Source organism: Microtus oregoni, unplaced genomic scaffold, assembly GCF_018167655.1.
Source record: "Microtus oregoni isolate MIOR12 unplaced genomic scaffold, Mior012 000017F_ref0000208, whole genome shotgun sequence".
Taxonomy (NCBI): Eukaryota; Metazoa; Chordata; class Mammalia; order Rodentia; family Cricetidae; genus Microtus; species Microtus oregoni.
In genome coordinates this window covers 27,506,983-27,579,071 of record NW_024543076.1, presented here as the reverse complement: position 1 = coordinate 27,579,071, position 72,089 = coordinate 27,506,983, and the positions used below count along the sequence as shown (strand labels likewise).

Below are 72,089 nucleotides of genomic sequence, written 5' to 3'. Positions count from 1 at the left end.
GGAAAAAACGAAAACAAAAAAAAGCAAGGAAAGCTTCTTAAGTTTTCCCTAGTGGCTGAGTGTGCCTGTTGCTACTCTGCGGCTCTAACTATTGTATTGTTTCCACCAAGTGCTGTCTCTTCACGCCCTGTATTGTGCTGTTTGGGGGTTTTATGGCATTGTCTTTGGTGGTTGTCGTCTCTTGTAGATTTTTGACTCCTTATCTGTCATGTCAGTCCGTGACAGGCAAATTCTATTTTATTCCTACTTATTTGCACTGAAAAGCAGTCATCTGGGGGGGAAAAGTGTGCAAGAATGGAAGCTAAGACCCTGAAAAGAACGTTCTGCATGTGCTCAAAGCAGAGTCCTCGGATGCCCCACACCGCCCAGGCCGGCATTGAACTCAGGGCCTTGTGCATTGCAGTGGAGTCCTGTATTTCTCCCTAAATAGCAAGGGAAAGTGGTGGTTTGGGGTGTTTAAGGCAAGAGGCTGACCACATGACTTCCTGTGGTTTGTTTACTTTTAGATCGCAAATAAGCAAAGCCAAAGTTCTCAGCTTTAGAAGAATGTGTGCCCGTTTCTTTGATTTATTTTCAAATAACAGGGTCTCTCTGTGCAATTAGACTAGCCTAGAATCCATGAGCCTCTTGTTTCAGCCTCCAGGGTGCGGGGATTTACAGGCCTGTACCACCATGCCTGGCCAGTTTATCCTTTTTTAAAGCAAGCAGTGACTAACAGTTCAGAAACTTTAGCTGGAATGAGCAGTATATGAGCCCCTGGTAGTATCTGACGCCACATAAGCTATGGAAATCATGGTGCTCGGTGTGCTGTTTGAATTTAGCTGATACTTCTCACGCTATCCTTCCCACAAAATGCCCATTTTCATTACAATAGCCTTTTGTTGGAAAATAAAAAGAAAAGCACAATTTGAACTAATTTTTAAGATAGCCCAATGATTAAGGACACAGCTCTGGGCTTAAAATCTCATTGTAACACTCCCTTATCAGCTCTGGATCCACAGACCCATTTCTTTTTTTTTTTTCTTTTTTTCTTTCTTTCTTTCTTTTTTTTTTTTTTTTTTTTGGTTTCTCTGTAGCTTTGGAGCCTCTTGTAGACCAGGCTGGCCACGAACTCACAAAGATCTGCCTGTCTCTGCCTCCCGAGTGCTGGGACTAAAGGTAGCCTCATTTTTCATGGTAAGAGTAGTTTTCACTTCATAGGGTTATTCGAGGAGTAAGTGAGACAAACACACATGAGGTAAAAATTTAAGTTATCTGTCTGAATTACACATATAATGTATATAACACACTAAGATTGGTTGATGATTCGTGTTCTCTGCCTTCTACTTTCTGCTCCCAAGAATGTGCTACATTATATCACAAAGACCTAATGTTGCATATGGAATTACATCGTCTTCCAGCTGTCAGTAAGAAAGAGAGACTATTCCTGGTGGACCTGATGACTACCAGGACCCTAAAAACCGGGAAAGGGAACAAAGGGTCAGATAAAGGAGATGTTGCTGCCTAGCATGTGGGAGATTCTGTGTGCTTTGTACGATCCCCAGCCCTGCATAAGAAGTGGGGAAGCAACATACAAAAGTCAGTAGCTTTTTTTCTATTTTTAAAATATGGAACACTTTCATGAATTTTTGCTGCATTCTTGAACAGGATCCATGCTAATCTCCTCTGTATCGTTCCAATCTTTTCGTGTATGTACTGCCAAAGCAAGTTCATAAGTAGCTTTTCTTTATACTAACAACTAATCTGCTAAGCAGGGAAGAAATGGGGGGCTGGGGAGTCCCACTCACGATAGAGCTTTTTAAAAACAAGAATAAGAGCTAGGTGGTGGTGGCGCACGCCTTTAATCCCAAGACTCAGGAGGCAAAGGCAAGTGGGTCTCTGTGAGTTCGAGGCCAGCCTGGTCTACAGAGCGAGTTCCAGGACACACAGGACTGTTACACAGAGAAACCCTGTCAAGAAGAAAAGGACCTTTCTAACTGGAAACTTTAAGAGACTGGAAAGAAAATGAAGAAGACCCCAGGAGATGAAAAAAATCTCCCATGTTCATGGATTGGCAGAATTAGTGTTGTGGAAATGACCACGATACTGAAAACGATGTACTGATTCAAAGCAAACTCCATCAAATTTCCCATCAGTTCTTCACAGCGCTGGGGAAGGCAATCATAAAATTCATATGGAGGTACAAAGAGCTCTGAAGAGTTGAGGTAATTCTTAGTAGAAAGAGCCAAAGTGTCACAATATAAGGTTTCAAATTACATTATGGAGCCACAGAAACACAAATAACATGGTACGGGTGCAAAAACAGATCTGAAGGCCGTTGAAATAGAAGACCCAGAAATAAAACACACAGATATAGCCACCTAATTTTCTGACAAAGATGTCAAAAACATACATTGGAGGAAAAACCATGATCCTAGAAAAACTGGGATTCCCAAATAGATGAACAAAACTGGATACATATCTCTTCATCCTGCACGCACAAAACAAATCAAAATGGATCAAATACTTCAATGTAAACCTAAAATTTTGGCAGTGCTAGGGGTAAAAGACCACAACATGGCGACATTCTAGGACACAGAGGTGGCCAGCAAGGCACGTGCCCCCAAGCTTGACCATCTGAGTTGGATTTCCTAGGACCCACAAGACAGAGACAGGGAACAATTCCCCACAAGTTATTTTTAACATTTCATGTGCTGTGGCATATGTATGTGCTCGCACACACACACACACACACACACACACACAAACACACAATGAATTTAAAAAATGCAACCTCTGTCCTTATGTTCTAGTGTCTTTGGTATGGGAAGGTGCTCTGCAGGATACCAAAAGAGAAATGTAAACCCAACCCATCCACTGAACCTTTGATCTACGATGGTGTCCCATCTGTAAAATATGCTAGGGCAATGGTGGCACAAAATTTGTAGGAGCAACCAACCAATGTCTGCTCATTCCATGAGATGGAGCCCACACCTGATACTGCTTGGTTGACCAAGAACCAGAGACCTAGGGTAAAATAAAATACTACTGTTCTAAACACACACACACGCACACACACACACACACATTCACACACACAAAAAAAACCCCAGTAAGATGACCCAGAGGGAGACCTTGGAACACACAGCTCTAAATGGGAGGTCTCCATTAAATCCCTCCCCTCCGAGCTCAGGGAATCCCAAGGAACACAGAAAAAAAAAATGTAAAGAATTGACAAATGGAACCAACTGGGTATGATGGCACACACCTTTAATTCCAGCACTTAGGAAGAAGCAAAGGCAGAGGATCTCTGTGAGCTTGAGGCCAGCCTGGTCTACATCGCAAGTGCCAGGACCACACTGAGAGACCCTGTCTAAGAAAACAGACAAACAAAAGAATTGACAATTAGCATGAAATTAACTTCAACACAGCAAAGGAAACAATCACCAAAATGAAGAGCCAGCCTTCAGAATGAGGGAAAACATCTTTGTCAGCTTCTCATCAGACAAGGGATAATATCCAAGATATATAAAGAACTTCAACAATTAATTGCAAAAATCCAATTCATCTAATAGACAAATGGGTCAATAATTGAAAAGTCTGTAGTCTGCTAAAGAACGGAAGAGAGAAAAAATGGACCAAAATTGTTTTCCCATCTCATCATGGGAGGGTTTGAACTTGAGGCCTCATTTAGGAAGAAATGACATAAATTTTTGAAATACTCAAAATTACACAATACCAAAAAGTAAAACATCAGATAGAATTTATACATACTTGAGGCTAAATGTAGCAGCATATGCCAGTAATCCCAGCACTTGGGAGGCTAAGGTAAGAGGATGGCAAGTTCAAGGCCAGTCTGGGCTCCATAAAGAGACCATAACTCAAAAGAAAAAAGTCAAGCAAACTAAAACACTTGCAGATGTGTGAGGGAGGCAGTTCTGGTCTGAGAATCACAGAACTATATGAGAGAAGATAGATGAGCGTGTACGAGCAAATTGTATGGGAGGCGCCAGTGCCACCACTGTGACCCTTCTCCAGCAGGAGCTCTGTGCCCCGGATGAGGACATGGCTCACACTAGACCAAAACCAGAATGGAGGGCTGGGGGTTTGGCTCAGTGGTGGATCACTTGCCTAGCATGGGGAAAACTCCAACACAACAGAAACATAGAAACGGGGCTGTAGACTCTCCAAAAAGGACAAAGGGGCAAAGGAGCAGAGAGGCCAAGTAGAAGATGTGACACGTCCACATGCCGGCTCTGTGGGGGGGGGGTGATATGTCCACGTGCCGGCTCTGTGGGGGTGATATGTCCACGTGCCGGCTCTGTGGGGGTGATATGTCCACGTGCCAGCTCTGTGGGGGTGACACGTCCACGTGCTAGCTCTGTGGGGGTGATATGTCCACGTGCCAGCTCTGTGGGGGGGTGACACGTCCACGTGCCAGCTCTGTGGGGGGTGATATGTCCACGTGCCGGCTCTGTGGGGGTGATATGTCCACGTGCTAGCTCTGTGGGGGTGATAGGTCCACGTGCTAGCTCTGTGGGGGTGATATGTCCACGTGCTAGCTCTGTGGGGGTGATATGTCCACGTGCCAGCTCTGTGGGGGGTGATATGTCCACGTGCCGGCTCTGTGGGGGTGATATGTCCACGTGCCGGCTCTGTGGGGGATGGCATGTCCACGTGCCAGCTCTGTGGGGGATGGCATGTCCACGTGCTGGCTCTGTGGGGGTGACATGTCCATATGCTGGCTCTGTGGGGGTGACACGTCCATATGCTGGCTCTGTGGGGATGACATGTCTACGTGCTGGCTCTGTGGGGATGGCATGTCTACGTGCCGGCTCTGTGGGGATGGCATGTCTACGTGCCGGCTCTGTGGGGGTGATATGTCCACATGCCGGCTCTGTGGGGATGGCATGTCTACGTGCCGGCTCTGTGGGGGTGATATGTCCACGTGCCGGCTCTGTGGGGGAATGAGGCAGAGAACTAACACAGACTGAGAGCAGCAAAATCTCAACATACACCATTGATGATGTTTTTAAATTACTCTGCAGTAATTTAAGGCATTTAAAAGCACACCATGGGCATGTTACAGCTGATATCCCTGCATTGAAATATTATCACCTGAATCCCACATTTCATGTCCAAGATCACTGTTGGTGTTATAAAGTCTATGGCTTTGGACACATGTATAATGACATGTACCCACCGTTATAGCATTGTGTAAAATAGTTGTGCTGCCCTAAAAATCTTCCATTCCATACCTGGTAGAAAACCTAACTAACATGACTACAAGCTTGACTATTATAGATGACTATCTATTAACCTGTGTTTCTTAATTATACATTACATTTTTGAATGAGCTGTACAAACACAATACCTTAATCAAGAGCATAAATATAACAAAATTGACCTTAAATTTGTATCAATAAACCAAGATCCATACCAATGCAAATCTCTAAGCATATCCCCCTTTAAATGTAAACAAACATTTATAAACAATCATTTAGGGAATTTGGGCATAGTTCTCTCCAAAGTGCTTCCTACTTTTGTTGGGCAAAGTAATTTTTGGGGGTGTATATGGTGACCTTTTGGGGGTGTTGGTCCATCAAACCACATTAGTCTGGAAGGATTCCACAAGTTCTCATCCTCTGTTGGAACAAAAAAGAACCTCTTTTCCAAAGCAACATATCCTTAGACCCAAATTTTGAAGACAAGATATCTTTAAAGTACATAGGTTGGTTTAGCTTAGCAGCTCATACAATGAAATGTCTCTCTGTACTCAGCTCCTTCACAGTCAAAAAATTTAAAGAAAACACAATAATATACAAAATCCAGACTCTCTGTGTATTTTCCATCTTTACACAGCTTATTTTTCTTACTCTATTCTTTTTCTCCAAGTTTAATATTTATTCTATTATCTTTACTCCTTTAATCTATGACTGTCTAAACTCTTTTATATTACATTTACTGTCTCTTTACTCTTTTTCTTCTCTCTCCCAAGCCTAAGTAAATTTTTTAAACACACTGTGTCTCGTTTAGAGGTCTTTTATGTCTGAATCTGTCCTATTGTGTATCTGAAATCCTTTTCTGTCCAGGAACACTTTTTTTTTTTTTTTTGGTTTTTCGAGACAGGGTTTCTCTGTGGCTTTGGAGCCTGTCCTGGAACTAGCTCTGTAGACCAGGCTGGTCTCGAACTCGCAGAGATCCGCCTACCTCTGCCTCCCGAGTGCTGGGATTAAAGGCGTGCGCCACCATCGCCCGGCTAGGAACACTTTTTAAAATGTTAAGCAGCATTACTAGGACTAAGGCTGCTTTGCCTTTTGGCTCCACCCAGTCCAACATGGCTGAGGTCCATTCATTGCCTCCGAGAACCATTCTCTCCACCCCAGATTCAGGGTGGGGTCACAGCAGGTCTGTGTTACCATAAAGCACTCTGTTCACAAACCCTATTTAGATGCCCCATAGCTGGACCTCTCGAGTCAGAGTTCCATGCTAGCAGCACGCCATTTCAAACCCTTCAAGACCACATGGGTTTCTCTTTCTGCTACTGCTGAATCAGGAAGACCTTTCTTAAAGAAATCATGCCTCTGCTTGCTTCTAGCAAACAGAGCAAGAAGCAGCATTAAACTCTGTTTGTTTGTTTGTTTGTTTGTTTTTGTGTGTGTGTGTATATAGAATTCCTTTTCAAGCTCTCTCAGGTTTTTATGTGGGTGTAAGTACCCACATTGGTGCACCAATCTGTAGTTGTAGGCTGTTTGTTTGTTTCCCCATTGCCCAGTCTCTTGAAATAATCACACAGGAACATTACTATTTAAATCACTGCTTGGCCAATCACTTAAGCATATTGCTAACTAGCTCTTATATCTTTGGTTAACCCATTTTCATTATTTTATATTTTACTATGAGGCTTGTGGCCTACTGGCAAGGTTCTGGCGCATCTATCTCTGGCACCAGATCCATGGCTTCTCACTGACTCCACTTTCTTCCTCCCAGCATTCAGTTTAGTTCCCCCTCTGCCCCCCCCCCCCCCCCCCCCCCGCCTAGCTCTATTCTGTCCTCTCACAGGCCATTAACCAATAAAAGCAACACATATACAGAAGAACTTCCCACACCACATACCTGCTTATCCTTCCCTCTGCTCAGCTTCCAATCTTTCTTCTGTATTTGCAGATCCAAATATCATGCAATTGGATCCATAACGTATGTGGCCTTTTCAGACTGGCTACTTTCCCTTGGTTAATATATAGCCTCCCCCCAATCTTTTTGTTTGTTTTCAGTGCTGAAAAGTATTCTGTTATGTGGACACACCAGTTTATTTACCCACTTCCCTACTCTAGGACATCATGGTAGTTGCCATGGTTTCTGCAGTCATAAATCAAGTGAGGTATTAGTTTTCTTTTGTGTCACTGTGACCAAAAAAACTGACAGAGGCCGGGGAGAAATGTCTGACTGCGGCTCAAAGGTCCAGTCCCCTGGGGCAATGAAAGCCCAGGGGAGCAGTTCCACTCATAGTGGCAGCGTGTGGTGGGGGCTGTTGAACCATGGGACACGGGATCTGAATGACAGAAACAAAAGCTGGCTCCACCTTTGGCAGCCCTCCTCGGTGGCCTGCTTCCACATCCTACAGATTCCAGAACCTTCCCCAAATTGCAGCACAGGCTGGGGAATAAGGGTTTAAAACATGAACACATATTTGGGAGACATTTCAGAGTCAAGCCATGATGAACTGTAGTAAATATTCTTTGCAAATTTTTGTGTAGAGAAAGCACTTTTGCCTATATAGTCTAAATATAGGCGCCAACTTCTCAACTAAGCCCTAATAAGCCAAATACAACAAACCAATGTATTTATCGGTCTGACTAAAAGAGTTGTTCTTGTAAAACGTAGTGAGGACTGAGAATATGGCTCAGCAGTAAAGTGTTCGCCATGCAGGCAGTAAGGCATTCAGCCCCCCAAAGACAAACTTTTCAAAAGCCTGGTGTAGCAACATTCACTTGTGATCCCAGCTCTGGGGAGAGAGGAACAAGAAGATCCCTGGGGCTCTCTAACCAACCAGCTTACTTGGCTAGTTCCAGCCAGTAAGATACCTAACACACACACACACACACACACACACACACACACACACACACCTTCTCTTCTTCCCCAGCTGTTAACAGTGGGTCAGTGGATCATTGAGGCAGTGGGTCAAGTTTGCCTGTATTTGCTTCCTTTGGAGCACAAGGCTCAGACATTCATGGACTGTCCTAGCAAAGGTAACATCTTCGTGCCTCTTTATCCCGTCTTTAAAATGGGAATTTTAAGTTTCTATCTCATGCCTAAATGAATATACACCCACAAACTCTTAGAATTATAAGTGGCATGTAACGTGCTTTAGAGAGAATGAGTATGTGCGTGGATCTCTTTGAACATGCTGGTCTCACGCAGTTCTGGGGAGGTCATCCTGCTGCTCAGAGAGTATCAGGTTCGCAGTTTGATTATATCCTACTTACAAGCCCACAGTGTAGACTGTTACTATTTCACGGATGGTAGCAGAAGGCGCTGTCATCAAACCAGGCCACGTAGTATGCTGACCCCTGGGCAATGTGGTCTGGTGAAGAAGAAAGTTTATTCTCAGGACCCGAATCCTCGAGGATAGGGTAGGGGACATTAATGAGACAAACACAGCCACTAAAGGCTTGGCGCTCAGATATGGGCAGAGAAGTAGGTAAGTGGTCTGTGGATGTGCAAGCAAGCTGCCTAGCTCCTCAGGGTACTCACGTTCAGAACAGGTGATGTTGGCACGACTCAAGGGGGCAGTCAGCGGTTTCCTGGCATCAGATGGCAGGAATTAGATGCTTAGGCAAGCCCAAATAAAGTGGTTTTGACAAAAACAGCTTTCTAGTCCCTGAGAAGTAACCAAGACCACTGTTATCATTATAACAAAAACATTAGAAGTATTGCCTACTGTGGAATTAGTGGGCTACTAGACATACTGCCCAGCTATGTGACCTCTAAAATTAACATTTTTTTTACTCATCTGAAAGCAATGAAGCTACAGGGTTCACTTTCCTTTCAATTCAACAGGAGTTGTCTGAGTCAGGAAAGAAATTTCGCACAGTAAAACAAGACAGGAGCGTTGCTTTGTTGGTGCCCATTCCTTTTGCCCTCAGGACTTCGGGGGAGACACAGCATGAACCAATGGGGCTTTGCATCGCAATTTGGGATTACTGAACTTGGGGAACACATTGCTTTCACACAAACAAGAGAGCAGGGAGTTTAGCTGTTCTTCGTCATAGAGGAAGCTGTCACTGCAACCCTCAAGATTGCTCACTCTGTCCAGGGAAGTGTGCTCTTTTAATGCAGCGCTCCCCCTTCCCCCCCTTTCTCTGTCTCTCTCTCGCTCTCCCCACCCCCTCACCACTGCCTAAGAGAGAGGTGGATAGTGAAATACATCCAGAGTGTGGCACTTGTGAGAAACTAGCTTTACCAGCCTCGAGTGAGTGTGGGTGCGTGGAAACTGACGTGGTTGAGAACACTATGCCGGGTTTAAAACTTGGGGGTGATTGGGGGTGAATGTACACACATGTAAACCCTTCTGTCTATAATACAAAGCAAGGTAGGGAAGAATTGTTTTTCAGTGCCAAATTCCTACACTGCACTCATTGAGACAAATTATCCGACTGTATGATCTTCTTCGTACTCGTTAGCCGCCGATTTGTCCAAGCTCTTTGGGAGGTTTTGAAATATTTTTCTTGGGTTCATCAGTTCTCCGGGGATTTGAACGCCTGAGCCACACTATTAAAAGGGAAAGAGTGCCCCCTAGAGGCAAGAGTGCCTTACAGCTCTCCAGCTTGCTAGAGTAGAGAATTCCTTTCTTACTGTGCTGTAAACACGACGTTTGAGTATGAATACCCAAAAAGATTAAAATAACATATGTCTACAAAGATGAATAAATAAATATCTGGCAGAAAAAAATTAAAACATATTTTAATTTAAAGTCCTTGAAAACTGGTGTGTAATGATTAGAGAATTAGAAATACATATTATTCTGATTTAATTATTATACATTATATAGTGTACTGAATGACCATAATGCATTTCATACATTAAGTACAAAAAGTACAATAGTATATCTCAATAAAAATAAAATAAATGAACACATATGGATGCTTTCTTCATTTTTCCCCAAACAGAGTCAGTTGAGGGAGGTGGGATGCATACACCCATGTGTTCAGAACTCTAGAGGCTGAAGTCAGACAGGGCGAGGATGAGGCTAGCCTGAACTACAGCACAACAACAACAAAAGGTTGGTTTGGAATGTGACATCTTTCCTTTCGTTGCTGTGTGTCTGCAAACAAATTTATAAATGTGTCTGCTTGCGTGTCTAAGTTTCACTGAGTTATTGTTTTGTTTCTTATTGAATTAGGGTCTCAGTATGTAGTCCAGGCTGGCCATGAATTCCCTATTTTCCTGCCTCAGCTTCTTGAATGCTGAAACTATAAATGTGTACCGACATGTCTGGCTGTCTCATTGGCATGTAAAAGGGAATGGAATGAGATTCTGCATACAAGGTCCTCACTGTTTGATAACTTGGCACTTTAGAGCGCTATGATGATTTACCTTCACTATAGCAACCACTTCGTCAAAGACACAAGGGCGTTCTGTGTAAACACAAACACAACATGCCTTTACACGGGCTGTGATAGTGTTATAGATGAGAAGTTACTGTAGATAAAAATTAAAATAAGTAGAGAAAAGGCAGACTTAGTTGCAAGAAAACCCAAGAACACTCATGAAGATATGGAGAAAACAGCATCCCTAAAAACTTTCCTCTTTCTTCAGAAAGAGTTCTCTGTTGTAACTGTTTGTTTATTTTATGGTGGTGGAGGAGGATGGTATCTTGGTAACGTTTCTATTGCTATGATAAACATGGCCAAAAACAACTTGGGGAGGAGAGGGTTTATTTAAGCAGTGACCTAGACCCCCACACTTGAACCATTGATCAGGAAAACGTTCTCACAAACTTGTCCACAGGCTTCTGGGGGAGGCACATTCTCAGCTGAGGTTCTTCCTAGATAACTCAGGCTTGTAGTAAGCTGTCCAAATCCAACCAGGACTGGAGCAGGAGGGTTTTGGTTTTGGGTTTTTGTTTGTTTGTTTGTTTGTTTGCCAGGACCTCACTGGTATTCAAGGCTGGCTTTGAGATCCTCCTGCCTCCCTTGGGATGTGTTCAGAAAATGACAAGATGCCAGGGGCAAGGGCTTGCGGCCAAGCTTAATGACCTGAGTTCAATTCCCAGAGCCAATGATGGGAGGAAAAAACTGACTTGTGCAAGTCAATGCCTGATCTCCACTCATGTACCATGACACGCTTGTGCCACACACACACATACCATAAATAAATTAGTAACAAAATGTTCAAAATCCATTTAAAAATTTAATTACTAGACTGGACATGGTGGTATATGCCTATAAACCCAGTACACAGGAGACAAACAGAAACAAACAAAACCCAAACGAACAAAGAGTTGGTTATTCTAGTTTATCTGGAGGATCCATGTTTGAAAAATCTATAAAGCTGTGAAAAATAGCTTGTGAGCTGAACATAGTGGCTCAGCATTTGGGAGGCAGAGACAGGCCTCTGTGAATTCCAGGCCAGCCTGTCTGCATAGTGAGTCCCAGGCTAGCCAGGGCTACATACTGAGATCCTGTCTCAAAACAACCAACAAACAATTAAGATACTTGCTACAAAACAGGGCTTGGTTTATAGGACACTAAAAAGTAGGGAACGGGGCAGAGTTCAGAAAATATTCCAAGGCTGGGGAACATAAAAGATTTCAGACATTTTCAAAGTGATATTTCAGGTTAGTGGGAGATGATAAACATCTCAGAAATAACTGGCTATCTTCAAATTACTGGTCATTTAAAGATCTAAATGTCTCCTGTTACCTAAAAAGAAAAAAATTTCGAAATAATTTATAAATTGCATAGAAGCAAATATTTTTAATGAACGTTGGGTAGGGAAGAACTTTCTGAGCCTGACGGGAGGCCTTGAAGGAAATGACAGGTTGCTGGGGAAACACAGAGATGTGCCCCCTTGTGTTCAAACCTGCCCTGCCTTACCCATTTCCTTCTCCTCTGGGGTCCCAGAGGGAAATGGTGTGCACACACCTTTAACCCCAGCATTCGTGAGGCAGAGGCAGGCGAATCTCTGTGAGTTCGAGTTCAGCCTGGTCTACAGGGCAAGTTCTAGGACAGTCAGAGCTACACAGAGAAACCCTGTCTCAAAAAAATCAAAAAACAAACAAACAAAAAAAAAACTAGCACTTGGAAGGGAGGGGAGGGAGAGTCGGTGGGTTCTGCTCTGCTATGACCTTGGGCATTCCTTCACGCCCAGAGAAGAAAAGAGGATTTCACACTCAGAGGTTTGATACATATGCTTGTGAAATATGGTCCTAAGTCCTAGTATTTTTAACTTTAAAATGAATTAAATGGAGTAAAACTTCCTTCATACCCCCCAACCACTAATATAATTTCCATATTGCAATACAGAGCATAAGGAAAGGAAGAGATGACCTGGGTGTGGGGGACACACCAGGAATCCCAGCACTTGGGGGCAGAGGCAGGGGCATGCTGACAGCTTCAGACCATCTTCTTCTACATAGTGAATATCTAGATCAGTCAAAGCTCCATAACAAAACCCTGTCTCAAACACCAAAGTAGGGGCTGAAGAGATCAATGGTTAACAGCACTGGCTCTTCCAGAGGACCCAGGTTCATTCCCAGGGTACTCGTCAGCACACGGATCTACGGGCACAGTCAGCGAGCACACACACACACACACACACACACACACACACACACACAATAAAAGTAAATCTTAGGGGCTGGAAAGATGACTCAGTGGGTAAGAGCACTGGTTGCTCTTCCAGAGGATCTGGGTTCAATTCCCAGCACCTACAACTGTCTCTAACTCTAAGACCTGACACCCTCACACAGACAAACATGCAGGCAAAACACCAGGGTGCATAAAATAAAAATAAATAAATTATAATAAATAAATAAATCTTAGATACTAATAGATTTTAAAATGAGTCAGGTGTGGTGACACATGCCTGTGTTCCCAAGACTTGGGAGGTAGAAGCAGAAATATCAGAATTCAAGACCATCCTTGGATATACAGCAAGTTCAAGGCCACCATGTCTCAAACAAAACAGTGGCATACAAAGAGAATATTCGCAGTTGTGTGTTAACAAAGGATTATTATTTATAGTATAAAGAGAATTTCTTAAAACAAGAAAATAACCAAGGGGGGAGGGAACGAAAGTATGAATAGGCAATTGTCTTAGTCACTGTTCTGCTGCTGTGAAGAGACACCGTGACCAAGGCAGTTTATAAAAAAAAGCATTTAATTGGGGATTTGCTTCAGTTTTAGAGGGAAAGTCTATGACCATCATGGTGGGGATCACAATAGCAGGCAGGAATGGCACTGGAGCAGAGAGCTTACACCCTGATCTGAAGGCAGCAGGCAGAGAAAGATTGAGACTGGACCTGGTGTGGGCTTTTGAAACCTCACAGCCCACTCCCAGTGACACACCTCCTCCAATGAATCCACACACCTCCTAATCCTTCCTAGACAGTCCACCAACTGGGACACCAAATATTTAAATCTCTGAACCTGTGGGGACATTCCCATTCAAACAACCACAGCAATTAACTAAGAATACAAATGGTCAGTACACAAATAAACCTATGTTTTACATCACTGCTGACCAGAGAAGTAGGAACTGGGGAAGACAGCCTCCTTGGCCCTCCACCAGTGGTATGCTGGTGGGAATGCAAACTTGTGCAACCACTTTGGAAATCAGTGTGGCGGTTTCTCAGGAAACTGGGAGTCAACCTACCTCAGGATCCAGCAATTCCACTCCTGGGAATATACCCAAGAGATGCCCAATCATACTACAAAAGCATTTGTTCAAGTATGTTCATAGCAGCACTGTTTGTAATAGCCAGAACCTGGAAACAACCTAGATGCCCTTCAATGGAAGAATGGATGAAGAAAGTGTGGAATATATACACATTAGAGTCTACTAAGTGGTAAAAAAAAAAACAAACAAACAATGACATCCTGAATTTTGCATGCAAATGGATGGAAATAGAAAACACTATCCTGAGTGAGATAACCCAGACCCAAAAAGATGAATATGGTATGTACTCACTCATTAGTGGATATTAGCCATAAACAAAGGACATTGAGCCTATAGTTTGTGATCCTAGAGAAGCTTAATAAGAAGGTGAACCCAAAGAAAAACATATATAGATCCTCCTGGAAATTGGAAGCAGACAAGATCATCAGGCAAAAGTTACAATCTTTTTTTTTAAAAAAAAAAAGATTTATTTATTTATTGTGTATAGTGTTCTGCCTGCATGTATGCTTCCAGGCCAGAAGAGGGCACCAGATCTCATTACAGATGGCTGTGAGCCACCACGTGGGTTGCTAGGAATTGAACTCAGGACCTCTGGAAGAGCAGCCAGTGCTCTTAACTGCTGAACCGTCCCTTCAGCCTCTGATACTACAGTCTTAATTTTAGACTTTTGAAGACAATTCCAAGGGAATTAAAATCAATTTGGGCAATGACAACATTAGTGGAGTAACCGTGAAATCCCTTTAGATAGTCACCAAGAAGACATTTTTTTAAAAATGAACAAAGAGAATATTAATTCAGAAAGTCACTTTTCCTTCAGGACTGGGGAGTAGCTCGGTGGTAGAGCACTTGCTTCATATACATCATCTTCCCTACAGAAGAGAAAATCTTTAAAAACTTTAAACTTTTTAAAAATTTAGTGTGTGTAAATGTGCACAACACAGAACACATGTGAAATCCAGAACATTCAGTGGTCTCTCCTACTACATGGACTCCAAAATTAGAGCTTAGGTCCTCAAATTTGGTGGCAAGTACCTTTACTGGCTGAGCCATCTCACTGGCCTATGACATAGTTTTATATTTAGAGAAAGAGTTGCAGAATAGTTCAGTTTCCACGTTTTTTATAGTTGTTCATTTTCCTGTGGCTGTGTGGTGGTTTGAAAGAAAATGGTCCCCAAAGGAAGTGGCACTCTTCAGAGGTGTGGCCTTGTTGGAGGAAGTGTGTCACTGTGGGGGTGGGCTTTAAGGTCTCATGGATACTCAAGCCATGCCTAGTGTAGTGAGTCAGTTCACTTCCTGTCGCCTGCTGAATTCTGCCACATCCCACCATGAAGGTCATGGGATAAACTTGTAAGCCAGACCCAGTGAAATGTTTTTCTTTATTTGGGCTGCTCTGGTCATGGTGTCTCTTCACAGCAATAGAAACCCTAACTAAGACACTGTGATACAGTACTATGACTGAATCAACCCAAGGAATGAACCGGCTCATTCTGGCTCACAGTTGGAGGGTACAGTCTCTGCAGAGGAGCTTAAGACATCTGGCCATTACACCTGCAGTCGGGAAACAGAAGAGGACGAGCACTGTGCTCAGCAGGCTTTCTCCTTTATGTTTTGTCCAGGACCCTACCCCATGGAGTGGTGCTGCCACACTCAAGTGGGTCTTCCCATTTCAGTTCATATAATCTAGATGCTACCTTACAGAAATGCCCAGAGGCTGGCTGATCCTTCACAGGTGTGCCCAGAGGCTGGCTGATCCTTCACAGGTGTGCCCAGAGGCTGGCTGATCTTCACAGGTGTGCCCAGAGGCTGGCTGATCCTTCACAGGTGTGCCCAGAGGCTGGCTGATCCTTCACAGGTGTGCCCAGAGGCTGGCTGATCCTTCACAGGTGTGCCCAGAGGCTGGCTGATCCTTCACAGGTGTGCCCAGTGGTTTATCTCCTAGATGATTCCAGAGCAGTGGTTCTCCACCTTCCTAAAGCTGTGACCCTCATGTTGTGGTGACCCTCAAGCCATAAAATTATTTCATTGTTACTTCATAACTGTAATTTTGATACTGTTATGAATCATAATGTAAGTATCTGTTATGCAGGATATCTGATATGGGACCAAGGGAGATTGCGGCCCACTGGTTGAGAACCACTATTTATAGATCCTGTACACAATGTTAGTTGTCATATCTATTGTCCAATTTATATAGTCACGATACACAAAACAAAGAAATTAATGTTGGTGCAGCACTATTGGCCAACCACAGATCTAATTCAGATTTTACGACTCTTTCCACTAACGTTCTTTTCTTCTTGCAGGATCCAGCCTAGAATTCCATGCTGCATTTAGACACTACTCCAAATATAATAAAAATGTATCCATTCGGATGTGGTCCTAGAACAGTCGGATTCATAGGCACAGAAAACAGAGCAGTGATTACAGGAGGATGGGAGAGAGAGGAGAACGGATTGGTGTTCAGTGGCTATCACATTTCAGTTGAGTGAGCTGAAAAAAATTTCCGGAAATTGGGAATGTACTTACTACGAAACTGCACACTTAACATAGTTAGACCAATGCCTAGAGGGTTGGTTAAGAGTACTTGATGCTCTTGCAGAAGACCCAGGCTCAATTCCCAGTGCCACATGGTGTCTCACAGCCATGTGTAACTACAGTTCCATGGGATTTGATACCTTCCACCAGGCATATGCACAGTGCTCACATAGGCATGTAAGCAAAATAGTCATACACATAAAATAAATCTAAAGAACTAATTCTAAAGTTATGCCAATAAACTTTGCATTATATGCACCTTATCTTAATTTTAAAAATAGTGAAGGGGGCTGTAGAGATGGTTCAGTAGTTAAGAGCATCTGCTGCTCTTGCAGAAGACCCAAGTTCAGTTCCCAGCACCCACATGTAAACCCAGATGGCTTACAACAGGGGATCAATCCAATGCAGCTGCTCTCCTTGGGGGCCTGCATATACCCCCTCCCCATACATGCAATTAAAAATAAACCGAAAATGGATTAAAACATGGCACTAAGCTACAGGGCTTGGGTGATGGCTTAGTTGGCAGACTACTTGAGGAAGAATGTTGAGCATGTCTGGGTAGTGGTGGTGCATGCCTTAATCCCAGCACTTGGGAGGCAGAGCCAAGTGGATGTCTGTGAATTTAAGGCCAGCCTGATCTACAAAGACAGTTCCAAGACAGCCAGAGCTGTTACACAGAGAAATCTTGTCTCAAAAAATAAACAAAAAAAGAAATACAGAAAGGAAGGGAGGGAGGGAGGGAGGGAGAGAGGGAGGGAGGAAGGAAGGAAAGTTGGGCTTGCTGGCCAATCAGTGTAGCCTAATTCATGAGTTTTAGGCCCAAGGGAGATCCTATCTTGATGAAATGAAAGTAGATGACCTTCCTGGGGAACAACATACATGTGTTTGCATGTATACACACACACACACACACACACACACACACACACACACACACTTCTCCCTGTTTCTCATTTATTTAGGGTAAACTGTTAGAAATGTTGCCACTAGAGTTTTATTGTGCATATACTGCTGGCGAAAAGGAGAAACACAGGAGCCAGAAGGAAAGATCTGGGGACGGACAGATGTGCACAAGTCAACTTTTTATTCCAGAATGAGTGGTGAGCCAGGCTTCTAACAAGAGGACAGGAATCAGACAGCCTTTCCCAAAACTCTGAAACAGTTTTGTTTGTTTTCAGTGTGGGGATTGAACCCATGGTCTCATATGTGCTAGGCAAGTGCTCTACCACTGAGCTATACTCAGTCCCCATTTAAAACAAAAAAATAAATTTTACTTTTCTTTTCAAATTATGTGTGTGTGTGGGCGGGGGAATGGGGTTTGTGAGTTCAAGCACCCTGAGAGGTCAGAGGAGGGCATCAGATTTTCTGGAGCAGGAGTTATGTATGGGTGGTTATGAACTGCCCAACACGGTACTGGGAACTAAAATCTGGTCCTCTGGAGGACTGGCATCACTCCTTACCATCTCTCCAGCCCTACCCAGTCACACTTCAAGACTTTTATATATCTTGCGAGTTATGTAATTATGTCATTGGGGTTCTTATAATTTGTCAGACCTGTTTTCTTATAATTTGTCATACCTGTTTCCTAATAGTTGCTCAAATTTTTTCATTGCTGATCCAGTATTGAGTATTCTTTACTTAAGACTATGCGACTGATTTATTTCATTTACTAGGCATTGTGATTCCAGGCCAATTGCCTAATCTTTTCAAACTTTTATGTCCTCTTCTATAAAGAGGGCTACCGTGAGGACCTGATTCTATGCAGCAGCAGAACCGGTCCAGCTCCTGACACAGCTGACGTCTAAGGAATCGTAGCAATTGTCCTTCCTCACGGGCCCTGTGAGCTCCAGCCCTCACCCACTCCATTACCGAAGATGATTTATGAGTTAAATACAGCAAATACCACGAACTCTGCGAGAGCAGAGAGGATGTTTTGTCACCTTTGCGTCATGAATAATATCCGACGCCTGCGATTTTCTCAGTAAGAGGTTGGTGAGTGGAGGAACAGACGTTCATTTTAGACTCATTTTCTACGGTAATTGTCGAATGGAGGGACATCAGCCAACCTAATTAAATACACATTAATCAATTTCTTATGGTATTAAAAAGCTCCGATCCAAGCCCAAGAAATTAAATAAATGTGATCTCTGCTATCAAGACAACTTCGGTGGGGTTGGCTAGATGGTAGCAAAGTAGCTTCTTCCAAGGCTAGTGGCCCTGGCTGGTTTTTATGTCAACTTTGCACAAGGTAAGATCATCAGGGAAGAGGAAGTCCCAAAAGAGAAAATGCCGTCATCAAACTGACCTGGAGGCAAGCCTACAGGGCATTTTCTTGATTTCTCGCCCACTGCGTGGCTCCCTGCCCAGGGATGTGTGAGGGCATAGCTGTGGTGTGCTATATGGGTGGGTGCGCGATGCCACTCCTAGGCAGGTGATCTGGGACTGCATCAGAAAGCAGGCTGGGCACATGATGAGGAGCTAGTCAGTGAGCAGCGCTTCTCCCTGACCTTCGGTCATTTGCCTCCGGTGTTCTGCCCTTGCTTCCTGCTGTGGCTTCCTTCAGTGGACTGTGACCTGGGATATATGAAACAAACAACCCCCCACCCCACCCCCGCCCCCCAAGCTGCTTTTGGTCAGTGTTTTTATCACAGCAATAGGAAGCAAACAGACACCTACTGACTTACCTTTTGATCCCTGGGTCCCACATGATAGGAGAGACTGATGCTTTAGGGGGTCCTTTGATCGCCACATCCATGCCAGAAATAAACACATGCAAATACATGCTTAAAAGGAGAGTTTAATTGGAGGTATATATTTGCAGAATATGATAACTCTAAACAGCTCAGGGAGTGGTAGTGACTATCAGTTGGATGAGGGAAGGTCATACAGTGTCTATCAAATTCATCCCGACGTGACACAGGAACTTAGCAGGGAGAAATGAACTGATGGAGGATTCAAGGAACCCAACTTCCAAACTCTATCTTACCTCAAAATATCAAATGTGAGGCCGGGCGGTGGTGGCGCACGCCTTTAATCCCAGCACTCGGGAGGCAGAGGCAGGCGGATCTCTGTGAGTTCGAGACCAGCCTGGTCTACAAGAGCTAGTTCCAGGACAGGCTCCAAAACCACAGAAAAACCCTGTCTCGAAAAACAAAAACAAAAAAAAAAAAATATCAAATGTGGTATAATTATAAAACACTGCCAGGTTTGTCTTTATTAAGGTTTTTATTGCTACGAAGAGACACCATGACCACAGCAACTCTTTTTTTTAAATGTTTTTTTAATTGCATTTCTTTAATTTATCTTACATACCAAGCACAATTTTCTTTCACTTCTTGCCTTCTGTTCCCTCCCCCGACCTCCTTTCTGCCCCATCATCTACTCCTCAGAAATGGTAAGGTCTCCCGCAGCATATTAAATTGAGGCACCATCATGCCTCTCCCCGCCGCATTAAGGTTGAACAAGGCATTTTACTATAGGGAATAGGTTCCAAAAAGTCAGCTCATGTACCAGGGACAGATCCTTGTCCCACTGCTGTGAAGGCGTAAGTCACAAACAATGCCACACCAATTCGGGGTTATGATTATTAGGGTGGTATTTATTTAAAGGGGAAAAAACTTACAGATCACTGTACCAGGCAACAGCCCTCTACGCAACCAGGAAAGGAGTCTAGTCGCCTGCGGAGCAGGAAGTGAAGAGAGAGAGGGAAGTGGCCGCTTTTTTAAAGGGAGAGAAACCACGCCCCAATGGGCTGGTACCTCAGCAGTGATAGGCTGGAGAAGTGGGAGGACCTCCCGCAACACTGCTGGGGCTCCACAAATAGACCAAGCTACACAACTATTTCTGTAAATGGAGACCGCTTTCGTTTCCTAGCCACCAAGACCCAAATAACCACACAGAAACTACGTTAACAACAATACTGTTTAGTCAATGACTCAGGCATATTCTACTAGCTTTACATCTTAAATTAACCTATTTTTATTATTTTATATTTTACCATGAGGCTTGTGGTTCGCCACCTCACACCTTGCTTCTTGGGTGGCTACATGGCGTCTGCCTGACTCTGCCTTCTTTCTCCATACGTTCAGTTAATTTTCCCACCTAGCTATATCTGTCCTGCCATAGGCCAAAGTGGCTTCTTATTTTTTTTTTTTTTTTTTTTTTGGTTTTTCAAGACAGGGTTTCTCTGTGGTTTTGGAGCCTGTCCTGGAACTAGCTCTGTAGACCAGGCTGGCCTCGAACTCACAGAGATCCGCCTGCCTCTGCCTCCCGAGTGCTGGGATTAAAGGCGTGCACCACCACGGCCCGGCCAAAGTGGCTTCTTATTAACTAATGATAATAAAATATATTCATAGCATACAAAGGGGAATCACATATCAAAGTCCCAAACTTTATATTTTGTGCTTCTTCTTCTTCTTCTTCTTCTTCTTCTTCTTCTTCTTCTTCTTCTTCTTCTTCTCTCTCTCTCTCTCTCTCAATTGAAAACTTTCAAGGACTGTCTTTATAGTTTATTAAATTAAGAACTTATATTATGAAGAGTTAAACATTTTACAGGACACTTTAGTTTCTATGTCAATGACACAAGTTTTGAGATTGAGAGATAGGTAAGGGGAATGTATTAAAGAGAATTAAAGTATCTATGGCCTTATTTTAATCCTGACTGAACAACTATAAAAGGACTTTTTTTTAGAAATATTTGTTTGTGGATGGGGCTGGAGAGATAGCTCAGTGGTCAAGAGCGCTGGCTTCCACCTTAGATTTTTCTCTAGGTGATACCTAATTGCCCTACATTCTTAATTTAAGCTGTGACTTAAACAATTTTTTTTCTCTCAAAGCCATTACAGATTTTTTTCAGGGGCTTAAAGGATGTATCAACAGTTAAGAACACTGGTTTCACTGGGCAGTGTTGGCACATACCTTTAATCCCAGCACTCAGGGGGCAGAAATAAGCAGATGTCTGTGAGTTTGAGGTCAACCAGGTCTACAGAGTGAGTTCCAGGACAGCCAGGGATATACAGAGAACCCCTGTCTCAAAAACAAAAAACAAAACAAAACAAAACAAAAAGAACACTGGGTTCAATTCCCAGCACCTAATGGTGGTTCACAATCATCTGAAACTACAATTCCAGTGGATCCAACATTTTCATCTGACTTCTGTGGGTACTATGGACACATATGGTACACATACATACATGCGGACAAAACGTTCACATTCATAAAATAAAGTAAATAAACCTTCAAACTTTCAAAAGACTATTTGCTTATAAAACTGGTATTATACCTTACTAATTGTTAGTTTTATAATATGTTATTGTGCCATAAAAGAAAATGTTCAAGGTATAAGGAAGCTACTGCCGAGGGAGCCTCTGCCAGAGAAGGTACGAGCCAGTGACCTCCACTGGAGAAGGCCCGAGGCAGCAACTTCCACAGAAGCAGGTACAAGGGAGCTACTGCTAAGGGAGCAGGCCTGACTCAGAGACCTCTGCAGGACCTGGCCCAAGCCAGGGATCTCTGCAAAAACAGGTTGAGTTAGTGACCTCGGTGGGAGCAGGCCCGAACCACCTCCAGGACTGCAGAGCAACCCCTGGGAGTGCCAAGCGACTTCTGGGAACACCTAGTGACCTCCATGATGACTGGAACCATAACCCTGACTGTGGGGAGCAACCATCTGAGCCTTGGATCCACTGGCACCTGAAAGATTGATCATCAGAGGGCTGGAGAGATGGCTCAGTGGTTAAGAGCATCGCCTGCTCTTCCAAAGGTCCTGAGTTCAATTCCCAGCAACCACATGGTGGCTCACAACCATCTGTAATGAGGTCTGGTGCCCTCTTCTGGCCTGCAGACATATACACAGACAGAATATTGTATGTATAATAAACAAATAAATAAATGATTTTAAAAAATAAAAAAAAAGATTGATCATCAGAGACACAGCCCCAGTTACACCAACCAGAGGAAAAGATGGGTAGACAAGGTAGAACACATGTAACACCACAAAGAGCAACATAACACCAACAAAAACTAGTGGTTCTACAACAGAAAGACTTGAACACCCTAATATAGATGAAGCAGAAGAAAATGACCTATAAAATAACTTTAGGAGAATGTTTGAGGCCCTTAAAGAGGAAAAGAAAAATTCCCTCAAAGAAATGGAGGAAAAGACAAACAAAAAATTTGAAGAAAACCAAGAAAAAGCAATCAAACAGATGAAAGAAATGATTTAAGACTTGAAAACCGAAATAGAGACAATAAAGAAAACACAAACTGAGGGAATTATAGAAACAGAAATTATGAGAAAACGTCAGGAACCACAAATGCAAGCATAAACAGCAGAATACAAGAGATGAAAGAGAGAATCTCAAATGCTGAAGATACAATAGAGGAAATAGACTCATCTGTCAAAGAAAACAAATCTAAAAAAAGCTTAACACAAAATATCCAGGATATATGGGATACTATGAAAAGACCAACCCTAGAATAGCTGATATAGAAGAAGGAGAATAAGTCCAATTCAAAAACACAGAAAACATATTCAACAAAATCATAGAAGAAAACTTTCCCAACCTGAAGAAAGATATGCATATCAAGATACAAGAAACTTACAGAACACCAAATAGATTGGATCAAAAAAGTTCCCTTGCCACGTAAGAATCAAAACACTAAACATACAGAATAAAGAAATAATATTTAGAGCTGCAAAGGAAAAAGGCAAGTGACATATAAAGGCAGACTTATCAGAATTACACCTGACTTCTCAATGGAAACAATGAAAGCCAGAAGGTCCTGGTCAAGTGTTATACAGACATTAAGAGACATGGATGCGCCGGGCGATGATGGCGCACGCCTTTAATCCCAGCACTCGGGAGGCAGAGGCAGGCGGATCTCTGTGAGTTCAAGACCAGCCTGGTCTACAAGAGCTAGTTCCAGGACAGCCAGGACAGGCTCCAAAGCCACAGAGAAACCCTGTCTCGAAAAACCAAAAAAAAAAAAAAGACATGGATGCCAGGCCAAACAGCTATACCCAGTAAAAGTTTCAATCGCCATAGACGGAAAAGACAAGATATTCCATGGCAGAACCACAGAAGCAGGTACATGGGAGCTAAGGGAGCAGGCCTGACTCAGAGACCTCTGCAGGACCTGGCCCAAGCCAGGGACCTCTGCAAAAACCATTACCTAGCCACAAACCCAGCCCTACACAAAGTACTAGAAGGAGTAACTCAAGGAAGTTAGCTACATCCACAAAAACACAGACAATAGATGACTACACAGAAGCAAATCCCCCAAAAGGGAAGAACACACAAAATAACATCACCAAAAATGAAAACTAAAATAACAGGAACTAGCAATCACTGGTCATTAATATCCCTTAATCTAAATGGACTCAACTTACCTATAAAAAGACACAGGTTAACAAACTGAATACAAAAACAGAATCCATCCTTCTGTTGCATACAAGAAACACACCTCAACCTCAAAAACAGACATCGCCTCAGAGTAAAGGGATGGGTTAAAAAAAATTCCCAATAAAATGGACCTAAGAAAGAAGCTGGTGTAGCTATCCTAATATCTAACAAAATAGACTTCAAACTAAAATTAGTCAAAAGAGACAAAGAAGGACAGTTCATATTAGTCACAGGAAAAATCCATCAAGAGGAAATCTCAATACTGAACATCTGTGCCCCAAATACAAGGGCACCCTCATATGTAAAAGAAACACTACTAAAGCTTAAATCACACATTAAGCCCCACACACTAATAGTGGGAGACTTCAACACTCCACTCTCATCACTGGACAGGTCTGTCAGACAGAAAATTAACAGAGAAATAAGGGAAGTAACAGATGTTATAACTCAAATGAACTTAACAAATATCAATAGAACATTCCATCCAAACATAAAAGAATATACCTTCTTCTCAGCACTTCATGGAACCTTCTCAAAAACTGACCACATAGTAGGTAACAAAGCAAACCTCAACAGATACAAAGAAACTGGAATAACCCCATGTATCTTATCGGATCACCATGGCTTAAAATTTGAACTCAACAGCAACACTAATTTCAGAAAGCCCACAAACACATGGACATTAAATAATGCTCACCTGAATTATCACTGGTGTGGTAGGAAGGCTGCTTGTTCATTTCCTGGCTGCCTAGACTCCCAAAATAATCACAGAGAAACTATATTACTTAAATAACTGCTTGACCAATCACTTAAGCGTATTTCTAGCTAGCTCTTACATCTAGAATTAACCCATTCCCATTATTTTATATTTTACCATGAGGGTTGTGGCCTACCGGCAAGGTTCCAACTGGCAGCTTGCATCTTTCCCCTCCGGTGTCTACGCAGCATCTTGTGACTCCACCTACTCTCTCTATATATATCTCTTCTAGCCTGGCTATATTATGTTAAGCCATTGGCTGAAAGTAGCTTCTTTATTCATTAACCAATAAAAACAACACATATACAGAAGCACTTCCCACACCACAATGGGTCAAGGAAGAAATTAAAGACTTCCTAAAATTCAATGAAAATGATCACACAACATACCCAGATTTATGGGACACAATGAAAGCAGTGTTAAAAGAAAAGCTCATAGTACTAAATGCCTATATAAAGGAGCTGGAAAAAAATCCCACACTAATGAGTTAACAGGATACCTGAAAACTCTACAACAAAAAGAAGCAAGCTCACCCAGGATGATTAGATGACAGGAAACAATCAAATTTGTTGGGAGCTATTGGGGGCTGTGGACCCTGGACCCTGAATTCCCTGTGAGCTGCTTGTCTTATGCTTGCAGCTGCTCTGAGCAAAACAACTTGTTTCCCTCTGCTCTGAGCAGCTGAGACCCTGATGGTGGGTCTGCAGCTGAAAGATCCTGAGAGCTGGGGTGTGGCCAGAGCACTATATAAGTTGCCCCTGAGCACACTAAACTTGGCACTCTTGTATCGAGTGACCCATGTCTCTGTCTCTCTCTGTCTCTGTGCATGTGTTTTAAGTCTCAAGGCTGGTTCCTGGCTCACACCACTGACCTGTAGTGGCAGGGAGCTACAGGCGTAGTACCAGCACGTAGTACAGGACTATTTTGGGTTTCACACAAATTGAGAGCTCAAATCAACAAAATAGAAACAAAGAAAACAATACAAAGAATCAATGAGACCAAGAGTTGGTTCTTCAAGAAAATTAACAAAATAGACAAACATTTATCCAAACTAACCAAAAGACAGAGAGAGAATATCCAAATCAACAAAATCGGAAATGAAAAGGGGGACATAACAACAGACACAGAGGAAATCCAGAAAATCATCAGGTCATATTTTGAAAACCTGTACTCCACAAAATTGGAAAACTTAAAGGAAATGGACAACTTTCCAGATAAATATCACTTACCAAAATTAAATCAAGACCAGATAATCAAATTAAGTAGATATATAACAGCTAAAGAAATAGAAATAGTCATCAACAACAAGAAAAAAAAAAAACAGCCGGGCGGTGGTGGCGCACGCCTTTAATCCCAGCACTAGGGAGGCAGAGGCAGGCGGATCTCTGTGAGTTCGAGACCAGCCTGGTCTACAAGAGCTAGTTCCAGGATAGGCTCCAAAACCACAGAGAAACCCTGTCTCGAAAAACAAAAAAAAAAAAAGAAAAAAAAACAGGGCCAGATGGTGTCAGGGCAGAATTCTACAAGATTTTCAAAGAACTAATACCAATACTCCTCAAATTGTTCAGAACAATAGAATCAGAAGGAACATTGCCAAACTCTTTTTTTTATTAATTATTTATTAAAGATTTCAGCCTCCTCCCCGCCACTGCCTCCCATTTCCCTCCCCCTCTCCCGTCAAGTCCCCCTCCCTCGTCAGCCCAAAGAGCAATCAGGGTTCCTTGCCCTGTGGGAAGTCCAAGGACCACCCACCTTTTTATGAGGCTATAATACCCTGATACCCAAACCACACAAAGACATTACTAAGAAAGAGAATTACAGACAAATCTCACTCATGAACATTGATGTAAAAATACTCAGGAAAATACTGGCAAACTGAATCCAAGAACACATCAGAAAAAATCATCCACCATGATTAAGTCGGCTTCATCCCCAAGATGCAAGAATGTTCAACATACTAAAATCTGTCAATGTAATCCACCATATAAACAAACTGGAAAAAACCCCACAAGATCATCTCATTAGATGCTGAAAAAGCCTTTGATAAAATGCAAATGATAAAGGTCTTGGAGAAAGCAAGGATACAATGAACAAACCTTGAACATAATAAAGACAATATATAGCAAGCCAACAGCTAACATCAAACTAAATGGAGAGAAACTCAAAGCGATCCCACTGAAATCAGGAACATGACAAGGCTGTCTACTCTCTCCATATCTTTTTAATATAGATCTTGAGATCCTAGCCAGAACAATAAGACTCTGAGGAACCTAGACAACAATGAGGACCCTAAGAGAGACATACATAGATCTAATCTGTGTGGGAAGTAGAAAAAGACAAGATCTCTTGAGTAAATTGGGAGCATGGGGACCTTGGGAGAGGATTGAAGGGGAGAGGCAGGGAGGGGAGCAGAGAAAAATGTAGAGCTCAATAAAAATCAATAAAAAAAAACTCTGAGATTCCATCTTACACCTGTAGAAATGGCCAAGATCAAAAACACAAATGACACTTATGATGGAGAGGTTGTGGAGTAAAGGGAACACTTCTGCATTGCTGGTGGGGTGCAAACAGTACAGTCACTTTAGATATCAGTATGGCAATTTCTCAGAAAATTAGGAAACAATCTTCCTCAAGACCCTGCAATACCACTTTTGGGTATATACCCAAAGGATGCTCAACCATACCACACGGACATGTGCTCAGCTATGTTTATAGGAGGCTTATTTGTAATAGCCAGAACCTCAAAACCACCTAAATGCCCCCTTGACTGAAGAATGGATAAGGAAAATGTGGTACATTTACACAATGGAGTACTGCACAGTGGAAAAAAATAACGACATCTTGAAATTTGCGGGCCAATAAGTGGATATAGAAAACATCATATTGAGTGAGGTAACCCAGAACTATAAAGACAAATATCATATGTACTCACTCATAAGTGGCTTTTAGACATAAAGCAAAGACAAACTAGCCTACAGTTCATAATCCCAGAGAACCTAGACCACAAAAATGACCCTACAAGAGACATACGTAGATCTAATCTACATGGGAAGTAGAAAGAGACAAGATATCCTGTGTAAATTGGGAGCACAGGGATTGTGGGAGAGGGTATAAGGGGATGGGAAGAAAGGAAGGGAGCAGAGAAAAATGTATAGCTCAATAAAACAAATTTAAAAACAGAAAAAGTTCATATTTTATGAAAATTAAAAAAAATATGTCTGTATTTGTTTATGGGCATGTGCGTGAAAGCTGCAGGTTTCCCCTGCAAGGACCAGGAGAGGGCACTGGGTCCCCTGCAGCTGGAATTAAGGGTGTAGTGGGCTGCCAGATGTGGGTGCTAGGAACCAAACCCAGGTCCTCTGAAAGAACAATATGTGCTTTTCACTATTTTTAGAGCTATCTCTGAAGCTGCAGGCAATGTTCGTGTTTTAGAGATGGGTGATTAATATATCACAGGACAAAGTGATCTTTTGAATGTGCTTTGAAGTATTTCAGCAAAGGAAAAGGAGGACTTCTCACACTGAATACTCTGAATCAAAGCAATGGGAGTTCTTATGTTTCAAAATTTCCAAAAAAAAAATATTTTTTTTTCAGAAAAGTATTTTCTTTTGAGTGTTCTTGCTACAGAGCCCAGGCTGGCTTCTTCCCTCAGGTCCCTAGGTCCCCAGGTCCCCAGGTCCCCGGGTCCTGGGATAACAGACAGGCCTCAGCGCACCTGATTTGCAAATGCTCTCTCTCTTGCTTCTGTGACTTTTCTGACAATCAGGAAACACAATCTAACTTTACTCAGATTATTCATTTCCTCAAGTTGCCCCGAACTGCCTGCCTGTTTCTACCCAGAGAAGACTACTCTCGGTCTTCTAGCTACAGTTATGTTTAAAGACACAAACCCCACCATCTTACTCTCCACTTAAAATCCTTCAGAGGATTCCAGGTTCTGAACTATAGCCAGAAGTTTCTGTGGGAGCTGACCGTCCCTGCTATCTCCCTGCCCTGGCTTGGCCTTGCTGGTTTCTTTCAGATCTATGGGGGCCAAGGTCTGCTTAGGCCCACGACCTTCCCTGCGCTGGTCAGGGTGTTCTCAGAACACTCTCCTCCGCTCAGGGGCTGAAGACAAAAAGAGGCATTTGGACGAGGCATCAGAGGGCAATCGTGGCAATTACTCCTTGATGGGTTATTGCTAATGGGCTGTCAGGTGACCTCAGTGGTTCTCCGTGGATGTGAATGCGTTAGTCTTTTGGTCTGTGATGTACATCTACTCAGTTTCCAACCTGCATCTTAGCTCTTCACATTGCAGGGAAGGAAGCACAGTCCCTCATGACTGGGCCAAGTCAGGGGACAGGAGGCAGCCGAGGGGTGTGGGGCTCTCACGCACTTCTGGGGAGTCAGAGTCGGAGGAGACAAGCAAAAGGGGGCCAGTGCACTACACGGGGAGAGCCGAACACCACGTTCTAAACCCAGAAAAAGCAAACACACAGAATTCCAGAAAGACGGCTAACAAATTGGAGCCTAAAGTAATATGGGGCGGCAGGGCTGCGTCCCCCACACCCGGCCGCCCACATGGCTAGCTTATGCCCCGAAATAATTACACGGACACTGTATTCCTCCAAACACTGCCTGGCCCATTCTCTTCTAGGCTAATTCTCACATATTAATTTAGCCCACCTCTAATCATCTGTATGTAGCACCCCAAGGTGCGCTTACTGGGGAGATTCCAGCCTAGTCCATCCTGGGTCGGAGCTTCATCCCGGGAGCGGGGCATGGCGTCTCTCTCTGAGGCGTCTGCTCCCGAGAGAGCTGTGGAGTCTCTGACCTCACTTCCTCTTCCTCCCAGCGTTCTGTCCTGTTTTCTCCTCCCACCTATCCTCTAACCAATTAAATGGGCCAGGGCAGTGCCTTTATTAGCCAATGACCTTCCTCCATCATTTCCCCTTTTTCGGTTTAAACAAAAAAAAAAGGCTTTAACATAGCAAAATTACATATGACAAAACAGTTATCAAGTAAACGTTACAATAATCTTTATCATAACTAAGGAAAACTATAACTAACTATTCTTAACTCCATCAAAGACTCCAGAAAGATACAATACTACCTAAGCAAACAAGAAAAAAGCAACTTTTAAAACTCTAGAAATGACAGAGACATCTCGCTGCCTGGACAGTCACCCAAAGTTCCTCTGTACCATTGGGGCATCCATCATCAGCCTTCAGGCCCATGGTATCCAGCAGACATTTCCATAAAGCAGGAAAATTCAAAGTCAGTTCGGTCACTATCTGTTGTGTCCTGCAGAATGTCTCTCAGACTCTTTCATGAATCAGGAACCCCGAAAGATCATCTCGCCTTAGGCAAGTTCAGTAGTCCTCTCTCTGCGGGTTCTCTGTGTCCAGTTTATGCAATAGTCCAGGCAAGAGCAGTTTTTTGCCCAAATGGCTATCAAACTCCATAAGGATCCTCTTCGATGCCCATCTTCCTCTTGAAGTAGATTGGTGCTGCCAGGAGCAGAGTGTCTCATTGTCATGAAAAGTCCTCAGTTATTAAAACATTAAATGTCCTATTCTGTAATCTTTGAAAGACATGAAGAATGTCTATCTAAAATATATCTCTATATATCTAGAAAATCTTACTAACATGACTACAAGTTTTACTATTATCGATGATTATCCATTAACAACCTATATTTCTTAATTATACAGTACATATTTAAATGAACTACACAATCACAATACCTTAATCAAAATCAGAAACACTTATATATAACAAAATTGACCTTAAATCTCTATCAATAAAGCAAAATCTATACTAATGTAAATTATTCATATCTATATCATATCCCCCTTTAAATGTAAAAGGACGATTATAAACCCTATTTGGGAACATGGGCGCAGTTATTTCTCTCCAAACTGCTTCCTGCTGAATGGGGGCGTCGTTAATTAGGTCTTTCATGGTATAACCTGTGTGCTCGTTTCATCTCAGTTGGCAGTTGAGCGAAGCAATTTTTTGAAGGTGTTCACACCAACCCTTCAGGAGGGCGTGGTCCATCATACCAAATCGGAATAGAAGAAATGAACAGGGTCTCATCCTCTGTGAAAACAAAATAAGAAACTCCTTTCCAAAGTATCATATCCTTAGATCCAAATTCAAGATATCTATGTTGGATTAGTTCAGCAGCATTTATAAACAAATATCTTTTAGCAGCTGTTGCTCCTTTTTCAGCATTCAAACAATTCAAAGAGAGCATAATAGCATACAGTATCAAGATTCTCTGTGTATTTTCCATCTTTGTACAGCTTTGTTTTAACCTCTATTTCATTTATTTTTACTTTTAACTTTTTGCTTTTTGAGACAGGTTCTCTGTATCTTTGACCTGAAGTAACTCTGTAAACCAGGCTGTCTTTGAACTCTCAGAGATCCGCCTGTCTCTGCCTCCCAGGCATTTGGGATTAAAGGTGTACACTACTACACCTTGAACTCACAGAGATCTCTTTGTCTCTGCCTTCTAGGCACTGGGATTAAAGGCGTGTGCTACCACACATAACAACTCTCTTCCTTTTTTTTTTGTTTTTTACTTTAAGAACTTCAACTTTTAGTCTGCATATATTTTTAACACACTGTAAACCATTTAAAAATTTTCTTTGTCTTTGAATCTCTCTTTACTGTATATCTCTCTTTTTCTGACCACATGAATCTTTAATTTACCAAGCAATATCAGTAGGATTAAAGGCGTGGCTTTGCCAGCTAGATCCAGTCCATTCCTTAGCTTTCCAGCCTCATGGCGGATATACAGGCTGTAGCCATGTTTACTGCAACAACTGCATGGCATTTCAAGGTCCCTGCCAGCAAGTGAGCTACAACAGACAACACTCAAGTCCTCTCGGTAGCCAGCCCTCCTGCCTCAAACAGTCAGAGTTTGCGCTGGCAGGACAGCCCAGAAAGCCGGCATTTTTAAATGGCGCAGCTTTTTTCCTGCTATGGCTGAAAACCGAAAAGCATGTGATCAGCTTTTCGTCAACACCGTTTAAGTGTTTCGTGGCAGGACCTCTTAATGAGCTGCAGGCTTTGCAGCTAAAGCTGAGTCAGGAAGCCTCTCTTAGATGAGGCGCTTGCTTGCCTCTAGCAAGCAGAGTAGAACCGAGAAATTGCTGCTACCAAGAAACCAGGCACAATGCTTTCATTTTGTTCAAGAATTACTTCCCAAGCTGTCTCAGGCTTTACGTGGAAGCAGTTGTCCACGTGGGCGCCATATAAAGTAATATGGGGCGGCAGGGCTGCGTCCCCCACACCCGGCCGCCCACATGGCTAGCTTATGCCCCGAAATAATTACACGGACACTGTATTCCTCCAAACACTGCCTGGCCCATTCTCTTCTAGGCTAATTCTCACATATTAATTTAGCCCACCTCTAATCATCTGTATGTAGCACCCCAAGGTGCGCTTACTGGGGAGATTCCAGCCTAGTCCATCCTGGGTCGGAGCTTCATCCCGGGAGCGGGGCATGGCGTCTCTCTCTGAGGCGTCTGCTCCCGAGAGAGCTGTGGAGTCTCTGACCTCACTTCCTCTTCCTCCCAGCGTTCTGTCCTGTTTTCTCCTCCCACCTATCCTCTAACCAATTAAATGGGCCAGGGCAGTGCCTTTATTAGCCAATGACCTTCCTCCATCAGGAGCCTAGCTATAAACCTGTGTGGAATCACACAATCATATTCATTTTCAAAACTCAACACTACATACATAACATTTATGCACAAGGCACTGATAGAACCCATTTAAAAATTAAAAAGAACATATTCACTCCCAGATCATACGGGAATACATTTAGAAAAGTGCCAAACACTGGCTCACACGTCAAGGCTTGGTCTACAGCAAAATTCAACATTGGTAAAGCTAAGGACAGGGAGGTAAAGGGATGAAAGCACAGAAGATAGTAGGTTCTGTGACAGCATGAGAGAGATGAGCGATCGGGAGAGGTGGAGGGAGGAAGGGCGGAGCCGAAAGAAAGGGGGAGAAAGGAATCAGAACTTCCTACAAAAGGAGCTGTCGGGTCAGGTATTATAAAAAGGTCAGCGTTGAGCTGTGCATTGTGATATATGTGTGTGTATGTATATCTATACGTATGTATGTACGTGTGTATGTATGTATGTGTGTGTATGTATGTATGTGTGTGTATGTATATATGTCTATACCCTCAGCACTTAGAGAACAAGGCAAGAGGATTGCCAATTCAAGGCCAGCCTGAGCTACACAGTGGAACTCTGTCTCAAAACAAACACCACAAAGTTAATGGTCACAACACATAAACGCTGAAGTGCTAACTGTCCGAAATAAAGACGAGAGACACAGGACGGAAGCAAAGCCTGGCCCAGGATTTTCTGTAGCCATGAAATGCGTTATTAGGACCATTGGGGAGCTCTGAAGGGAATGTAGTTTAGATAAGTCTTTTATTTTCATTGGTTTCCTGGACTTTAAAAACTGGTCTATGGTTCTATTGCTTTAGGAAATAAGGAGCGGGATACTAGGGGGTAAGGATCCATCAGAAAAGGCCAGCGTATGTGGTACAGGGACAAAGACAAAACAAACAGGGGACACTAACTCCAGGGAACCCACAATGGGCATAAGGAGAGTTTTCATCATATTCTAATTTTTCTTTAAAAACTTTAATGTGTGTGTGCGCGTGTGCGTGCGTATGTATCTGCCACAGCACACAGCATACTTGTGGAGTTCTGAGAACAACTGTCCGGAGCCTCCTTTGTCCTCCGCCTTGCTCCTAGGCAGTCTCTGCTGAACGGCAATGTGCTCTGTGTCCAGGCTGGCTGGCCCATGAGCTTTCTCTGGCCTCTGCCTCCCGTCACCTGTAGGAGTGGTGGGATTACAGATATGTAACCAGGCCATCCTCTTTTCACAAAGATTTTGGGGACTGAACTCAAGTTGTCAGGCTTCTACAGAAAGAGCCTTTCCTTACTTACTGAACCACTTCCCTGACTCCACTTTCAATTTTTCTAGAAGTTTGAAATTTAGTAAAAAAAAAAAAAAAAAAATGTATTGTACATGGGGTTCATGTGTGTTAAAAATTTTAAAATTCATGTAGTCAAGATCTCAGTTTTGGATAAATAAGTGTTCCATTATCCCCTTTATATTTTAAATATTTCATAATTTAAAAGAAAAAATTAAATCTAGCCACTTATCCTTAAAAGGACTCCCTGGATCAGAAAAGCTGAGTTGTTTTTCCACACAAGGTCACCTGTGGACGACAAAGTGCCCTCAGGCCTGCATTCCCCCCTAAGGCTGTAAGCACGCAGGGCAGGACCGAAGCTGGAAGAGACCTGTCCGGCCTGCCCAGCTCTGTGGCTCTGGCTTATTATCTGTAAACAGCGGGGGCTTTTTTTTCTAGTTATATGAAGGACACAGAGATAATAAACACGTAAAGAAACCTTCTAAAACACGTTTACTCGTTATTCAGTTCCTGTACTTGTACGCCAGTGCAGTCAAGATGTGTGCTTCTCACCGTAAGGAAAGCACCACGCTAACACAGGAAGGTTCTACACATAAACAAAAGGGGTCCTTGAGATGACTCAGCAGGTGAGGACACTCGCCCAGCAAGCCCGCCCACCTTGTGTCTGATCTGCAGAACCCGCCCTGGCTAGGGAACCCACTCTGGAAAGTTATCTATCCTCTGGCTTCCACATGTGCGCTGTGGTACGAACATGCCTATACCACACACACGCACGCACGCACGCACGCACACACGCACACACGCACGTACGAAAAACAAACAATCAAATAAACCCACAACCCAACAATGAAAAGGGTCTGCAATGAGTTTGTCAGTGGCTTTATGCTCTCTATGTCTTTTGTGGCCTCATTTCGCTTTCGTTTCTGGAGAGGTTTCGTTTATCCAGTTTTATTAGGGTGAGGGATCCAAAGGGAGGCCCCGTGGCCGTCAGCTTGGTCCATATTACACACCCCGTGAGTGATAAGGCCGGAAAGCACCTTCTCTGTCTGAATCCACGTCACTGATGATGAGGACAGCTGCATTTCAGACCAAAGCCCCTGGGGATGAGTCTTGCTGGACAGGTAAGGAGGTGAAAAGCCACCCTCTAGAAATGCTCCAAACCTCTCAAGCTTAGAGCAGAAACTTCAAAACCCCTAGGGAAGGTCTTCTCCATGAGTTAGTTACCTGTGGGATTCTGGGACCTGAAGGCCAGCATACCTGGTCTTTACAGTCTCTGAATCTTCCCGCAGAGGATGGCTAAAGGCCCTGTGACCAGTTTTGTGCTCCCCCAATGCAAATGAGACAAACTGATAGTTCAGGAATAATTTTAGTGTATCCAAAAGAAGACAGAAAATTCTGCAAAAACCAAAGCTGACATCTGAAGCAGTCGGGGTGACTGCCGGGCACACATTTTCCTGCATCATAAGTACCATAAGGTGGATCAAGAGAGCATGTGACTTTATAGGCCTGCATCCAAGCACCTCTGTCCAGACTTTTTTTATTGTTAGCTTTTGGTACAGGGTCCAAACTATGTAGCCTAGTTTGGCCTTGAACTCAGGATCCTCGTGCTTCAGCCTCTCAGGTGCCAGAATTATAGTTACGTGCTACCATGCTCAGCTGTTTCCTGTCTGGTATTTTGCTGTCTCCTGGCCAGGTTACCTTTAGTTTTTGACCTGATCTAGAAATTAACCTAATGAGTCACTCCTCAATATGTAACCTCCCTGGTTGTAGTTTCCTTGGCCATATAAAAGGGAAATAATAAACCAGGTGGCGGTGGCACACACCTTTAATCCCAACACTCATGGAGGCAGAGGCCAGCCTGGTCTGCAGAGCGAGTTCACAGGCAGAGATACACAGAGAAACCCTGTCTTGAAAAACAAAATAAAACAAAACAAAAGGAAATAATAAAAGTCTATCACTCCAGCAACACTGGGACCCTGTCTTGAGAAACTAAACCAAATCAAACAAAAAATCAAAAACCTTAAATCAAACCAATTCAAACAAAGCAACAACATACACAAATACAAATAACAAACAAACAAAGCCCTAACTCATGAAGATCGTGACGATCGGTGGGGAAACCATGAAGGTCCGTGATGCACAGTGAGTACTCACACGTGTTTTCCTTCTCCCCCTCTGCACACACATCTAACAAAACAACAACAACAACAACAAACAACAACAACGGCCACGTGAGGGTGGAGCCTCCCCACACCACAGACTCTGCTCTAGGCACACTGTCAGGACCTCACTAACGTGCACCGCAGCCCTCACGGTGAACACCTTCATTTCATAAGTGAGGATAACGAGACACAGGCAGGACAAACGAGTTTGCCCAAGTTCAGTCGGGCACCAAATGACAGAGCCAGGGCTCACTCCAGACAGCGCTCAGCCCCAGCCTTTCTAACCACCGCATGTGGCACCTGCTCTGCTGTCACAGCCAGCCCTCCACGCTTGCTCTGCATGTCCTTTGGTCTGTCTCCCGAATCAAGAAAACACCTGTGAAGGCAGAGTCACCTGGGGAAGGAACTGCCGATCACAGTCATCCTTATTTTTGTTTAATTCTTTGTTCTTCTTTGCGTAATATTCTAAAAATTTCAATATCGAACTGTTGAAATTAACACTCCAGGAGAATTTATTAAATCTACATTATATCCGTACAAACAGACATCTAGGATATTTGTTCAACCTCAATACCTTTGTGGCTATCACCTGCTAATACTTATAAACATAACCAATTTTTTCAGTAATGTCATTTATGAATAACTTGCTGTAACTAAAATGATATAATAAATACACATACATAAAGCAAAGAGAGAAACTGGTGAATGAGTCATAAATCATATGCTTTCAAGTATGAAGTTTTTTAAAAACCTACCAGTCGCAAAAATGTATTATAAATTGCTCTTCTGTGCCAAAGAGGATAAAGATGATTGCTCTTTTATTCTCAAGATGGAACTGCCAATTTAAGCATCCTTTCTATAAAACAATACAAAATATAAGCTTTTAAATTCTCTAGGAAACTTTACCCTAACATTCTGCTTTCTTAAAGGTGTCTTTTGAAGAATTGAAAATGTAGAAAAAAATAGATATAAATCACAGCAATTTTGATGGCAATAAATTCTTTGCACAGTGTTTACAAAAGAAAAACAAAACTAGGCTGGCAGTGGGGAACACTTTTAATCCCAGCACTCGGGAGGCAGAGGCAGGCGGATCTTTGTGAATTTGAGGTCAGCATGATCTACAGAGTGAGTTCCAGGACAGCCAAGGCTACACTGAGAAACCCTGTCTCTAAAAGCCAGGGGGGAAAGCAACTATGGAAGAAAGAGTTTATTTTTACTTAGTGTCTTGGGAGATAAAAATTCATCATGATAAGGGGCAGTGTGGCTGTCTGTGGACAGAGTGGTAGGAGTGGGAAAACGGAGAGATCAGAGCAGAGAGAGAGAGAGAGAGACAGACAGAGAGAGAGAGAGACAGAGAGAGAGAGAGAGAGAGAGAGACGAGAGAGAGAGAGAGACGAGAGAGAGACAGAGACAGAGACAGAGAGAGACAGAGAGACAGACGGGGGAGAGAGAGAGAGTGTGTGTGTGACAGAGAGAGAGAGAGAGAGAGGGTGACAGAGAGAGAGTGACACAGAGAGAGAGAGAGAGTGACACACAGAGAGAGAGAGTGACACAGAGAGAGAGTGACACACAGAGAGAGAGAGAGACAGAGCGAGAGAGAGAGAGAGAGAGAGAGAGAGAAAAGAGAGAGAGAGAGCACAAATTGGAAGTGTCATGAGGTAGCCTAAGCCTTCAAAGCTTTCCCCCAATGACGTACCTGCTCAGTAAGGCTGCACCACTAACTAGGGACCCAGTCAGTATTTCACTACCCAAACCAATGGGGAGGGGCATTTCTCATTCAAACTCCCACACTCATTTAGTCTGACTTGACTACAGAATTTCCTTCAGCACGATGCCCACTAACCTCCAGACGACTCATGGTGCACACCCTAAAAAAATACTTGAGTAGGAAAGTGCAATTCTTTTCAAAAATTATAATTTTACTGATTGAGCCTCCATTTGGAGCCTCTGACACAAGCTACTGAGACTTATTGCTGATGTTGTAAATGAAGGCAAACACAAATTCTCTATTAACTTGCTGCTTGCCAAAATAATACATAATAAAATTGCAGATTGCCTTGGACTTAACTTCTGATATAGCATCATTATGATATATTCACATATTGAAATAATATAAAAGGATTTACATCAGTAACCCACAGGGTTAAGTGTATTTATGCTTATACCTTTGCTTTTATCCATTAAAATATTTTTTTTTTTTTTGATTTTTCGAGACAGGGTTTCTCCGTAGCTTTTTGGTTCCTGTCCTGGAACTAGCTCTGTAGACCAGGCTGGCCTCGAACCCACAGAGATCCACCTGCCTCTGCCTCCCGAGTGCTGGGATTAAAGGCGTGCGCCACCACCGCCCGGCTCCATTAAAATATTTTTATGCAAGTATAGATACAAAAATGTGTGAAGTACATTTTGCTGTATGATTTTAGATAAAGACGAAAGAAGAACAAATTGTACCATTTAAAGGACAGTGTTAAGTATTCACTGAGCTGCCCTCCCAGTACTAGTCTATGTCTCTGTGTTTCATTCATATCTGTTTGTCCTACCTAACGTTTCTAATCCACATGCCCTACCTTGGAACGTACGAATCCAAACCCATCATGTCTGGACTGCGGCAGAAGTCACCCCGAAATGTGGCTTACGACAGACTGTGCTGTGGGCAAAGGCACTCAATGACAGGGCTGAGTTTCATCCCTGAGATCTCCATGGTGGAAGACGAGAGCAGACTCCATAAGTTATTTTCTGACTCCCATGTATGTTGCACACATGCATGCATAAATAAATGTAATGGAAGTTATTCCAAAGCTGTATCTTTTCTGTTAAATTTGTAATGCTGAAAATTGAACCTAAGGCCCCATGAATGCTAGAAGCAAACTATACAACTGAGTTGTGACCCCAGCCTTCTTTTTACTTTTTGTTTTGAGACAGGTACATGTGCTTAGGCTGGTCTGGAATTATTCATTCTATAGCCCAGACAGACCCTTGAGTTTTCCATTCTCCTGTCTCTGCCTCATAGCTGCAATTACAGGCCTGTGCCCCAGGCACAGGTGAGGTTGTTGGTTTGTTGTTTTCTTTTGCTAAGACAGTCTTGCTATGTAGTAACAGGCTGTCATTCTTGACCCTCTAGCCCAGACAGACCTCACCACCATCACGTGAGTGCTGGGATCGCAGATGCAACACATGGCTGAAGAGGAATCTTTCCTTCCCAAGACAGGCTCTCACTGTGTAGTCACAACTGACTTGGCATTTACAAAGACTGGTGGAGAGCTCCTGAGATCTGTCTGCCTCTGCCTCCCAAGTGCTAGGATTAATGGCATATGCTGTTTTGCCAAACTTGAAGTTGAATTATATGTATGTAACAGTAATTAATGAAAAAAGAAGCCATGATTTTTTACAATATTTTTAATTAAAATAATAATCAGATAACTTCAAGAAAACAAATGAGCAGAAATAAATGTAGAGAAAAAAGTTATCCTGAATAATAGAGAAAATAATTATATATTTATTTAACACCAAGAACAGTATCATACACACACACATACACACACACACACACACACATACACATACATATATCATACAGTTTAAAAGATGCATCAATGGAGACCATGAATTTGAAAGAGAGCAAGGCTGGGCATATGTGAGGGTTTGGAAGGAGTAATGTAATTATATTATGATCTAAAAAAAAAGAAATAATTTTTTAAAACCCTACATATTATGTGGGCTGGGGTTATATCTCAGTTGGTAGAGCCCTTGCCTATCATGCATGAAGTCCTAGGTTCAACCCTTAGCACTGCGTAACCTAGGTGTACGGTGTGTACCTACACCTCAGCGTTTAGAGTTCAAAGTCATCCTCCACTATGGAGTTTGGGTCTGCCTGTCTCAAAAAATAAAAGTATATACTATATACGCACAGAAAACCTCAGTGCTGGTGATCTCTAACCGCTAAGAGACAACTTTACCTTTCTTTCAGACTTGTTTTCATCTTCTTCTTCTTCTTTTTTTTTTTTTTTTTTTTTTTTGGTTTTTTCGAGACAGGGTTTCTCTGTGGTTTTGGAGCCTGTCCTGGACTAGCTCTGTAGACCAGGCTGGTCCCGAACTCACAGAGATCCGCCTGCCTCTGCCTCCCGAGTGCTGGGATTAAAGGCGTGCGCCACCACCGCCCAGCTCAGACTTGTTTTCTAAACATCCCATGACAAGCCATTCCCTCAATACTTAAAAAGAAGTCAAAAAGACAAATAGAATAACAAGATGCTTTCTAAAAAAAAGTGTTCTTACAAGTTGCGAACCAGTAATTTTCAAACTGTGATTTTCCTATCACCAGCCAGGACCTTTTTCTAGGATTAAATCCTTTGATTCCACTTCCTAGCCTGCAAATCACTGGGATTCCCTACCCCCTCCCCCAACCCCTTCCAACCTCTTTACTCCCCACCCTTGTATCGATCGTGAACGTCAGACCCTCTACCACACAATTCTTTTTTACTCCTGTTTTCACCAAGCAAACTCCTTTCTGCCCAAGGGGAAAGTGCGGCGGGACGCCACACACAGCATCCTAGGAAATGTGATCTGACTCTTACGCCTGGGCCAGAGGAGGAAAAAAATAAACTACAAAAGAGACCCAGTAAAAAATACAACTACCGACAAGCCCCGCGAGTCATCCTTTTCCTTTCTGTCCCCGCCTTCCGATGCTAGCCTCTTCCTCCTCCCCTCGTGCGCCCTGTCGCTTTGCATCATGGTACCTGAAGTTCGTTCTGGACGGAAGCGCCTGGCACTCCTTCGCGAGAGAGGAGCCGGAAGACTCTCATTCCCAGAGGGCGGAGCGGAAGCGACGCCTGCGCAGTCTCAGTGAGGGCGTGTATGTCTGTGTCTGAGGGAGAGAGCGAGAGTGAGTGAGTGTGAGTGCGGGGTGGGGTGGTGGCCGTTACGTTCGGGGCAACGGCTAAGGCAGTGGAGAAGTGAGAAGAGAAACAACGTCCGGTGCTTCCGCCTTCGCCTAGGAGGAGGAGGAACTGGTAGGGAAGGGAAAGCCCTTGCCCTGGGCCTGGACTAGACCGCGTCGGGCCGGCGGAGGGCTGGCTATGTGCTTTTGAGGGTCGCTTGGGACGCCGAGCGAGAGCCGAGAGCGATGTCTCAGCCGCCGCCGCCGCCTCCGCTGCCGCCGCCGCCTCCTCCCCCCGAGGCTCCGCAGACTTCGTCGTCGCTGGCGGCGGCGGCTACTCCGGGGGGCCTTTCGAAACGAAGGGACCGGAGGATCCTTTCCGGGAGCTGCCCGGACCCCAAGTGCCAGGCGCGGCTCTTCTTCCCGGCCTCGGGCTCCGTCAGCATCGAGTGTACCGAGTGCGGGCAGCGGCACGAGCAGCACCAGCTGCTGGGAGTGGAGGAGGTGACCGACCCGGACGTGGTGCTGCACAATCTGCTGCGGAACGCACTGCTCGGGGTGACGGGGGCGCCCAAGAAGAACACGGAACTGGTAAAGGTGATGGGCCTCTCCAACTACCACTGCAAATTACTGTCGCCCATATTGGCACGCTATGGGATGGACAAACAAACAGGCCGGGCCAAGCTTCTCCGGGATATGAACCAGGGCGAACTGTTCGATTGCGCTTTACTGGGTGACCGTGCCTTCCTCATCGAGCCCGAGCACGTCAACACCGTGGGCTACGGCAAGGACCGCTCCGGGAGCCTCCTGTATCTACACGACACCCTCGAGGACATCAAACGGGCCAATAAAAGTCAGGAGTGCCTCATCCCCGTGCATGTGGATGGGGACGGACACTGCCTGGTGCACGCGGTGTCCCGGGCCCTCGTGGGCCGGGAACTCTTCTGGCATGCCCTGAGGGAGAATCTCAAGCAGCACTTTCAGCAGCACCTGGCCCGCTATCAGGCCCTGTTTCATGACTTTATTGATGCGGCCGAGTGGGAGGACATCATCAACGAGTGTGACCCTCTGTTTGTGCCACCCGAAGGTGTCCCCTTAGGCCTGAGGAACATCCACATATTTGGCCTTGCTAACGTGTTACATCGCCCCATCATCCTCTTGGACTCGCTCAGTGGCATGAGAAGCTCTGGCGACTACTCAGCCACCTTTCTACCTGGGCTCATCCCGGCAGAGAAGTGCACGGGGAGAGATGGTCATCTGAACAAGCCAATTTGTATCGCGTGGAGTAGCTCTGGTCGAAACCATTATATTCCCTTGGTAGGCATAAAAGGGGCGGCCTTGCCCAAACTGCCCATGAATTTGCTGCCTAAAGCATGGGGTGTGCCTCAGGATCTTATTAAGAAGTACATCAAACTTGAGGAGGATGGTGGTTGTGTTATTGGAGGAGACAGAAGTTTGCAGGATAAGTACTTACTTCGGCTGGTTGCTGCTATGGAAGAGGTCTTTATGGACAAGCATGGCATCCATCCTAGTTTGGTTGCTGATGTACATCAGTATTTCTACAGAAGGACTGGGGTGATAGGAGTTCAGCCTGAGGAAGTTACAGCAGCTGCTAAAAAAGCAGTGATGGATAATCGCCTTCACAAGTGTTTGCTCTGTGGTGCCCTTTCTGAACTTCATGTTCCTCCTGAGTGGTTGGCTCCAGGAGGGAAACTGTACAACCTGGCAAAAAGTACTCACGGACAGCTGAGGCCTGACAAAAATTACAGCTTTCCCTTAAACAATTTGATTTGTTCATATGACCCAGTGAAAGATGTTCTGATACCAGACTATGGATTGAGTAATCTAACAGCTTGTAATTGGTGCCATGGCTCATCTGTGCGAAGAGTCAGAGGAGATGGCTCTCTTGTGTATTTGGATGGAGACAGAACTAATTCCAGGTCTACTGGTGGCAAATGTGGTTGTGGATTCAAACACTTCTGGGAAGGTAAAGAGTATGACAACCTCCCAGAGGCTTTCCCCATCACTTTGGAGTGGGGAGGAAGAGTGGTCAGAGAAACCGTTTATTGGTTCCAGTACGAAAGTGATCCAGCTTTGAATAGTAATGTTTATGATGTTGCAATGAAGCTTGTTACCAAGCACTTTCCAGGTGAATTTGGAAGTGAGATCCTAGTTCAGAAAGTTGTCCACACCATATTGCATCAGACTGCAAAAAAAAATCCTGACGATTACACTCCTGTAAATATAGACGGTGCTCATGCTCAGAGAGTTGGAGATGTGCAAGGACAAGAATTGGAGTCTCAGCTACCAACTAAGATTATTCTTACTGGACAGAAAGCAAAAACTTTGCACAAGGAAGAGTTAAACATGAGTAAAACTGAAAGAACTATTCAACAGAACATCACAGAACAAGCTTCTGCAATGCAGAAACGGAAAACAGATAAATTAAAACAAGAGCAAAAGGGGCAGCCCAGAACTGTTTCCCCAATCACTGTTCGTGATGGCCCATCATCTGCACCTGCCACCCCCACTAAGGCTCCCTACTCACCTACAACTTCTAAGGAGAAGAAGATTCGAATAACAACCAATGATGGACGACAGTCCATGGTTACCCTTAAGTCTTCAACAACCTTTTTTGAACTTCAGGAAAGTATAGCCAGAGAGTTCAACATTCCTCCGTATTTACAGTGTATTCGATATGGCTTTCCCCCTAAAGAGTTACTGCCACCCCAGGCAGGCATGGAAAAGGAGCCAGTTCCCTTACAGCACGGTGACAGAATTACAATAGAGATCTTAAAAGGCAAAGCCGAAGGTGGTCAGCCGGCTGCAGCACACTCAGCCCACACTGTGAAACAAGAAGAGATTGCTGCTACTGGCAGACTGTCGTCCAAGGAACTTCAGGAGCAAGCTGACAAAGAAATGTATTCCTTGTGTCTTTTAGCAACGTTAATGGGTAAGAGCAATTGAGGTCTGGTGGTATATCATAGTTGTGAGTATAAAATACTGAGGTTTTCTTTTGTGGGGAGAAAAAACAGTAGTTACCATAAATACTTGATTCTATACTTTAGGAGAAAATTATTCTCTTTAATGTTTGGTATTATAAATATGATTATTGAGTGATTATTAGAAAAGCATAGCTATAAAATGAAAGTAGTTCCTCAACTGTCAGCAGATTATTTATTTAGATATACCAATAGTTAAATAACATTTATTTCAAAAATTGTTTAAAAAAACAAATGTATCTAAAGACCTTTCTTTTTCTCCCAGTCTGAGCTCTTGGGTCTTTCTATTTTGATCCTTTTTCATTTATTTTTAATTTCATTTTCCTGCCTGTCATGTGATTTCAGGACTTCCTGTCTGATGAATTGCAGTTTCTGGTGTTTATAGTCCGCACTCCCACCCAATAGCCTATCGCCTCCATTTCCTTCGTCATGTTTTTCGTATGTGTACACAGGTTTTATGTTTAATTTCATGGTTCAGTGACTGCCATAATTGCAGTGAATAGCTCATAAGAAATGAACAAAGATGGCAATGGGGTTAAAATTTCTTTTTAATAATTTAGCATAAATTAAAGAAAAATATATTATCAACTAAATATATAATTTCATCCTTTAGATGACTTGGGATACTGCTTCATGGTACATGTCTTTTTTCATTATTGCTTAACCTTTGTCTTTTAAGTTGGTGTTAGCATGCTTTACACAAGTTTTGAAGTATGAAGTAAAATTTGAATGTTAGATGTTAGAAAGGCCTTAATTTTTGCTGAAACTAGAAGAACTCTAGATAGAAAGGTGCTGGCTTTTGATTCTGTTTTCTCAGACTACTGAAAAGTATTGAGTTGGGCCTTGGCCTTCTATAATGAAGATTTGTTATTACTGGTTTATTAAGTTGGGAGCCTATTAGTTAATGGGAGATCTAAAAACTGTACAAATTTTCAAGTTGATATTGTTGATTTTAGTTTGGCAGGTGTAAAAACTGAAATGGAGAAAATGACCTAGGTATTTCCATATTTCTGAGACGCCGTGGTCTCTTAGATACTGCATGGAATGGAGGAGTGGCTGTATGTATGGAATCAGAAGACACAATTTGACTCTTTTCCCTATTAATTACTAACTTAGTGATTTTGTGAAAATTATTAACTCCCAACACTTCAGTTGCTTCTGTAGAAAATATCTCTTGTAGTTGGGTAAAATATTCTTAGAACTCTGAAAAAAAATAAATAGCATCTTTACAAAATGTATAAAATTAGGTATAAAATAACATTTTAAAACTGACAATTTCTCAAGTTAAAAACAGGATAGTAATGTCTTTCTTTTTCTTTCGGTTTTTCGAGATAGGGTTTCTCTGTGTATAGTCTTGGCTGTCCTGGAACTCACTCTGTAGAGCAGGCTGACCTTGAACTCAGAGATTCACCTGTCTCTGCCTCCCGAGAGCTGAAATTAAAGGTGTGCAGCACTACTGTCCGACTGGTAATATATTTTATATTGAAAGTTATTAAAAATACCAGTTTATAATTTCTTTTAAAAAATTGATTTACGCTTCCTGCATCCAATTTTCTGAGAACTAGTTTAGAGTGTAATGAGTTTCCCAAGATACCACCTTCTCTTCTAATCCTGTCCCTCTTCTAATATTTATGTTGGTGTCCACAATGCATCTAATTTTTTTTAGACTTTGTTTATTATGTATAGTTTTCTATCTACATGTATGCCTGCAGGCCAGAAGAGGGCGCCAGATTACAATGGTTGTGAGTCATCGTGTGAGTACTGGGAATTGAACTCAGGACCTTTGGAAGAACAGTCGGTGTTCTTAACCACTGAGCCATCTCTCCAGCCCCTGCATCTGATTTTTTTTTATATGTATGTATCTATTGCCAACACAGAATTTAAGTATAAAGGTATATTTTACTAATTTGAGAAAATTGTGCTTTAAGCACTAACACTAGCCTGGCATGGGGGTGCACACCTCAAATCCTAGCACTCCAAGTGTTTGGGAACTTAAGGCGTGAAGATCATGAGCTTGTCTTGAGCCTTGACTGCATAGCAGCACTGTCTGCAGTGATGACAACAGCAACAACTGAAGATTAGAACCCCAAACAAGCAAAGTGCTATGACAGTGACAACCCCTGTCCAAATATTAGTCACCTCTCTCTGATTGTTTTAATTATGTAGAGAAGATAATGCTTTAAAAGTAAGGTGTTTGTAAAAACATTAGTTTTGGAAGACCATACATAAAATACAGAATATTCAGCGACTTGATGTTTAGATTGGCGATGCTAGAAAACAACAGGAGTTATTTAGAAAATCGCAAAAACAAAAAATTGGAAAACTACAGAAATTAGTTGCCTTTATATTTGTTTAGAAAATAGCTTCTCAAGCTTTACAATACTTATTTATCTTGTCACTAATAGTTTTGAATATGTCCTGTAAAGGTTTGAGAGACTTGTTTACTATTCTAATTTATTTTTATATTCTATTCATTTTCCTTATAGCACCTATTACAAACTTAATGATATTATTTGTCTGTTTATTTGTACCTCCCTACACTGGATTTTAAGTCTACAGAGAGAGCATAACCTGTTTTAATGAATGTTATCACTGACACATTGTATGATACCAAGCAGATGCTTGCTGAGTGAATGAACAGAGATTGCTAGCTCATCGAAATGAATGTATGCTGTGAGCCTGAGACTATGTCAGAGGTACAACGATGAATGAGATACAGTTCCTTCCTTCTATTAAGAAGGAAGGGTTTAGCCGGGGCGCATGCCTTTAATCCCAGCACTCGGGAGGCAGAGGCAGGTGGATCTCTGTGAATTCGAGACCAGCCTGGTCTACAGAGCTAGTTCCAGGACAGGCTCCAAAGCCACAGAGAAACCCTGTCTCGAAAAAGCAAAAAAAAAAAAAAAAAAGAAGGAAGGGTTTATTTGGGTTTATGGTTTCAGAGAGATAAGAGTTCATTAGCATCATGGCAGGGAAGCATGGCAACCTGCAGGCGAGGTATCTGAAACAATAAGCTGAGATCTCACTCCTCCCCCTACCCCCCACTCACCACCTTCGAGACTGAGTTTCTCTGTAACAGCCTTGGCTGTCCTGAAACTTGCTTCTGTTCACCAGGCTAGACTTGAACTCACAGAGATCCGCCTGCCTCTGCCTCCCAAGTGCTGGGATTAAAAGTGTGCGCCACCACTCACTGCTCCCTGGCTAAGATCATATCTTAAGATGGCAGCAGGAAGCAGAGAGCTATTGGGAATGGCTGGAGGAGACATTAAACTTCCAAACCCTCGCCTACTTTCTCCAGCAAGACCACACTTTTAAACCTAGGAACAGTACCACCAACTGGGAACAATCAATTGCTAGAGACTGTGGGGACATTTCTTATTCATATCATCACAATTTGCCAGAAGGGTGTCTGCTGAGGGAATTGCCTGCATTTATAGCTTTCATTAAAACACGACCAGCCTTATTTTCTATCAATATAAAAATGATAAACCCCAAAGATAACCAATATAGCATTTAAAAAAACTCTTATTTGAGATTATGCACATATATACACATATATCTCTAAATATCTATCTATATAGAGATATTTGGAGATTCGTGAAATGTGCTGACTTTTAATAGCTAGGAACATGTGTTTTTCCTTTTTTTTTGAGGGTGGTTTTGTTTGTTTTTTAACTCATAGCTTCAGTTGGTTCCATTTATCATGGTGGGGAGGATGTGATGAGGCACAATTTATATCATGGAGGTCATGAGACAGAAAAGCACTGTTTTGAGTTTTTATTTGTTTTCGTGGTGCTAGGATTGAACCTGGGACCTTACCTTTTTTTGTTTTTAAGATCAATATTCATTAAATAGATTTTGTATGTATATCAACAAAATAATACATAGTCTACTCAGTATGGGCTTTCATGAAACTAGTCACAGTTGCTTTGAATCATATGATGGTAGTATAAAATACAACAGTATTTTTTCTGTAATATTTCACATATATTTTTAATCCATTTTATTCAGACCACTGGAGTTTATTGAACTTAGTTTTTAACAGACTGCCGTCTTCGTATAATGTTTAAATCAACCCAATTATGACTTTGTACAATATGTTACTACAATTCCTTGTAGACCAAGTATTTGTATTTTGTTTTATAGTAGCTATGGTGGATATGGTCTACCATAAGAAATGGCTGGTTTCTTTTTTCTTAGTATTAAATTTTATTTTCTGATTATCATAGCTTTATCAGGAGGTAAAGATAGGGGCTAGGTAAAAAACAAGATTTGTCTGTAGTTTACTTAAAATGTGATTTTATGTCAGTTTATTGCCAGCTTTTGATAAAATAGAGAAGTTTGTTGGGTTTTATGACACTGCTTTTCTTCCTGAAAGGACTGTGACTTTTTCCTATATAGTTTTAAAATATAGGGCCTACTTGGATCAATCCACAGCACCCAAAAGCCTCATAACACTTTGTAATTTCTTTTTTATGTATTGGTGAATGTGGTACCGATAGTTGAATATAGGGCCTCATGTATGCTTAGGAAGCATGATATAAGCCCGTCCTAATACCTCAGGAGTTTCCAAAATTACATGAGAACTCAGATTTTTTTTTTTAGGTGACATTGGATTGCTTTATTATTATCTCTTATATTTTTCTTCAAATGCTGGGTAAAAGTTTGAAATCTAGATCATGCTTATTCTTATTGTTATTTCCTATGTGCCATTGGATGGTTCTTATTTATATGTGGTACATTTGTAGTAAGAATGGTCATAATATGATGTTGATGCATATAGATAGGTCTTTACATATACAATACAGGAGATGACTTATGTAATTATGCTTTGAAGATTTAAGTTAATCACTTTCTGTGACTTAGCCATTTGATATATTTTACTTTTATTTTCTTTCAAAGAATTCTGATATCTATAAACTAAGATGTGGTAGTTCTTACCATTGTACTTCCCAGAAAAAAAAAAATACTAATTACATTCATACTCCTGTGTGTGCACATTCTTGTACATGATTGGGTTTGTAGTCCATGGATATGCATTATAAATGCATCCTTTAACACTTAATGTTGACACTAAAAACTAGATTTACTTAAGGGACTGAGAATTAAGTAGAATCAGGGATATGTTTCTTAGAAATAGTTTTGACTGGACTGGCAAGATGGCTCAGCAGGTAAATGCACTTGCTGCCAAGCCTGAAGACTCGAGTTTGATCCTGAGCAACCGATAAAAGGAGAGAACTGAATCCTGAAGATAGTTCTCTGTGGGATTTGAGCCTTGCCCTCCAAATAAATACATGTAATTAAATAACAACAACAAAAACATAACCTTTAGAGACTGTTTTGAGTATTGATAAAAGCAAATGTTTAATGGAGGAAGAGCAGAAAGCTGGTAAATGAATGCCTTTAACAGTCTTTCTAATAGAAACTTCATTTTAGTTCAAACTTAGTTACTCAAAAGTTGTTTAAGATCTAGGAATATAGTTCAGTTGATAAAATGCTTATCTGGCATGCATGAAGCCCCAGCTGTGCATAAAACTAGCTATGCTGATACACGCCTGGTTTGTAATCTCATTACTGAGTGGGTGGAGGTAAGAGGATCATCCACCTGGGTGACATGAGACCTAGTCTCTAAAACAGATAAATAAATAGCACTATTCATTTCACTATTTAGTTCACTAAATTTTAAATTTTTATTACATTTATTTTGTTTTCTTATTTTTTTTTTTTTTTTGAATTTTCGAGACAGGGTTTCTTCGTATTTTTGGTTCCTGTCCTGGAACTAGCTCTTGTAGACCAGGCTGGCCTTGAACTCACAGAGATCCGCCTGCCTCAGCCTCCCGAGTGCTGGGATTAAAGGTGTGCGCCACCACCGCCCTGCCATTTATTTTGTGCATGTGCTGCAGGGTACACATGGGAAACAGTACAACCTGTGCGAGTTGATTCTCTCCTTCCATGTGGGTCCCAGGGATCAAACTTAGGTTGACAGGCTTGTCAGCAAATGTATTTATCTATTAAGCCACCCTGCCAATTCAAGTTCAGAGTTTTAAGTATTTGAGTCTTTAAAATATATTTCATATGGGAGGTGGGTAGGTAGAACATTTGTTGTCTATGAGTCTAGTGCTGTGGTGGGTGGAGCCCCAAGGATCATTTACACTCTAGCTTCAGTGACAGAACCTATCTGAAGGGAACAAGGTAGAGAGTGGTAGAGCAGGACACTTGTGTGTCTGCACACATACACAACCCGGACATGCGTTCCATATGTGTGTGTATACACACATTATAATTATACACACACACAATTTCATATAGATGTTAAGAGTTTTTAGTTTGTTTTCAAGTTGCAAAGTAGAAACTTCAAATTGACTTTTACTTAATATATTTTAACTGATATAATAACAATGCATTTGTGTGGTAAGGTATGATAGTTCAATACATCTGTTCACTATGTAATGATCAAATCAGGGATATTGGCTTATTTATCACCTCAGGCACATAATTTCCTGGGTTGGAAACATTAAAATACTTGTCTGTTAGCTATTTTGAAATATACAGTTAGTTATTTTCAACCATAACTAACATACTGTGCTGTAGAATATTGGGTTATTCCTTTTAAAACCTGGCGTTGTAGTGCACACCTACAATTACTGCACACTTGAGGTGAGGTAGGAGTATTACTGTCAGTTTGAGGCCAGACTAGGCTATATTTCTAAGTTAAACTGGGTCAAAAAACCTTTTTTAAAAAGTTATTCTTCTTGTACTGCAATATTATAACACAATCTAGCTATTTTATCTGAATCTCCCCCTTCTCAGCTTTTCTCCAAATTGCCGTCAGAAATATTTATAGTTAGAAAATTGGAACAATGATTTGACTTTTCGAAAATATATTCACATGTGCACCTGTGTCCCTGTGGAGGTCAAAGGACGATTTGTGGGAGTCAGTTCTCTCCTACCATGTGGGTCCCAGGAACAAATGCAGCTTCTCGGACTTGGAAGTGTTATAGCCACTTAACACTATTATGCCAGCCTATGACAGCCTTTTAAACTTTCATCTCAACTCTGTCTTAGTCTTAGAAAAATATATATTCTTGGGACTGGAGAGATGGTTATGGTTAAGAGAACTGGCTTCTCTTCCGGAGGTCCTAGTTCAGTTCCCAGCACCCAATCCCATGCTAGCTCACAGCCATCTGTAATGGCATCTGATGCCCTCCTCTGTCATGCAGGCATAGATGCAAATAGAGTACTAATATACATAAGTAAATAAATCTGAAGAAGAAAAGAAATGTATATTCTTTTTTATTATTTATTTATTTTTAGAAACATATATTCTTAAAACAGATCTTTTTAACATAAATTTAAAAAATTAAAAATCACTTCTCAAATAGAAAAAAAAGCATTACAGTGAGAAGAAAATCATCCGGAATACTACTGCTATATGTGTCTTCTGTTGAAAGAGGAGAACTGAAGCCTGGAGGAGGGGCTCCAGAAGAAGACCGCAGAAAGAGGTGATTGGTGCTGCATGCACTCTGCCATCTTCACACGCCATACATCAACTAGGAATATTTTACTGTTGTACCATGAAAAACAGCTAACTCTAAAGCTAGTTAGGAGACTATGACAGAAAAATGTGTTGATATAATGGAGACTTCACCATGAAACGCCTCTTAAGAGTGTGCCCTAATGAGATGGAGCCACTTTTTTTTTTCACAGAGTTTGACTTATTAGAGTATTGGATATAGGTAGTGCTGCTGGTAGTTACCTTTTACAGACCTGCTGCTCCCGGAGGACGCTTATTCTACTTCAGTCCTCCCCCCTCCCCGAGTTGTTTTTAGGCATTGTTCTCTTTTAAGGGAAAACCTCTTTTCCTTTTTTCTTAATGTTGTGTATTAGTGTTTTGCTTGCATATATGTCTGCTCCATTTGTGTGCCTGGTACCCACAAAAGCCAGAAGAAGGTGTCAGATCCCCTGGAACTAGAAACAGCTGATTGTAAGCTGCCAGTTAGGTTTGGAGAATCAAACCCAGGTCCTGTAGAAGAGGAGCCAGTGCTCTTCACTGCCGTGCCATCTCTCCAGCTGGAGGGCGGGAGAGGGAAAAACTTCATTTGTGATACCCATTCATTGTGTTTGTTCAACCAGTATTAAGAATGCAATCGTTCAGCCCTGTGCTAGGTCCTGGCAATAGAAAGTCTGATATGCCACTGACCTTTCCCTGAGTCTGAAAAAGAAAGACAAAAAGTAAACTAAATTAGCAAGCTATGACAGTGACCTTGATATGTTGACATCAGAGTATTACCCAATCACTCAGATTGTATAGAGAAGTGGCACTTAAATAGAATTTTATACTTTTTGTGCTTATTTAATTTTGTCTTTGTGTGCACACATGCACATGCTCTACAGCACATATGTGGAGGCCAGAGGACTGCTTGGGAGAACTGGTTCTCCTCCCACCATGTGGGTGCAGGGATTGAACTCAGGTTGTCAGGCTTCAGTAAGTGTGCCTTTACAGATAAGCTATTATTGAATTTTAAATTGCCTTTTAAGGAATATGTAACAATTATTGGCCTTTAGGAAACTGGAACAATTTGTGTTGCTTCATTAAAATCAAGGAAGAGGGAACTGAGTTGATGGTGAATGCCTATAATTCCAGCATTCAGGAGCTGGAAGAAGATAAAGGATGATTGGGAGTTCTAAGCTAGTCTCAGCTACATGGTGAGACCCTGTCTCAAAATAACAAAACAGTCAAGGTAAGGCATGATATGAGGTTGGTAGAGAAGGACCAGTTCTTACTGTAGTGTAGAAAAGGAGGTCTTGGACTTTGACCTGTATTCTTTTCTCTTTTTTTTTTTCTTCCTCTATTTTTTCTTTTTTCTTTTTTAGACCTCCTATAGCTCACACTGGCCTTGGAATTCCTTGCATATCTGAGGATTACCTTTGGACTAGCTTCTCTTCAGTGTGTGAGATTTAGCACTGCATGAACAAGGGAGTTGGGGAGGACAAGGCTCAAGGGAAAACCAGTTGAGAAGGGGACAGTGGTCTAGGCAGGAGACAGACAATAGTGATATAGATGGAGATGATGCTGTGGAGAGCTGTATGAGGCTGTGGGGGAATTGTACAAATATCCTGGTCTCTAGTCCCCTTTCTTGATTCTTTTACCAATAAAGATAACTCATTGGAGGTTCACTTATAGTAAAGGAAACAATTTGTCTGTTTTTTTTTTTTTTAAGATTTATTTATTATGTTTACAATGTTCCTCCTGCATGTACACCTCCATGCCAGAAGAGGGCACCAGATCTCATTACAAAGGGTTACAAGTCATCATGTGGTTGCTGGGAATTGAACTCAGGACCTCTGGAAGAGCAGTCAGTGTGCTTAACCCCTGAGCCATCTCTCCAGCCCAATTTGTCTGTTTTCTATAGCCAGTTGATGCCATACCTATTCAGGACTGTGAATAGGGCCATCATGTTTGTCTTAACATGGTTTGAGTCTAATGGATGTTTAATTTTAAGGATATGTATAAACTTTAGATTGGTATGCAGGATTCAGCCACGTATTTACTGTGTGATCTTGGGGTAGTCATGTAAGCATTGTTCTGAGCTTGTTTGTTTGTAAGTGAGGTGGAAAAAGCCTGGTTGTGATAGTAAAAGAAGCTGTGAAAGTGCATTCTCAGCTCAGAGAGAGGTGGATAATAGAGGCTTGGCTGGTGTTTAGACTTCGTTTAATTGAGGAGTGATGGCAGTATTTCTCTTACTGGGGAAAAATTAGTTCTAGGGAATAGAGAGTGGAAAAAACCTTACTCTTGATATATAAAATTATACACATATATACTACATAAACAGTATAGCATAGCATATGTCTGTGCTATTCAAATGCCATGGGGAATGGGCTGATTAGGAAAATAATGTCTGAATAACCTTTATATGGAGATGATGAAACAAATGCTTGGTCTGCTTAAATAAGACGTAGTCTGGAATATGAACTGCTAAGAAATGTAACATTTTTCTCAGTGTAGTATATAGGTGCTCACTGTGGCAACTGTTCAGATTCTTCCCCCCAAAACAAAACAAAACAAAGACCCCACAAGTAAACCAACCTCAAACTTTGCAACCCCATACTTGTTGACGTTTTCCAAATAAATTAATATCCTTGAGTAGTTTAGAAAACTGCGACCATTTAGGATAAGAATGACCATAATTAAGTGAAATATGATGAAATTTGGTAAGCTTACCAGTGTAGCTTCTACTAGGAGTTATCAGTATTTTTGTGCTTGGGGGATTTGATATTTTAAATAAAAATTTTCTATATGTCTTCACTTAAGTAATTTTGGTAATAGTATTATATTCTTAGTAAGTAAAGTATTTGTGTAACTGAATGTTCAGGTTAACTGAAGGTTCAAATGACAAAACAAGGCTTTTAAAAGTTTATGTTTAAAACTGGTTTACTGAAAATAACTTTAGCTGTTAGACAACTTCGTTTCCTCCTTTATGGTGTGGGAAAGGGTGGTAGACATGTGATCAATTAGTATCATCAGTGAGTTCATTGCAAAACTCAGTTTCCACAGTGTAGTTTTCTAGTAGGAAAGACAAAAATTAACCCATTATTGCTATTGTTATTAAAGTGAACTAAGTTCCTTGATAATGATATCATGTGTTCCTTAACAGGTAGAAAATAAAGGTATAAAGAAGCAGCACATAGGCATAGCCATACTTCTATTCTTCTATTCTTTGATGCTTTCGAATGTGAAAATCTTTTCCCCCATGCCTCTCGCCTTTTTTTCTAGGAATTGAACTCTGCGCCTTGGACATGCTGAGTATGTGTTTCACCACACAGAAGTTGTTCTATTGTTCTCCGTTTTTTATTTGAAACCTTGATGTATTTTTTTGAAATAGTAGTTTGTTTATGAATGCTTTATAGTTTTTTGAAGATTGTTAGGGGTATATTTAATATTTTTCCCTTAAATTTATGTTTTCTAATTCAACATTAGAATAACAAAAGGCAATTACTTTTGTTCAATCTGCCTACTTATTCTTTTCTCTTGCCATTTCTTTTTCATTTTATTCACTTTTCACACACACACAATACACACACACACTGTACAATTTTATATTTTAGTTAAAAATGAGTATCTTTTTATAATCTTTTCTGTTCCTGCCCAGAGTTTACAGGCAAGTCTCCCTTGAGATACTTTGAGACTTCAGATATATTTTGTTTAATATTCTTAGTATTGGTGCAGTTTTAAAGATACTTTTGTTAGCTTTTTTGTTTAAAAATTGAAGGAACTTACTAAAAATTTCGATTGTTATCATGTCTTGAAAAGTGACATGTGTCTAGGCTGTTCTGTGACAGCACTTGGCAATAGCTCCCACCATCACATCGTCCATTTGGTGTGCCATTGCATCATATCTGTGTTGTACTCACTCTGGATCTTGGCCTTGCAATCTCTGTTCAAGGCTAATCTGTGTTAATACAGTCTTGGGTGGCACTCTGTTGTCTGTACTTATACTTTGTCTGTTTTTGTCTTTCAGGAGAAGACGTATGGTCTTATGCAAAGGGTCTTCCTCACATGTTCCAGCAGGGTGGTGTATTCTACAATATTATGAAGAAAACTATGGGTATAGTTAAATTGTGATTTTATCTTTGGATAATGATTCTATTTAAAGTATGTAAAATTAAGAATATTCAAATAGGAGCCCAGAGAGATGCCTCAGTGGGTGAAGGCATATGCTGCCAAGCCTGACAGCCTTAGTTCCAATCCCTGGGACCCACATGATGGGAGAAAAGAGCCAACTCCATAGTTGTTCTCTGAGTTCCACATGCACACACATACATAGACACAAAATAATATTTTAAAAGAACAATCAAAATACTAACACCTGGGTATAGTATTAAAAATAGTGACAGTTGGGCATAGTACCACAGGTCTGTAGTCCAAGTTGGGTGTTGATAATTGGGAAACTGCTCGAGCCCAGGAATTCCCAGCCAGCCTGCATGACACTATGAGACACCAACTTTTTATTTTTAAAGATTTATTTTAAATTATATATGTATACGTATGTGTGTGTGCATATGAGTGCAGCTCTCTCAGACACCAAAGGAAGGTGTTAGGATCCCCTTGAGCTGTAGTGACGGGCTTTATTACTATTGTGTATATGGTTTGTGAGCGTGCGTGCATGCGTGAGAGAGGGGGGGAGGGAGGGAGGGAGGAAGTACATTAGTGTGGGTGTCACACGCCACAGCTTGTTTGTTTGTGGTCAGAGGATAACTTTCAGGAGTCAATTCTGTCTTTCCACGTTGGGCTCCAGGCATCACACTCAGGTGGTCAATCTTGTTTGGTAAGCACTTTTCATCTGCTGGGTCATCTTGCCAGCCCAGAGACAGGTTTATCGAGACATGTAATATACAGAGTAAAATTCACATTTCATGGGGATACAGGTACAAATTAAGTATTATAGACCCAGAATATGTGGAACCAGAAGCATTTGGGGTTTGGGAGAACTTAGGATCACTTTACATATACACAATGAGCTATTTTGTTAATAGAGCTCAAGTAAAAAATTTATTTATGTGACATACCTGCCTTAAACACATTGTCTGAAGATTATTTTATATAATGTCCTTAAGTCATTTTGTGCTTTGAAGTCAGTTTCACAGTGTGGAATCTTATACTTGTTGCATTATTTTGTGCTGAAAAAAATGCTGAAAGTGCATTTAGGTTTTGGCACACTGTGGATTTTGGATTGTTGGATTAGAAGTGCTCAGAACCCGTGTATTCACTTTATACACTGTATATGGATTTTGAGAAACATGCAGTCATGTCTCCAGAGCTAGTTCCAGGACAGACTCCAAAGCTACATAGAGAAACCCTGTCTCGAAAACCAAAACGAAATACAAGAATATTTTCTGTCACTCCAGATTTTTAACCAACCCCCATTTTCTAGTCCCCACACACTGGCAACCATTGATTTGTTTTCTGAGTTTATTTACTTTCCCTTTTCATAGTGCTGCACTAGGGTGACTTTTTGTCTAACATAGGTGTTAGTGAACTCGCCGGAGGGACATGTGTCACTGTGAAGGTTTATTGACATGTAGCCGTACTCATGCCTACACACTACTTGTTCCTTTTGCAGTACAGTACTAGGGTTGAATAGTAACAGAAACCTTACGGTCCACTGTAATCAAAATATTTATCACACTGTCCTTTAGCGAGAAAAGCCTTTTTCTGTTTTGTTTTTAATTATATAAGGGATTTTTATTTTTGCATATGAAGGTCAAATGTCCATGATCTATGATCTGGTAATAGCCATCTTGTTAGCAAAGCCCTGAAGCAGTGTAGGGCATAACATAGCAAGAAACTGGCAGTGTATGTTCTCATTTCTATTTTAGTGTATATTGGCAGGTATTAGTAGCTGATTTCGTTTGCATTACTACTGAATAATGTTTCATTAATTGGATATCACATTAAATAAATTAATAATTGGGTCTGGAGAGATGACTCAGCAGTTGATTAAGAGTACTTTTTTGCCAGGAGGTGGTGGCGCACGCCTTTAATCCCAGCACTCGGGAGGCAGAGGCAGGCGGATCTCTGTGAGTTCGAGGCCAGCCTGGTCTACAAGAGCTAGTTCCAAGACAGGAACCAAAAGCTACGGAGAAACCTTGTCTCGAAAAATCCAAAAAAAAAAAGAGTACTTTTTTGCTCTTGCCAGAGGTTCCATGTTCAGTTTCCAGGACACTTTGGGCAGCTCACAAGCCTCCGATGTCCTTTTTTGGCCTCCACAAACAGTCTTATACATGGAGTGTAAAGTCACAGACACATACACAGAAATTGAAAAAAAGACCTCAACCAAAAGACATTGAACTGTTTTAGTTTTTAACTACTCTGAATCTAGTCCCTATAAACTTATCATTTATATACAAGTTTTTATTTTATTTATTTATTATTATTTATTTTATCCTATTTTATTTTTTGAGATGAGGTTTCTCTGTGTAGCCCTGGTTTTCCTGAACTTACTCTGTAGACCAGGCTGGCTTTGAACTCAGAGATCCACCTGCCTCTGCCTCTTCCAGTGCTGGTATTAAAGGTATGCGTCACTGCTCCTGGCTCCATGCAAATTTTTTCTCTTTGGTAAATACTTAACGGAATATAAAGTCATATGGTAAGTCTGTATTTGTCTTTATAAGACACTTCCATGACTGGGGAAATGACTCTGTTGGTGTAAAGTGCTTGCTACGTAAGTTTGTGGCTCTGAGTCCAGATCCCCAGTACTCATGTAAAAATCAGGGCATGGTGCCATGTGCCTGTAGCTTTAGTAGAGACTGAAGTATTTCTGCAGCTGGCTGGTCAGCCAGTCTTGCCAAGTCAGCAAGCTGTGGAATCAGTGGAAAGAATCCTGTCTGGAAACAATAAGGTGAGAATGAGAGGAAGATAGCAACATTGATCTCTGGCTTCTACACGAACACACATATGTGCACACATGCCCACATGAACATGTACACATACTGCTCGACTCTCTCTCTCTCTCATATTGCGCTCTCTCTCTCTCTCTCTCTCTCTCTCTCTCTCTCTCTCTCTCATATTGCTCTCTTTCTCTCACTCTCTCTCATATTGCTCTCTCTCACTCTCTCTCATATTGCTCTTTCTCTCTCTCATATTGCTCTCTTTTTTTCTCTCTCATATTGCTCTCTTTTTTTCTCTCTCTCACTCTCTCTCTCACACACTTAGCCACTCACTCACGGAAACTTCTACATCATTTTCCAAAGTGATTAGACATTTTTCATTTCTATTAGCACTGTGTGAAAATTCCACTTGTTTTAGATCTGTGTTGGCATTTGGTAGTGTCACTTGTGTGTGTATGTGTGCCTGTGCTTGTGTGTATGTGCAGGTACACTTTTTGTTTGGGCATGTATTCACATGTGTGTGCATGTGGAGGCCAGAGGGCAGCTACTTCAAATGTTGTTCTTTTTTTTTTTTTGGTTTTTTTTTTTGTTTTTTTGTTTTTTCGAGACAGGGTTTCTCTGTAGCTTTGGTGTCGGTCCTGGAACTAGCTCTTGTAGACCAGGCTGGCCTTGAACTCACAGAGATCTGCCTGCCTCTGCCTCCCGAGTGCTCAAATGTTGTTCTTAAAGAGCTGCTCACCTTGATTTTTGAGACCGTGACTTTCACTGTCCTAGGGTTCATCAAATAGGCTAGGCTCGCTGACCTGTGAGTTCCAACGATCCTCCTGTCTTTGCTGCCCTAACGCTGGGATTATATAAGTATACTACCATTCCTGTCTCTTTTACACGGGTTCTGAGGGCTTAGATTTGGGTTTTAATGCTTGATGGTAAGCACTACCAGTTTTTTTTTTAGTTGAAAATTTTATTATTTTAAATTAGGTGCATGTGTATGGGTCTGTGAGTGTGAATGCAGGTGCTGTAGGAGGTCAGAATCCTCCAGTCCTCTTAATTAGATGAACAGGCACCTAAAAAGGGTCTTGGGAACCAAACTCAGGTCCCCTGCAAGAGTCCTCATGGTTGACCACTGAGCCAGCTCTCCAGCTCCAGTTGTTTTTGGTTTTGTTTGTTTGTTTAAGACAGAGTCTCATTGTATAACCCTACCTGATTTGGAACTTGCTATGTAGACTGTGTTGGCCTGAAACTTAGAGATCTCCTGTCTCTGCCTCTCTTACACTGAGATGAAACTGTACCACTTGACCTAGTTCTTGTTCTTAAAAAAACAAACAAAAATTTTTAATACATGGATAGCGCTAACCATAGTGATTTATTAAATTGCATTTCTACAATAAAGTGATGTTGATTACCTTTTGACGTATTTTTCTTTTTCCCACTCAATGTTAAATAAGTTTTATATTTTACTATTAAGTTTTATGTGTGTTTTAGGCACATGTCATTGATCAGATGACTGTTTAGCAAATATTTTCTTATAGTCTGTAATTCATCTTTTCATTCTCTTGATATCTTTTGAAGATCTTTGATATCTTTTGAAGTTTTTCAATTTAGATAAAGTCCAGTTTAGTAATTTTTCCTTTTATGGTTCATGCTTTTTATGCTCAATTCAAGCTCATTAATACTGTATTCTTTGTCTTATAGATTTAGGCTTTTATATTTATTTTCAAATATATTTTGGGTATTACAAAATGTTGTAAGTAAGCCAGGTGGTGGTGACGCACACTTGTAATCCCAGTACTCAGGAGGCAGAGGCAGGTGGATCTTTCTGAGTTCAAGACAGCCAGAACTGTTACACAGAGAACCATGTCTCAAAAAAAAAAAAAATGTTGTAAGTATAACAAGAAGCTAATTTTTGATAGGTTACGAAAGTATAAATCAAGGTTTATTTTTAGTTGTGGATGTTGCTCTTTTATTATTAAAAAACATACATTTTATCCATTAGATTATTTTGATACCTTTTCACTAATTAATGAGTTATATACTTGAAAGGATAAATTATATCATATGCAAACTTTACCTAAGTAAGTTTGCTCTTAAAGTCACTTGAAGCCAAGTGAGCTATAGTCAGCAACTGCTCAAAGTTGAGACACTCAGGAGATTACAAGTTCTAGGCCTAGCTAGGAAACTTAGCAAGACCTTGTCTCAGAATTAAAAGGGTGGAGAATGTAACTTAGTGGTAGAATAATTGCCTAGTATAAGACCCTGGGTTCAACTCTTAGTATTGCTAAATTACCCAAAGCCAAACAAAAACTCAAGCAAATTTGCTGTATTCTAGAGTTTTTTTTCCCTTCTGTGTTTTGACTCTCCTTTTGTTAGTGCCATGACTTGAGTATTGTATTTTATAGCGATCCTTAAAAATAAATCAATGTAAATATTCCCTGTTTCCCCTGAAAAAAAAAAATTTAGGAGAGGGTGGCGGATTCTGGTTCCTTGTTAATCCATACAAACTTTAGGATCAGGTTGTTGATTTCAACAACAACAAAATCTGCCGGGATTATTTTGTTTAAATGTGATCTCATTCACTATATAGACAATTTAGAAACACTCAATGGCTTAACAGTACTTTTTTCCAATTTATGAAACTTGTTTCTCCATTTACTTTCATTCAAATTTTGTAGTTTTAGCATGCAGACCTTAGTTATTTTATTCTTGGATTTAAAAAAATCCTGTTATAAGAGATGCTTCTTAAAATTTCTGTTATTTATTGCTAGTAACTAGAAATAAAGTTGGTTTTCATGTTAATACTGTACCCTGTGACCTTGCTAAGCTCATATATTCTTCTAGCTTTTTTCCCCCAGAATTATGTAGGTCAACATGTCTTTTGTAAATAAAAGATATTGCTTCCTTTTTTCTCTATTAATTCATTTATTATTTTACATCCCAGGTACAGTTTCCCCTCCTTATTCTTCTCCTATTTTTTTCCCCAGTTCCCCTCAGCCACTCCTCTGTTTCTGTTCAGAAAGGGGCAGGCCTCCCATGGGCGCCTGTCAAGTTGCGGTAAGGCTAAGTGTATCCCCTGAATTAAGGCTGGGCAGTGCAATCCAGTATGAGCATACAGTCCCAAGAACCAGCCAAGGGTTGCTCCTGCTTTCATTGGTAGGAGTCCCACACTAGACCAAGCTACACACTGTCACACGTATGTAGAGTCCCATTTAGGCTCTCTGGTTGTTGCTTCAGACTCTGAGCTCCTATGAGCCAGGTTAGTTGTTTCTGTGGGTTTTTGTGATGATCTTTCACCTGTCTTTTATTGCTTCTTCTTGCTTTAATGAAGTGGCTAAGATTTTTAGTTCAGTGTTGAATAGAAATGACAAAGAACATAATGCCTTCTTGAAGGGAAGCATTCAGTTGTTTTCATGGCTGTGTCTTATGTCCCTTCCATTCACCTTTTTGTGTGTGTGTGTGTGTGGTTTTGGTTTTTCGAGACAAGGTTTCACTGTGTAGCCCTTGCTGTCCTGGAACTCACTCTGTAGATCAGGTTGGCCTCAAATTCACAGAGATCCACCTGCTTCTGCCTTCCAAGTGCTGGGGTTAAAGGTGTGCACCACCACTGCCTGACTACTTTCCTTCTTTTTGCTGACTGCTCTGGCTAATGGTTGGCTTATCAGTTTTATTGGTCGTTTTCAAAGAAACAACTATTGGATTCATAGGTTTTCTCTTCCCTTATGCTTGCTTTGATACGAGATATGGAGGAGGATTTAAAGCTAATTCTTTTTATCATTCTAATTCCCTTGTGGGTTTTTTGTTGTTATTTAGTGGTGGATAGTGCGTAAAATATAATCAATAGTGAAAGTGATAAATTTAATGTGAAGTGTCACAGCTTCCATTTTGAATGCCAGTTCTATACGTTTATTAAAAAATTTTGTTCTTATTTACAGGTTTTTATTAATAGTTTGTTTTTAAAGTTTTTCCTTCTAGTTTTCTAAGTAGAAGCTTGACTATAAAATTTCTTTGTTTTACAAACATTATCTAAAATTTATGTATGTGTGTCCATGTGTGGACATGCATGTGTCATTGTGCATGTCTGACAAAGGACAACTTTGGGAATTCATGCCCTCCTTCTACAGTGGAATCTAGGAATCAAACTCAGGTCATCAGACCTGTCTTGCAAGTGCTTTTATTTTTTGAGCTTTTTTGAACCCTGAAATAATTTTTTTTTTTTTTTTTTTGGTTTTTCGAGACAGGGTTTCTCTGTGGTTTTGGAGCCTGTCCTGGAACTAGCTCTTGTAGACCAGGCTGGTCTCGAACTCACAGAGATCCGCCTGCCTCTGCCTCCCGAGTGCTGGGATCTGAAATAATTTTTAAAATGTTAGGTATAGCATTGAGACTTGGATAAGAATAATGTATTATGGTGTTGAAACAGCAGGATGTGCACGTGTAGTCCACGTGAATGAAAGCGGGCAGTGGTGAAGCAGAGTCTGCAGGCCGTTCCCTCAGGCTAGCCTTACCATGCTTCTTCCACCTCCTGGGTACTGGGACTAAAGGCAGGAACACTATGTTAAAAAGAGAGAGAGAGAGAGAGAGAGAGAGAGAGAGAGAGAGAGAGAGAGAGCGCCACTTAGACCATATCTCTGACTTGAATATTTTCTTTTTTTGATTTGTATGGTTTGGCAAGGCCTAAAGATATGCATAGTGGCAGCTCTCAGCTCCTGAGCTATATAGCTCTGGCAACTTCAATTTTTTTCTCAGTTGACTATGCCAGAAGCATATCAAGAGAAATTTCTACCTGGATTTTTATTAATTGACTATTGAAATTACTATTTGTTTGAAATTATAATTTAAATTTTAGTAAATAAAATTATATTTTCTTACATTGTGGTTGGTTTTGTTGTTGTTTTGTAATTCAGGTGTTTCTTTAAATTTCCTTTCATAACTTTGCTGTAGGATAATGATTTCATGTATATATTTCCCATTTCTGGGAGAACTACTTTAAGTTCTTACTAATGTTCTTTTTTGTAGTAGGATAAGTTATTTTCTAGCAAATCATTTTTGGAAAGCGGTTCATCTATTCATTGCTATCAGAAACTCACTATTTTGGCCATAAATGTCTTTGCTATGTTTTTACTAGTATTTATTGTAACTAAGATCTTAATATGTTAAATATCTTTCCTTTTTTTTTTTTTTTTTTTAGGCATGGCTGATGGCAAACATTGTACTTTTCCACATCTACCTGGCAAAACCTTTGTTTATAATGCTTCTGAAGATAGACTGGAGTTGTGTGTCGATACTGCAGGACATTTCCCCATTGGTCCTGATGTTGAAGATTTAGTTAAAGAGGCTGTAAGTCAGGTTCGAGCAGAGGCTACTACAAGAAGTAGGGAATCAAGCCCCTCACATGGGTTATTAAAACTAGGTAGTGGTGGAGTAGTGAAAAAGAAATCTGAGCAACTTCACAATGTAACCGCCTTTCAGGGAAAGGGGCATTCTCTAGGAACTGCATCTAGTAACCCGCACATTGATCCCAGAGCTAGGGAAACTCTGGCTGCAAGAAAGCATAATATAGGGACAGATTTTAGTAGTAGTTCCATTAAAACAGAGCCTCCTGTGTTCACAGCTGCTCCTAGTAACAGTGAGCTTATTCGAATAGCTCCTGGAGTAGTAACAATGAGAGACGGCAGGCAGCTTGATCCTGATGTGGTTGAGGCCCAGCGAAAAAAATTGCAGGAAATGGTTTCTTCTATTCAGGCTTCAATGGACAAGCACTTGCGGGATCAAAGCACAGAGCAGACACCATCTGATCTTTCTCAAAGAAAAGTAGAAGCTGTGAGTTCTTCTGTGAGGCCTGGGAGTCTTCAGACTGGCTTGCCTGAACCGTTTTCTTTAACTGGTGGCACTGAGGATTCGAGTACTGAAACAGCTGATGGTCGTGTGGCAGGTACACTGGGAGCAGCACTTGCCACACGGTCAAAAGCACAGACAGAAAATTCTGTGGAGGAACCGGAAGAGATGGATAGTCAAGATGCTGAGACGTCCAACACAACTGAGCCAATGGATCACTCTTGATTTAATTAGAGGCTAATAAAGGCAGAATGTTTATTGTGAATATGTAATATTTGTTGGCTGGGCCACATAACTTGAGTAGTCATTAAAAATCTTGTACGTATATAATTCAAAGATTATATCTTGTTATTCAGTGCATGATAGCAAGTGTGTGATCGGCAATAGCTTTTACTATACTGCTGCCCAGGCTGGCTCTGAATTCTTGTAAATTAGTTTAGATCTATTGAAAGTTTCTTTGATATATGTGCTTCATTGGAAGTTCTTTGTCATTTTAATTCCATGAAAGTCTTAATTTTTAGACATGAAAATTTTCTTGCTAAATGTTTGGTTTCTGCAATGACCAGAATTGAAGAGGAAATGAGAGTTTGTACATGCTGTCGTCAGGTGGCCATCCTACATGTCATGAAAATGTCGATTTCAAGTTTACCTGAACTAAATGTATCTTAAAATACATAAAACAGTTTATTAGAGTACTTAAAAGTTATAACATTTTAGAGACAGCTATTGTTGGCAAAAATATCTTGATGGTAGAGTGTAATGCTACAACATTTTCCTGATTTGAGCTAAGTTGGGAAGAACGATCTATCCTAGAATGATAAAGTCCGGTGTGATTCAGTTAGTTGGTCTGAGCCAATGTGGCCAGTTGTGTGCTCTTGTTGATAATATGTTGCCATTATTTTTTTAATCTTGGCCTTGTCAAGTTCCACCTATTATTTTTTTAAATCTTGCATAAAAGAGAATTACAATTTGTTTTAGAAAATTTAAAAATAATGGTAGAAGTAGTTAATTTCTAACTATGTCAGAGTCACAGAGAATTTTATCTTTATGAGTGGGTTACAGTGTTCTACAGTTTTAACACAGTGGTGTTTAAGCCTGTATATGCTAAATGTCTCTGAGCCCCTTTGAACCAAAAATGTTTCCTTTTCTTCATAGATTTTCTATAAGATTTTCTTTTTGTTGGCTTCACTTGAGTTTGGATGCATAGTTTACTCCAACATACCATGAGCAACTGAGCATTTGCTTAAACATTGCATTCATGAGCTCTTCAGTGCCAGTTTCCTCTAAGCAGCTTTCATGCTATTCTTTAGAAGCAGAGTGTATACTCCTGAGATTGGAACTGCACTGTTGTATTCTGTTCTACAGGTCTGTATTTGTAGATGTATTCCAGTCCATCATCTTCCTTTGTTTACTGAAATTAAGTTGAATTTGAATGAATGAAAGACAAATGTGTGTTAATATAATCTCTTAGAGCATTCAAAGCCTGGCTGTCTCTGTTTGCACATGTAACAGATGCAGAACTGTTTGTAATTCTACAAAACTATATGTCAGAAAATATATTATCAGGTGTTTAAAAATCTCTACATGTTCATTTGAAAGGGATGTAAGTTGTACTTTAACATTTTCTAGATAAGGGAGGTTTGATTTTTTTTTTCTGTGACAGTATCTTTAACTAAATCCAACTACTAATTACCCCACATGTTGAAAAAGGAAGGAATGGAGAATCTAGACATTTTACAAATATAGCTAAGGTTAAGATAATGTATAACACACCACACCACATACACACACACCCTCTGGATTAGTATCATATCACATGCTTTGCAGTATCTCCATTCATCTATTTATCTCCATTCGTCTGTTTCTAAATTTACTTTCAAACATCTTTATCTCAAAGTATCAGGAAAATTTAGAACTTTTGTTTGCTAGTTTTGCATGAAGTGAAAGAGAGCTACCAAATTCTTAACAGTTAGCTGTGCTTTAAGTCAACCCCCCTCCCCTCACCACTATCATTTTGGCTTATTAAGCCACTGACATACTCTTTAAAAATTTTTTTCTGACATACGTACATGAAAACTGTTAAATAAACAAAATGTACTGCTTCAAATAAATTCTATAATCACTCTACTCCAACAGATGCTCTTCTCTGGCTTGGTATGTATAGTTAACAACTGGCAGGATCTCAGAACATTAGAGTATCAGAAACAAAATTTGTATTTTCATGGCATGGTCTCACTAGATGGCTCTGGCTGGCCTGGAGCTCACTATGAAGACCAGGCTGACCTTAAACTTACAGAGATCTGCCTACCTCTGCCTTCCAAGTGCTGGGCATACACTACCATGCCGGGCTAGAAACAGATTTTATCTCCCTATTGAATACTTGAATTTAGTGTAAATTATGCACATGTGAACGTTAGAAGATGGCCTAATCTCTGACAATACTTCATTGTCTCTAGTGACAGTAGTGGGATTTAGCATTAGAAACTTAACTGGGTATAAATAACAGTTTGGGTTCTCCTTTGATAAAAAGTAAACAAAAAAACACGCTTGAGAATTCATCAGAATTCTTGAACATATTTTAAGTCATTTGAAATTTGAATGGGATAACTAGTTGTTTGGGGTAAGTTTTTGAGGGTTTGCTTTAAACATCATCCTTGTATCTAAGTGTAGATGACTGTTACTATTGTGATACCACTGTACTGCATCAGCAGAGCACAGAAGCTTGTAATCTCAAGTAAAAGTGTTTTTTAGCCCTAGATGTGATGATATAACTGTAATTCAAACCAATTCAGCTATATTTTCAGTGTTTTGCTGACCACACTAAGGTGATATTGTAAATATTTTTCTTCAGTGATCCATTCTGTAATCATACAGAGTTTGAGTTGATGACCCAAAGTCCAGGCAGTTAGAGGTGGTGTATGTCAGAGAGCTGGTAACGAACGATGGTTCGAAGGAAGGAAATAAGACACTGCCAAGTATTATGACTAATATACAGTTAGCCCCAAGGGAATGGTTACTCAGGAACTAAAGAGCAAGCTTAAATAGCCCATTCTTCTCCCATCCCTTAAACTATGTTTCAGGTATTTACTGGAAATTATTAGGAAAGAGGCCTGAGAAATTTAGCAAATGATAATATTCAAAATTTGCTTTATACCTTCTGTGACTTTTAATTTGTCTTTGATGATTAAGTTTTACTACTTGAGATTGCATTCTGAATACACCTGTGAGACTGGTCACAGGTCATACAGGTCTACTTGTTGTTTTGAGAGGGTTTTTCTCTGTAGCCCTGGAACTCAACTTTGTAGACCAGGCTGGCCTCGAACTCAGAAATCTGCCTGCCTCTGCCTCCCAAGTGCTGGGATTCAAGGCGTGTGCCATCACTGCCTGGCTACAGGTTTTTTAGTTTTGGTTTTTCGATAGAGGGTTTCTTTATGTAGCCCTGGCTGTCCTGAAACTTGCTCTTACAGGTTTTTATTGCCGTTATTTTAAGAATCATTTTCATTGGGTATTAACAGTGGCTTACATAGATATAGGGTCTCTTACCTCAGGGAAGATCGTTTACGAACAACTTCTGTTATTGACCAGTTTTGGAGAATTACTTTGACACATCTCATGTTAACTACCGAATGCAAAAAAGTATTGTTTAATGTAGTTACCGGCTGTCTGCTACGGAACATTTCTCTAGATATTTAGGACTTTATTAACAAGTAACATTTAGATATGAAATAAACTTCTGTCATTAGTAATACTGATCTTGTCACAATAGTGATGGTATAATTTTTTTTATTTTAGAACATTAATAAAGTTTTGTCCTCATCTTTCAACAGTCAGTTGGCCCAAACTTAAAATACTGAAGTGCAAATCTTGTGCTTTTTTTTCCCCCCTGGATCTAAAAGCAAGGTCTCCATCTTAAGATTCTTATAAAATCAGAGCCCTTGCAAAATTGGTTTAAATTCCACTCATTTTAACGTAGATTTAAAGTTACCTTTTATAACAAATAGATGTGTATTCTAGGTTGGCTAGATGTTCTACTTTCCAAGACTATATCATTTAACAAAATTGTACAACACAGACTTTTCACAATTTGATTATTTTTTTCAAACAAGAACAACTCATGAAAATAGGCCATAGTAGTAAAATGTATATTTAAAGAATAAGATAACAAAGGGGAGATAGATCACAAATATCACAGAGTTAATTGCAAGTTCTGCCATTCTTTGAGATGCCAAGTGTTTCAATTCATATTTAATGATGCTCAAATCGTGGAAATTTTAACATTTGTTCCAAAATAGCAGAAACTATTAAAAAAATTGTGAATTATTGGATAAAATGCCATTACTTGTATATCTGACATTTAAAGTTTTTAATTATGGAGTTGACATGTTTTTTTGTAGTATAATACAATGACTATTCTCTTGTAAAAGAAAAGGAAAAACTAGTAAAGAAAAAGTTTTAGTTGATGTTATTTGCTTGTACCAATTACTAGTATTTTAAGATTTAAGCTATTGCATACTTTTCCTTTAGAGTGCAGAAACACCTCTGGAGCCTTCATGCCTGCTGTAGAGCAATAAAGGACTGAAAAGATTACCAGTATTTCAGGCTGGCTTGACTTTAAGCACTAATGCTAAAAACTGGAGAGTCTCCTTTTTGGAGGGAAATGCTATTTAGACTAAAGCCAAGCATATATAGTGTAAGTATTTGGGCAGAAAACTAACAGATCCTTTAACTTGGCAGTGAAGTATTGCAGTTGCTATGTCGTCCATAGGCACTAGCTGTTAGACACTGCTCTCATTTCACGTTAGTGTGTATTACAGTGGAGACTGAATAACTGCTAACAACCTAACAGTATAGTGTTCTTGGCACACCTCACTGTACAGTATTTGAAGTTTTGTATTAATAATAAAACTAAGTTAATAATATATTACTGATTTCCCCTCAACTTCACATTGGTTTTTAAAAGTAATGTTGTCTAGTTTCCTGGGATTATACTTTAATACCATAATGCATCAACAAATAGTTCATTCAGTTTTATAAAAATGATTTTTAGCGTAATAAAGTTGTTTTTAAGATGTCCATATATGAATTACACAGGAACTGTAATTTCTTTTCTTAATGCAGATTTTAATATTAGATTAAATTGATCCAATAAGAAAAAAGAACAAGCAAAGTTTCTTTAGAAAGTTAGGCCATGTAATGCTTACTAAATATTTCAAAACAAATTGTGTTCTAATAGAAAATTTGTATTTTTGAAAAAGTACTAGTTATGGTGAGAAAATGAAAGAAAATACAGCAAATAGCACCAAATTCCTTATTTTCATTGTTTACCTATCAATTGTCCACTTATCTTAAATTTTAGCATATTTACTTAGTACTTATTGTATCGTAGTAGACCGTTTATCTCTGTTTAGAATGCCCTCGATGCCATACTCAGGTGCAAGTCTAGCATACTACCTGCTGTGTAACCTTTTGGTTTCTTCTCGGGAAGAACGGCGTTACCCCTAGAGTTGTGAGGATGGATGAATTACTACTACCTGAGCGTTAAAACTGCCTGGCAAGTGTACATTGAGATACTTGCTGTGACGGGCATGTTCAAAGTGATAGGGTTCACCTGCCACTGAAGTGCAGTGCAGCCCTCTGTGAGTTGGAGAGTATGTGTGTTGCTTATTAAATCTAGAATTTGTTGCATTTGTAGTATGTTACTAATGAGTAAAAACTGGATGTTTTTACATCCTTATATTTCTATGGGGCTTTAAGATCTCGTTAACTACCGAGAATCTGGAGAATTGACATCACGTGCTGTGACCTGGATGAGCTTTTAAAGGCCTGTTTCCGCTGTAACCGTGAGGGTTTACAGCTGTACCTCTGGGTTCTGACCATAGGCGCACTTGCTGAGAGTAGTGCTGATGCAGCAGGCACTGTGAACTAATAATTACCTTTGCTTTATGCTGAGACTGCAATCACAAACTTGGACTGGAGGTCTTCTATGTGCATGCCATTGGTCACATACCATCAAGATAGAGCTATCAAAAGCTTGAGTAAATAAAGTAAGGTAAACATTCCTCTTAAGATAGTTCATTACTGGTTTTGTTTTTATTGACTGTCGCTCCCCCAGTAAATACAATCTGACTGAATAACCAATTGTTTCTAATAATTAAAAATGTACAGAGACAAACTGAAGTAAGTCAATTGATTTTCTAAACTACGGTACATGGGGAGTGAAAAACAAGTTCTTCCATCCAATTCATGCTCTTTGGAAGGAAACCAGCTTTTCATTCACTTATACTTTTGTGTGTATGTGTGTGCATGTGTGCATGTGTATGCATGTATGCGTCTGTGTGATTATTCATGTTCTGGTTTTATGAACAGAGATAAAGATGAGATGTGGTCTGCCTGTAAAATTACTAATTTTTACATTTGATTTGTGGAATCAGGATATTGTGTAGTTGTAACCATCCATTCAAAACAAATATTGTCAATAGCCACACTTTCCTAGGAACTGGTGAAGCAGTTCTGAAAGACAAATTCCATGTGTTCTTGTGTAAATGGTGCAGTCAAGTAAAGACCACCCTTAAGTCATTACAGTGTAAGTCACTATAGCTATGAAGTGGTTCCTTTTCCTGGATTCAGACGGTAGTTTAAACATGATGACGTAGTCCTTTCTGCTTGGCTGTCAAGCTTATACAGATTAGGTGAAACTGTGTCTCTGGACATTATGTGGTTGGTACTGTCTTGAAATAACCCTCACAAGTCTGGCTCCCTCATAGAAATTGGTTGGATCTCAGGCTTTGCTGCAGCCCAAGACAGTGTGATGGAGGACACAAGACCTCCCTTCCCTGAGGCTATGCAAGCAGTTGGTATAGTGGCTTATGCTCCTGTAATCAACCTCTCACCCATGTTCCCGTATAAACCCATTGACTCTCTTTGCCAAGGTAGACGTGGGTGGAATCCTTTCTTAGGTCTGTTGTTGGTGCTGTTTGAAGTGAATAGTTTTCCCCCCCCTATATCTCCCTAGGAAAAGTCACAAAACACCAATATCTTGTAGTTGAGTGGTATCTGGAATAAACCCAAATGTTTAGGACTACACCGCCTGTGCTGTTAAACTCAATGCTACACTCATAATTTAGCAAAGGAGTAAGATATGGTTGTCCTAAGTCTTTTGAATATTATTTAAATCTAACTTAATTTTCTGTTCACCAATTTAGTTTGAACTCATTTCAAAGTACAGAACTTGGCTTTTATTTCATTCCACTTGGCTAGTTTGCTTTCTGAAGCCCAATTTTCTACTCGAGTTCCTATTTTGGGTTGATTTTTTTCTTACCTCCAAATGTGGGGGTTCTACAGAAAAAGGTTTCATACTTTCCCCAGTGACTAATCTGGGGAAATTTGAGAATCAGTAGTGAGATAAAAGTCTAATACCCCCAATTCAAAAGTACTAGACTGCTGATTTGCTGGATAGGTCTCTCGCTTTGACAGGAGGGCTGTCCATGGCTCAGGTTTCTCAAGGTGTAGTTTGTGTACTATATGCTCTTCCAGAATTCCTGTAGAATCATGTGTCAGGTACTTTGCAAAACATAGTAATAGGTCTGGGGACGTAGCTTAGGTTGGTAGAGTTCTTATCTGGTATGCACAGAGCACTGGGTTTTATCCCTTAACACCATGTAAACTAGACGTGTGCGCACCTGTCATCCAAGTGCTTGGGAGATGGAGTTAAGAGGAGAAGTGTTGTAGTAGGAGCAGCGAGGCTGCATCCCCAGCACCCGGCTGCCCGCGTGGCTAGCTTATGCCCCAAAATAATTACATGGAAACTGTATTCTTTTAAACACTGCCTGGCCCATTAGTTCCAGCCTCTTATTGGCTAGCTCTTACATATTGACCTAACCCATCTCTAATATCCCTGTAACACCACGAGGTGTCTTACCAGGGAAGATCTTAACCTGCGTCTGTGTCTGGTAGGAGAATCATGGCGACTCCTCAATCTGCTTCTTTCTCCCAGCATTCTGTTCAGTCTACTCCGCCTACCTAATTTTCTGTCCTCTTAAAGGGCCAAGGCAGTCTCTTTATTTGGCCAATGAAATCAACACAAAACAGAAGACTCCCACATCAGAGAAGTGCAAGCCCCCTCAGATACATGAGACTGGGACAGTGGTTCTCAACCTTCCTAATCCTGTGTTTGTTACTGTTATGAATTGTAAATATATTTGGAGATAGAAGTTTGCCAAAGGGGTCATGACCCACAGGTTGAGATCTGGAGAAAAAAGCAACCATATGGAATAATAAGCTTGTCTGAGCAGTATGCCCTCTTTGCTTTCATTATGCTCACA

General features: G+C 41.1%; 1 protein-coding gene and 1 non-coding gene across 2 annotated transcripts; one reads left to right on the top strand and one right to left on the bottom strand.

Annotated features, from left to right (window-relative positions):
* Window positions 1-1,601: 1,601 nt before the first annotated feature.
* Window positions 1,602-1,713, bottom strand: LOC121458581. Its single transcript, XR_005975862.1, has one exon. It is a non-coding gene; the product is annotated as a U6 spliceosomal RNA (small nuclear RNA).
* Window positions 1,714-40,549: 38,836 nt separating this feature from the next.
* Vcpip1 (valosin containing protein interacting protein 1) lies at window positions 40,550-69,935 on the top strand. Its single transcript, XM_041667328.1, has 3 exons — window positions 40,550-43,508; window positions 55,074-55,160; window positions 63,122-69,935. The coding sequence occupies exons 1-3, from the start codon at window positions 40,802-40,804 to the stop codon at window positions 63,991-63,993; spliced, it is 3,666 nt and encodes a 1,221-aa protein (XP_041523262.1). The 5' UTR covers window positions 40,550-40,801; the 3' UTR covers window positions 63,994-69,935.
* The last annotated feature ends 2,154 nt before the right edge of the window (window positions 69,936-72,089 follow it).

Bases quoted from the DNA above. Each gene is read 5' to 3' on its own strand.
- Vcpip1 (XM_041667328.1), top strand. From the start codon at position 40,802: ATGTCTCAGCCGCCGCCGCCGCCTCCGCTGCCGCCGCCGCCTCCTCCC. The intron at 43,509-55,073 runs GTAAGAGCAATT...TTTGTCTTTCAG, and splicing joins TCTTTTAGCAACGTTAATGG to GAGAAGACGTATGGTCTTAT. The intron at 55,161-63,121 runs GTATAGTTAAAT...TTTTTTTTTTAG, and splicing joins TATTATGAAGAAAACTATGG to GCATGGCTGATGGCAAACAT.